General features: G+C 59.4%; 5 protein-coding genes across 5 annotated transcripts; all 5 read left to right on the forward strand.

Moving 5' to 3' along the window:
- The first annotated feature begins 16504 nt into the window (after window positions 1–16504).
- Window positions 16505–17393, forward strand: LOC135316556 (coiled-coil domain-containing protein 81-like). The gene is made up of 3 exons (XM_064470157.1): window positions 16505–16657; window positions 16923–17179; window positions 17282–17393. The coding sequence occupies exons 1-3, from the start codon at window positions 16513–16515 to the stop codon at window positions 17369–17371; spliced, it is 492 nt and encodes a 163-aa protein (XP_064326227.1). The 5' UTR covers window positions 16505–16512; the 3' UTR covers window positions 17372–17393.
- Window positions 17394–23010: 5617 nt separating this feature from the next.
- On the forward strand, window positions 23011–27732 carry LOC135316624 (putative coiled-coil domain-containing protein 144C). Its single transcript, XM_064470579.1, has 7 exons — window positions 23011–23441; window positions 23668–24147; window positions 24682–24834; window positions 25790–26005; window positions 26360–26592; window positions 27246–27370; window positions 27662–27732. The coding sequence occupies exons 1-7, from the start codon at window positions 23292–23294 to the stop codon at window positions 27730–27732; spliced, it is 1428 nt and encodes a 475-aa protein (XP_064326649.1). The 5' UTR covers window positions 23011–23291.
- Window positions 27733–33874: 6142 nt separating this feature from the next.
- Window positions 33875–35749, forward strand: LOC135316625 (coiled-coil domain-containing protein 81-like). The gene is made up of 5 exons (XM_064470580.1): window positions 33875–33941; window positions 34244–34305; window positions 34857–35013; window positions 35279–35535; window positions 35638–35749. Exons 1-5 carry the CDS (start codon window positions 33875–33877, stop codon window positions 35725–35727), a joined length of 633 nt encoding a protein of 210 aa, XP_064326650.1. The 3' UTR covers window positions 35728–35749.
- Window positions 35750–44273: 8524 nt separating this feature from the next.
- Window positions 44274–46148, forward strand: LOC135316626 (coiled-coil domain-containing protein 81-like). The gene is made up of 5 exons (XM_064470581.1): window positions 44274–44340; window positions 44643–44704; window positions 45256–45412; window positions 45678–45934; window positions 46037–46148. Exons 1-5 carry the CDS (start codon window positions 44274–44276, stop codon window positions 46124–46126), a joined length of 633 nt encoding a protein of 210 aa, XP_064326651.1. The 3' UTR covers window positions 46127–46148.
- An 8519-nt stretch (window positions 46149–54667) lies between these two features.
- LOC135316627 (coiled-coil domain-containing protein 81-like) lies at window positions 54668–56542 on the forward strand. The gene is made up of 5 exons (XM_064470582.1): window positions 54668–54734; window positions 55037–55098; window positions 55650–55806; window positions 56072–56328; window positions 56431–56542. Exons 1-5 carry the CDS (start codon window positions 54668–54670, stop codon window positions 56518–56520), a joined length of 633 nt encoding a protein of 210 aa, XP_064326652.1. The 3' UTR covers window positions 56521–56542.
- Window positions 56543–65757: the final 9215 nt, after the last annotated feature.

The following is a 65757-nucleotide window of genomic DNA, read 5'->3' on the forward strand; positions in this document are numbered from 1 at the left end:
AGGGAGGGCACCCGAATGCCGCGGGTGGGACTGAAGGGGATGTGTGCATGAACCAAAGGGCCAGGGGAGTCTCAGAACCTGCAGCCAGGGTCACAGAGGAGATGCAAATGGGCACTGTGGGGAATGGAGGGGCTCTCAGTGCTCTGCAGTGCAAGGTCCTGCTGCTGGGAGGTCGTCAGACAGAGCTGTCTCTGGTGCACACCACCTTCATTTTTACATCCGCACCGCTCAACAAAAGCTTGTCAGGGGACAAGTCACAAGGCCCACGGCCTCACCGGCTCAGAGGATGGACCCAGCAGATTTTACAAGCCTGACTTGCTGTTCTTTTTCTTGTCCTGCTCCAACTGTTCTCTCATTCCTTTCTCTTCTCAAGGCTCAAGGGGTGGTCCTTCCCTCTGGGGGCTCTACTTGGCTCGCTCTTTTAAGGCTTTTGCTTTGAATAGAAGCACTTTTCTAGTGCTCCTGCGCCTTTCCAGCTTATCCATGCTGACCATGGAAGCATGTTGCTTGCAATACCTTGGGTGGTGCTTTCCACGTGTGACTTAACAATTGCCAAACTTCTTTTCAACACAGCCTTTCTAAACAGGCCATGGACTAGGCCCCCGACACCTGCACCGCTTGTTGCAGCAAGGCTGTTGCTGGCTGGGCTCTGTATTCATGGCCAAGCACAGGTCCCCGTGATTTTAAACCACCCCCGTTTTGGTGTGGTTTCTTGACATATCAGAGGCTTCCTGGGCTGAAGATGAAGCTTCACAATCTCATAGCCCAAAGCTAAAGGAGACGTGCCTGTTCCGGTCAGCCTTTATTTCAATGCTGATCATGTCAATGTGCTGGCAGTTTACCAGCAAGTAGCGTTGGCTTATCACTGTCAGGATCTTCTTATCGCCACCAGTCGGAACATAGCACAAGAGGAGAACCGCAGAGTCCCCAGAAACCTGGTGCTACACCCCACACGTGTGTAGAGGTACAGTTAAACCCTCCAGAGAACCCTGCTAATGATGTGCCACATCCCCAGCCATAGCACAAGCGTAGGGCTCCTCAGCCTTTCTGAGCTCTCTTTTGCCCTGCCACTGCTGCCGAGTTGACAGCTGAAGCTTTGTTGTGGGAGTTAAGAAGATGATTCCGATATTCCATCAACATGGAGAGGGACGGATAATAGCCTTTCTGCAAAGCAGACTGCCATGTCTGTCCCTGCAGTGCCATTTCAGACATGGTGTCTTTGCTGATGCCATGTGCTGATGCTGTGTGCTCCTCTTTTCCCACCAGCTCCACCTATCTCTACTCAGAGCTCCAGGGGCCTCCCCTGGGCAAGTGTGGTCAAGTTCAAGCGCCCTGAGTTTGGCCTTTGTTCCTGTGGAATGCCTTGGGGTGCACAGAAAGGCACACCCAGGGGGGTTGTGGGTGCAGCAGAAGGAACGTGGAGCGGTCCAGGCTGCCCATGGGACTTGCAACATGCCAAAATGTACAAGAGTGGGCTGGACCTTTGACAGATAAGCAGGGGGCTGCAGGGTGCGCAAAAGGGCACACCGAGGGGGTTTTGGTGCACTGAAAGGCACATGGAGGGGTGCGAGGAGACCCCACAGGCACACCCAGGGGTCCAGGGTGCGCCCAGAGGCATGCTCAGGGGGACCAGCCACAGCAGAAAGCAAAGCAAGGGGAAGTGGCCAGTCCCAAAATAGACACCGGTGCCCTCAAAGGGACGCTCAGGGCTCCAGGGATGCAGAGAGGGGCACACTGACGGGCCCAGTGTACCCCCACAGCTCACACCGAGAGCCCAGGAAGCACAAAAAGGCACATGGCGACGTGTCCAGCCACTCACTGTCTCTTGTGCTTCCCGGGAGCCTTGATGGCAAGAGCCTGCCATGGTGAGCCCGTCCGTCTCCCACACAGGTGAGTGCTGTGGGGAGCTGGGAGATGAGGACGGTGGGTGTGCAGAGCGTGCGGGGAGGTGGGTGCCTTGGAGAGGTGGCCTTGGGCAGCCTCTGGAGGTTCCTTCACGGGCTTTAGAAAGCCAGTTGCCTGATGGTCAAACATGCAAAATCTGGTTTCTTCCTTTGTGCGTGTCCCTTTCATCCTTTCTTTCCTCTGGCGGGCTTGCATCTTTGCAGTGTCCTCTCACACTTGATTAGAGGCCATTATGGCCTTGGGTTAGGTCTGCTGTAGCACTGACCCCGGATCTTGCTTTTTCTCTCCCAGTCACTGGTGAACATGAAACCGGATCTGCTGGGGATTCTCCCTGGATGTCTCCAGCTCTTCCGCCAAATTGAAACAAAGTCCAGGCTATCCCCTTGCAGGGCAACACCGCCCGATCGTGATGCTCTGAGAACAAGTATTAAACTGGTAGAACACACGCATGAACCTCTGTGAAAAACCTTTCCCTACGCCCGCCTCCCGTGCTTTCCCATCGCCGTCCCTCACGAGCTACCTCAGCATCGGGCTGAGCAAGGTTTTGTGGCTGGGACAGCAAAGCCCTTGGACACCTGCCCTTCCCCGGCTCCCCACGGAGGCGGGTCTCAGGGCACCTGGGGGGGCTGCAGGTGCCATCCCGGCTCTGGGGACCATGGCCAGGCCTGTGGGACTCTTCTCAGCCCAGCAGCGGTGCTGGGGGCCGGGCCGCCGGGGCAGCCAGGGCCGTTCCCTGCGCCCGCAGCCTGCACCCGGGCAGGGTGTTGGGGGAGGCCCAGTCCTGGTCGGGGCGGGATGGGGGTCTCCAGGGGATCTCCCTGGGGCTGGAGCAGCGCGGCCCTGCCTGGAGCTGCTCCCTCCTGCTGGGTTGGGGGCTTCGGGCCCGGGCAGGGTGGGGCTTCCATGGACACCAGCCGGGAAGGGGACCCGGCCTGGCCTGGGTGCGCCCGGGGCTCAGTGCGGGTGTGCAGGCCCCAGGGCACGCTGGGCGCTCTGGTCCCTCCCTTGCCACGTGGCGTGCTGGGAGCTGTGGCTTGGAGACGGACACGGCGTCTCCTGAGCCGTGCTCACCGGCGCCTCTGGGCTGCTTGGGAAGAGCTGGAGCTCAGGGGAAGGACGGACACGGCCTTGGCAAGGACTCGGCCCTCAGTGGCGCCAAATTCTCCCCAACACCCAGGCAGACAGGGCTAACGCCAGGCTGTGCAGAGACGGTCACCCGCTTCACTGAGCTGGGGTTTTTCTTCCCCTAAGAACACTGCAGGAGCAGAAAATATTCTGGGAGGAAATACAGGAGAGGCGTGCCCAAGGACTTTGCAAGCGGCAACGTCATTCACGATCCTTTTCCCAAAGAGATTGTGCTTTTATCGGAAACGTGCAAAACCCAACGAGTTTGAGTCGCAAGTAAGGAAGCAACCCAGCAGCCAGCGGGAAACAAGGCTGCCTGGGTCTGTTACGGGCTGTCATCAGCTCTAGGAGTAAAGCACGCTTCAGGGTTTCTGCAGGGAAACCAAGCGTGCTTTCCCCGAGCCTCGTCCCTCCTCGGAGCCTCGGTTGGAGGAAGCGCTTGCTGGTCAATTGTAGCACAGAGATGGCCAGGCCCAAAGACTTGTGGCGAATGCAGTTAAACCCAGTTGGCGGCCGGTCACAAGCGGTGTCCCCAGGGCTCAGTGCTGGGGCCAGTTCTCTTTAATATCTTTACCAATGACCTGGATGAGGGGATCGAGTGCAGCCCCAGTAAGTTTGCAGAAGACACTGAATTGGGCAGGAGTGTTGGTATGCTGGAGGGTAGGAAGGGGCTGCAGAGGGACCTGGACGGGCTGGATCATTCGGCGAAGGCCAAGCGTATGCGATTCAACAAGGCCCAGTGCCGGGCCCTGCCCTTGGGTGACACCAACCCCAGGCAGCGCCCCAGGCCCGGGGCAGAGGGGCTGGGAAGTGCCCGGCGGAGAAGGCCCTGGGGGTGCTGGCTGACAGCCGGCTGGGCATGAGCCAGCAGTGCCCGGGTGGCCAAGGAGGCCACCAGCCCCCGGGCTTGTGTCAGCACTGCTGTGGCCAGCAGGAGCCGGGCAGGGATGGGGCCCCTGTGCTCGGCCCTGGGGAGGCCCCACCTCGAGTGCTGGGCTCAGGTTTGGGCCCCTCGGGACAAGCAGGGCCTGGAGGGGCTGGAGCGTGTCCAGAGAAGGGCAGCGGGGCTGGGGCAGAGTCTGGAGCACAAGTGTGCTGGGGGGCGGCTGAGGGAGCTGGGGGGGTTTAGCCTGGAGAAGAGGGGGCTGAGGGGAGCCCTTCTCGCTCTCTGCAGCTGCCTGAGAGGGGCTGGAGTGAGGGGGGGGTCGGTCTCTGCTCCCAAGGAACAGGTGATAGCACAAGAGGAAATGGCCTCAGGCTGCGTCGGGGGAGGTTTAGGTTGGATATCAGGGAACATGCCTTCACTGCAAGAGTGGTCAGGCCCTGGCACAGGCTGCCCAGAGAGGTGGGGGAGTCACCATCCCTGGGGGGGTTCAAAAATATATAGAGGTGGCACTTGGAGAAGTGGTTTAGGAGTCCTGGTAGCCTTGGGTTGGCGGTTGGACTTGATGATTTTAGAGGTCTTTTGCAGCCTTAATGGTTCTGTGATTCTATTAGTTTCTTCTCTTGCTCTCTACATTCAGGCTTCTTTTCATACCCACCTCAAAACAATTTTGAGCAACCTTTCCCAAAAGCATGTGGTCCCCTGCACCTAGACGGTCTCTGCTTGGGCTACCTGGGGACAAGGACGCCTGGGAATTTGGGGGAATTTTTAGTTCCAACTTGATTTTGTTCCCCCTTCAAGTCTCCTAATCTTGTCTCTCTGGCACGGTCTTGGTGTCCTTGTTCAGCAGCCCTTGTAGGCGACCCTTTGGGTCTGCCTGTGGAGAGGGCAGCGGGTGGGTGGGGAGAGCTGCCCCAGATGCCCTCTGTGGCAGGGGCTGTGCTCACCTGCAGCCCCTCTGACACGGGCCGTGGTCACAATGGGGCACACCCCCTCACCGGGACACCTTGCCTCTCCCCACGGCACCCAGCCCGCACTTCCCTGCCAGTCAGGGAGGAGCTCAGGTGTGGGGGGCTGCTTTGGCCACTGCTCTGCTCTTGGGAGCTGCTTTGCAGCCCGCAGGGGGAGGCGGAGGCAGGCAGTGCCACAGCGCCGGCGCTGTGTGGACAGGAGGAGCGGAGGGGCTCGGCCAGGAGGAGCTGCAGCCATGGAGTGGTTCTCCTCTGCCTTCCTCCATGCGCTGTCTCCTCACCTGGCGGATTTCACAAAGGAGGGTAGGTGCTGCCAGAAGGTCCCGTGCTCGAGGCTCGGAACTCGGAGACACCTTCCTGGCGTGGACTGGAGCCCGTCCTTGTGCCAAGCCTTCTCCCCTCTTTCTTTCAAGTACAGAGCTGTGTCCCCAGCACGGGACGCCTTCTCATGGGGACACAGCTAAAACTCGGCTCTGCAGGGCAGTTCCTGCATGGGTGGTGTGAGGGGGGAGGCGGTGGTGTAGGACGACGCCTGCACCTGCTGCCTTGGCAAGGCGCTGAGCTTATTGACGTCACGCGTGCCCTGTCTCGCTCTTCTTCCCCAGAGATGGCCAGCATTTGGGATAGCGTGTCGGAGTGCTATCGCCAAAAGCTGCTGCTGAACAAGGTGGGCTGCTTTCCTTGCTGTCCTCCAGACCCTGCTGTGTCCTGGCCCCTCCCCGGCCTTTAATTCCTCCCCGCAACGGCTTAGGAAGCAGAAAACATGCCCCAGAAGGATCCTGCTGAGGACAGCTTTGCCACAGAGCAACTTCTGAGTGGACGGAGAGAAAAAGCAAAGCCCCGCTTTGGACAAAGAAGAACGTGGGCTTTCTTCTTTGGAGGCTTCCCTAGGCCTGCTGGCAGGGTGTAATGAGCGGGCAGAGAGCCGGGGGCAGTGTCCAGGGCTTGGCCCTCCTCGGGCCCTCTCAGGCTCCGGGTGGTGTGTCCTGCTTGTCCTTCACCTTGCGTGGCCTGGGAAGAGGGTGGGAGGGTAAAGCGGAGGGAGAGGGGAACAAGGTGGAGGGCAAGGCTCTTCCCCAAAGCTTTCCAACGGGGCCCCACCTTGTCCCTGGCGACCACCGGGGTGGGCAGGCCAACAGAGAAGCCTTAGTGTGCCTCGACGCTCTTCTCCCACCGGAACAATTCCAACGGCTCTTTCTTTCTCACTCTCGTTGGCAGGCTGTCAGGCTAATGGGCATGGCCACCGTCTACATCAGGGAGGAGGACTTTTGTCATGGGAACAAGGCGAGTGTCAAGGTCCAGAAACCCATGTTCCACCTGGACAAGCCAGTTCTGCTGGAGAAGAAGCTCTGCTATGAGACCAGATCACGGCCCGGTAAGAAGAGACCTCCAGGGCTGGGCTTCCAAAGCCTTGAGTCAGAGCTGGCGTTTCCCTCCCGCTCCCCCTTGACAGGAGCAGCGGTCTGCATGGGGACAGGGTGCTGGCCCCCAAAGGCAGGCCGGGCCGCTTGCTGCTGCGTGGGGAGTCGGTGGGGTGGGAGGAGGCTCGGTGGGCTCTTGATGGGTCGCGGTGCTGAGAGCTGATGTGAGCCTGCTGAAGGCTGAGCAAGTGACTTTGTTGCCGGGCGGTTTCTTTGCAGAGGACTTAGAAGTTGCAGAGCTGATCTACGCCGAGGTCGCCTTCTACCTCTCCATCCCCAAGAAAAAGGTCTTGAAGTGCGTCAAGGCTACCACAAATGTCATCGCGTGGGCCTTGACCGAAGGCAAGGACTTTGACTTTGTCTTCAAGAACTTTGGCATCCTGGTGTGCCGGGGAAGGAGAGTGGTCATGCGGTTCTTCGAAGACCTGCTGCGAGACGTGGACAAGACCGGCGTCCTGGCAAACACTGCCCTGCGAGTGAGTCTGTTGTCTTTTCAGCGCTCCCTCTACCTCTCTTGCAGCCAGGTCAAAGCCATGACCTCAGGCACATTCACTCCCCTGCCTCTCTCCTTCTTGCAGAAGTCAAGCCTGAGGCCCTTGGTCATAGCCCGCAATGAGACAGCTGTTTTCCAGATGCCTCCTGGGGGGATCTTTGTGTTCCCACAGTGAGTATGTTTGCTTCTGTCGCCCCGGGCTGACCAAGCGAGCACCTTCTCAGCCCCTCTCTGGTGCAGCCGCTCAGAGGTGCCAAAGGCCGAGTTCCTGGGGCTGCTCTCCTCGGGAAGCTGCTGTGGAGTAGCTGTGCCCAAGGGGTGCTTCTCCGTGAAGTGCATGGCCACTCCTCGTCCTTTGGGAAGCGGGGTGTCGTCAAGTGGAGCACCAGGGGAGAGGGCCTGCTTACCTTCCCAGCCGTGTGGGGCGTGGAGAGGCAGTGAGGGGGACCCTTTCCCATAAAGCTTCCTCTGGTCCTCCCCTCTCCTTTGGGTGAGAATGAAATAGAGAAGCACCCAAACAAAACAAGCCCAAGGTGTCAGCATTTTCACGCGGAGTTTGCTGACGCTCCTTTCCTAATGTCTATTGCCACCTTGTTGTATGTTGCGCTCTGCAAACCTGGGGACTTGAGAGTAGCTCAGCTCTCGAGCAGCTCTGGGAGCAGCTCCTTAGTGGGGGCTGCAGGGGACTCCATTGCCCCTTACTGAAACCACCGGCACCTTCTTATTTGCAGGCTTGTGTACAAAAGTGCCACGTCTGAAAAAGAACTGGCTGACAAGGCGGCCCAACGAGGTACCGTAACAACGCACCCATGCCATGTAGAGACGCAAGCGTGTCTTCCCCACATATGATGCCACCTCCCCGGGGCGAGAGGTTCTCCAAAGTGACCAGCACGTCCCAGCTCACCCCCTTTTCCAAATGGGGCCCCTAGGAAGGAAGCAGTGGGGCAGGAAGTGCTCAGGGAGCAGCGTGGCCCCGTGGGAAGGGAGGGCTGGGAAATAGTGGTCGTCGGGAAAGGGCCAAGACCGCCCTAGGAAGCCCGACGGCAAGGCCTGGGGGTCCAGGCCTGGCACTAGTAGCAGTCGCGTGCACAGATGGCACGTCTGTCTTGCGGGAAGCGACCCAGAGGTGCAGCTGTGAAGAGCTTCCTGGTCTTGTGCTTCCAGGGGCTCGTCCTGCTGAGCGCCTGCTCTCCCGAGGGCGTCTTTCTCCCGTCCGGACAGGGGGCCTTGGTCTGACGGGAGAGAAGAGGGGCAAGGCGGGGACTGCAGCAGGTAGCGTAAGGTGAGACTCTTCAGCCACCCCTGAGCGGCACGTGGCTCATGGCCGTCTCGTCCTGGCTTTGACTTGACTCCTGGCCTAGGCCTAGCTCCCGTGCAGAGCTGCCTTGTGCTGCCTGCGCGGGGCTGCTCCCTGAGCACCAGCTGAAGAACAGGCGCCTGCTGTTCTCGTACAAGCCCCGTGTGCGGTGTGTTTGCAGCGTGCTGCCGCCAATAGAGGGGACCCGTGCAGAGAAACGCAAGGAAGCCAGAGCGACGGACCGTCCTCAAGTCTGGCTGCCTCCTCTGGACAGTCGGCTGGGAGCAGCAGAGGTACGTGCTACAGGTGGACGTAATGATGGTGTCACGTGTAGGAAAACACGGCTCTGTGGAGAGGGTGTCCTCAAAGACAGCCGCGACACTGCGGACGTGTTCATCCCGTCACTCCTCCTGCCTCTGCCTTTCGGCCTGGCCAATGACCCCATCTGTTCACACCACGCTTGGCTTCCACGTGGACCCCACCTCCCGGTTCCCCCATCTCCTGCACCGGGGTCCCCGCCGGGGGCTTGCAGTCCCTGGCGTCTCTAGTGCTGCCCTGTCCAGGGGCGGGAGAGAGGTGTGACCTGGGCTCTAACGTTCCTCTTTGTCCCACCCAGGCCAAGAGTCAGTCCGAAATACTCCAGGTGAAGTGGTCTGACTTGTACGCGTGCTTGCCCTGGCCCAAAAGTAGCACGCAGGAGAGGGCCGAAGTACAGGCAGGACAGGAGGAAGTCATCTCCTGGGCCAAAAGGGATGGGGAGGAGATTTCTTACTGCCATCCCCGGGCAGAGAAGGGGAAGATACCGGCCCCTCCGCTGGAGACGCCACAGCCAGAGTAAGCGTGCGGCAGCTCCCGGCAAGGCTGGGGAGAGTCGAGCGGCAGAGACCGCCCGTCTGCGGGGTCAGGGGCCCGGTTTCCCCTGACACGGGCATGCCTGGGGTCAGCCCCGATGCCTGGTGTCCCTGGGCAGCCCCAGCCTGTGAGCAGGGGCCAGGGCAGGGTGTGAGAGGGAATTTGTCCCTGCTGTTGCAGCATCAGGTCACCACGAGCAAGGCAGGTCTTGGCAAAACTGGAGCGGTACAGATCCCGCCAGCAGGTGTGGAAGAGGAAGACAGAGCTCAACCGGCTGCAGGCAACAGTCCCGAAGGAGGTCCACTGGTAAATATCTCCAGGCATGGGAGGCATTTTCCTGGTGCACATTCTCCTCCCTTGCCCGGGCAGCGGCAGCTGGGAAGGACTGTCTGTACTGACAGCCGGGTGGCAGGAGAGCAGCGAGGTCCTGAGGCTGTGCCCCTGAGTTAGAGCTGCCTTCCAGCCCCAGGGAGATGTCCGCAGGCAGAACAGGGGCAGACGGGGACATGGCTTTCTTCCTCTGGGATTGGCTCTGCCTTTCCACCCCACAGACACTGTCCCTCCTCTGCCACGGCACCCACAGCCCGACACCTTGCCCGGAGGGCCCTACCTGTCCGCTGCCAGGTCTCAGCCCTGAGCTGCTGGGCCTGGTCCAGTGGAGCAGGGGGTGTCTCAGAGACCACAGCAAGCCTCCAGGACCAGGCCTGGCAGGCAGGAGGTCTCTGCCCTCCTCTCTCTACTTCCAACTGATGTCAACACGCTTTTGGTTCCCCCTCAGCGTCGGGAAGAAGATGGAGCTGCACGGCCTCAGAGAAAAGCACGAGGCCGGTGCGACAGCATACGGGACGTGTGCGCAGTACGGCCACGTCGCACCACGCAGACCTGCAGCCCGGCGTTGAGGAGCAGAGCCTGAGGGGCCCAGCAAGCCCCAAGCTTGTCCATCGTGTCAGACTCGAGCGAATGCGTGTTGGTGCTGGAGCTCCCGCTCTTGCTGCCAGCGCTGCCTGCTCTGCAGCAGCAGAGCCCTCAGCAGAGTGGGACCTTTCCAAACATTGCATTCCTCCTGGAGATGCCAAATAAAGACGCCAGGGTCACCAAGCCCTGCCTGGAAGGACATTCATTGGCAGGCCTTTGGAAAGGACGGGCAGCTCCTGATCCTGCGTGCTGGCCCATCCTCCTGCAAAAGCAGCCTGCGTGCACAGTGCCTCCCGTCGCCAGCACCCTCGGTGTGACCGTGCACAGGCAGCTCAGCCTGGTCTTGCCCAAAGTGGGAACTGGGCAGCACTGGAGGGGAGGAGGGGAGATGCGGGCGTGCAGGAAGGGGAGAGGAGGGGAGGGCAGTGCCCAGCAAGGTGGAGGGAGGGCGCCTGAGCACACGGGGATGGGGATTGAGGAGGACATCTAAGGGCGCCTGCAGGGAAAGAAGGCACTCTGAGCCTGCCAGGAGGGCAAGGGAGGGCACCCGAATGCCGCGGGTGGGACTGAAGGGGATGTGTGCATGAACCAAAGGGCCAGGGGAGTCTCAGAACCTGCAGCCAGGGTCACAGAGGAGATGCAAATGGGCACTGTGGGGAATGGAGGGGCTCTCAGTGCTCTGCAGTGCAAGGTCCTGCTGCTGGGAGGTCGTCAGACAGAGCTGTCTCTGGTGCACACCACCTTCATTTTTACATCCGCACCGCTCAACAAAAGCTTGTCAGGGGACAAGTCACAAGGCCCACGGCCTCACCGGCTCAGAGGATGGACCCAGCAGATTTTACAAGCCTGACTTGCTGTTCTTTTTCTTGTCCTGCTCCAACTGTTCTCTCATTCCTTTCTCTTCTCAAGGCTCAAGGGGTGGTCCTTCCCTCTGGGGGCTCTACTTGGCTCGCTCTTTTAAGGCTTTTGCTTTGAATAGAAGCACTTTTCTAGTGCTCCTGCGCCTTTCCAGCTTATCCATGCTGACCATGGAAGCATGTTGCTTGCAATACCTTGGGTGGTGCTTTCCACGTGTGACTTAACAATTGCCAAACTTCTTTTCAACACAGCCTTTCTAAACAGGCCATGGACTAGGCCCCCGACACCTGCACCGCTTGTTGCAGCAAGGCTGTTGCTGGCTGGGCTCTGTATTCATGGCCAAGCACAGGTCCCCGTGATTTTAAACCACCCCCGTTTTGGTGTGGTTTCTTGACATATCAGAGGCTTCCTGGGCTGAAGATGAAGCTTCACAATCTCATATCCCAAAGCTAAAGGAGACGTGCCTGTTCCGGTCAGCCTTTATTTCAGTGCTGATCATGTCAATGTGCTGGCAGTTTACCAGCAAGTAGCGTTGGCTTATCACTGTCAGGATCTTCTTATCGCCACCAGTCGGAACATAGCACAAGAGGAGAACCGCAGAGTCCCCAGAAACCTGGTGCTACACCCCACACGTGTGTAGAGGTACAGTTAAACCCTCCAGAGAACCCTGCTAATGATGTGCCACATCCCCAGCCATAGCACAAGCGTAGGGCTCCTCAGCCTTTCTGAGCTCTCTTTTGCCCTGCCACTGCTGCCGAGTTGACAGCTGAAGCTTTGTTGTGGGAGTTAAGAAGATGATTCCGATATTCCATCAACATGGAGAGGGACGGATAATAGCCTTTCTGCAAAGCAGACTGCCATGTCTGTCCCTGCAGTGCCATTTCAGACATGGTGTCTTTGCTGATGCCATGTGCTGATGCTGTGTGCTCCTCTTTTCCCACCAGCTCCACCTATCTCTACTCAGAGCTCCAGGGGCCTCCCCTGGGCAAGTGTGGTCAAGTTCAAGCACCCTGAGTTTGGCCTTTGTTCCTGTGGAATGCCTTGGGGTGCACAGAAAGGCACACCCAGGGGGGTTGTGGGTGCAGCAGAAGGAACGTGGAGCGGTCCAGGCTGCCCATGGGACTTGCAACATGCCAAAATGTACAAGAGTGGGCTGGACCTTTGACAGATAAGCAGGGGGCTGCAGGGTGCGCAAAAGGGCACACCGAGGGGGTTTTGGTGCACTGAAAGGCACATGGAGGGGTGCGAGGAGACCCCACAGGCACACCCAGGGGTCCAGGGTGCGCCCAGAGGCATGCTCAGGGGGACCAGCCACAGCAGAAAGCAAAGCAAGGGGAAGTGGCCAGTCCCAAAATGGACACCGGTGCCCTCAAAGGGACGCTCAGGGCTCCAGGGATGCAGAGAGGGGCACACTGACGGGCCCAGTGTACCCCCACAGCTCTCACCGAGAGCCCAGGAAGCACAAAAAGGCACATGGCGACGTGTCCAGCCACTCACCGTCTCTTGTGCTTCCTGGGAGCCTTGATGGCGAGAGCCTGCCATGGTGAGCCCGTCCGTCTCCCACACAGGTGAGTGCTGTGGGGAGCTGGGAGATGAGGACGGTGGGTGTGCAGAGCGTGCGGGGAGGTGGGTGCCTTGGAGAGGTGGCCTTGGGCAGCCTCTGGAGGTTCCTTCACGGGCTTTAGAAAGCCAGTTGCCTGATGGTCAAACATGCAAAATCTGGTTTCTTCCTTTGTGCGTGTCCCTTTCATCCTTTCTTTCCTCTGGCGGGCTTGCATCTTTGCAGTGTCCTCTCACACTTGATTAGAGGCCATTACGGCCTTGGGTTAGGTCTGCTGTAGCACTAACCCCGGATCTTGCTTTTTCTCTCCCAGTCACTGGTGAACATGAAACCGGATCTGCTGGGGATTCTCCCTGGATGTCTCCAGCTCTTCCGCCAAATTGAAACAAAGTCCAGGCTATCCCCTTGCAGGGCAACACCGCCCGATCGTGATGCTCTGAGAACAAGTATTAAACTGGTAGAACACACGCATGAACCTCTGTGAAAAACCTTTCCCTACGCCCGCCTCCCGTGCTTTCCCATCGCCGTCCCTCACGAGCTACCTCAGCATCGGGCTGAGCAAGGTTTTGTGGCTGGGACAGCAAAGCCCTTGGACACCTGCCCTTCCCCGGCTCCCCACGGAGGCGGGTCTCAGGGCACCTGGGGGGGCTGCAGGTGCCATCCCGGCTCTGGGGACCATGGCCAGGCCTGTGGGACTCTTCTCAGCCCAGCAGCGGTGCTGGGGGCCGGGCCGCCGGGGCAGCCAGGGCCGTTCCCTGCGCCCGCAGCCTGCACCCGGGCAGGGTGTTGGGGGAGGCCCAGTCCTGGTCGGGGCGGGATGGGGGTCTCCAGGGGATCTCCCTGGGGCTGGAGCAGCGCGGCCCTGCCTGGAGCTGCTCCCTCCTGCTGGGTTGGGGGCTTCGGGCCCGGGCAGGGTGGGGCTTCCATGGACACCAGCCGGGAAGGGGACCCGGCCTGGCCTGGGTGCGCCCGGGGCTCAGTGCGGGTGTGCAGGCCCCAGGGCACGCTGGGCGCTCTGGTCCCTCCCTTGCCACGTGGCGTGCTGGGAGCTGTGGCTTGGAGACGGACACGGCGTCTCCTGAGCCGTGCTCACCGGCGCCTCTGGGCTGCTTGGGAAGAGCTGGAGCTCAGGGGAAGGACGGACACGGCCTTGGCAAGGACTCGGCCCTCAGTGGCGCCAAATTCTCCCCAACACCCAGGCAGACGGGGCTAACGCCAGGCTGTGCAGAGACGGTCACCCGCTTCACTGAGCTGGGGTTTTTCTTCCCCTAAGAACACTGCAGGAGCAGAAAATATTCTGGGAGGAAATACAGGAGAGGCGTGCCCAAGGACTTTGCAAGCGGCAACGTCATTCACGATCCTTTTCCCAAAGAGATTGTGCTTTTATCGGAAACGTGCAAAACCCAACGAGTTTGAGTCGCAAGTAAGGAAGCAACCCAGCAGCCAGCGGGAAACAAGGCTGCCTGGGTCTGTTACGGGCTGTCATCAGCTCTAGGAGTAAAGCACGCTTCAGGGTGTCTGCAGGGAAACCAAGCGTGCTTTCCCCGAGCCTCGTCCCTCCTCGGAGCCTTGGTTGGAGGAAGCACTTGCTGGTCAATTGTAGCACAGAGATGGCCAGGCCCAAAGACTTGTGGCGAATGCAGTTAAACCCAGTTGGCGGCCGGTCACAAGCGGTGTCCCCAGGGCTCAGTGCTGGGGCCAGTTCTCTTTAATATCTTTACCAATGACCTGGATGAGGGGATCGAGTGCAGCCCCAGTAAGTTTGCAGAAGACACTGAATTGGGCAGGAGTGTTGGTATGCTGGAGGGTAGGAAGGGGCTGCAGAGGGACCTGGACGGGCTGGATCATTCGGCGAAGGCCAAGCGTATGCGATTCAACAAGGCCCAGTGCCGGGCCCTGCCCTTGGGTGACACCAACCCCAGGCAGCGCCCCAGGCCTGGGGCAGAGGGGCTGGGAAGTGCCCGGTGGAGAAGGCCCTGGGGGTGCTGGCTGACAGCCGGCTGGGCATGAGCCAGCAGTGCCCGGGTGGCCAAGGAGGCCACCAGCCCCCGGGCTTGTGTCAGCACTGCTGTGGCCAGCAGGAGCTGGGCAGGGATGGGGCCCCTGTGCTCGGCCCTGGGGAGGCCCCACCTCGAATGCTGGGCTCAGGTTTGGGCCCCTTGGGACAAGAAGGGCCTGGAGGGGCTGGAGCATGTCCAGAGAAGGGCAGCGGGGCTGGGGCAGGGTCTGGAGCACAAGTGTGCTGGGGGGCGGCTGAGGGAGCTGGGGGGGTTTAGCCTGGAGAAGAGGGGGCTGAGGGGAGCCCTTCTCGCTCTCTGCAACTGCCTGAGAGGGGCTGGAGTGAGGGGGGGGTCGGTCTCTGCTCCCAAGGAACAGGTGAGAGCACAAGAGGAAATGGCCTCAGGCTGCGTCGGGGGAGGTTTAGGTTGGATATCAGGGAACATGCCTTCACTGCAAGAGTGGTCAGGCCCTGGCACAGGCTGCCCAGAGAGGTGGGGGAGTCACCATCCCTGGGGGGGTTCAAAAATATATAGAGGTGGCACTTGGAGAAGTGGTTTAGGAGTCCTGGTAGCCTTGGGTTGGCGGTTGGACTTGATGATTTTAGAGGTCTTTTGCAGCCTTAATGATTCTGTGATTCTATTAGTTTCTTCACTTGCTCTCTACATTCAGGCTTCTTTTCATACCCACCTCAAAACAATTTTGAGCAACCTTTCCCAAAAGCATGTGGTCCCCTGCACCTAGACGGTCTCTGCTTGGGCTACCTGGGGACAAGGACGCCTGGGAATTTGGGGGAATTTTTAGTTCCAACTTGATTTTGTTCCCCCTTCAAGTCTCCTAATCTTGTCTCTCTGGCACGGTCTTGGTGTCCTTGTTCAGCAGCCCTTGTAGGCGACCCTTTGGGTCTGCCTGTGGAGAGGGCAGCGGGTGGGTGGGGAGAGCTGCCCCAGATGCCCTCTGTGGCAGGGGCTGTGCTCACCTGCAGCCCCTCTGACACGGGCCGTGGTCACAATGGGGCACACCCCCTCACCGGGACACCTTGCCTCTCCCCACGGCACCCAGCCCGCACTTCCCTGCCAGTCAGGGAGGAGCTCAGGTGTGGGGGGCTGCTTTGGCCACTGCTCTGCTCTTGGGAGCTGCTTTGCAGCCCGCAGGGGGAGGCGGAGGCAGGCAGTGCCACAGCGCCGGCGCTGTGTGGACAGGAGGAGCGGAGGGGCTCGGCCAGGAGGAGCTGCAGCCATGGAGTGGTTCTCCTCTGCCTTCCTCCATGCGCTGTCTCCTCACCTGGCGGATTTCACAAAGGAGGGTAGGTGCTGCCAGAAGGTCCCGTGCTCGAGGCTCGGAACTCGGAGACACCTTCCTGGCGTGGACTGGAGCCCGTCCTTGTGCCAAGCCTTCTCCCCTCTTTCTTTCAAGTACAGAGCTGTGTCCCCAGCACGGGACGCCTTCTCATGGGGACACAGCTAAAACTCGGCTCTGCAGGGCAGTTCCTGCATGGGTGGTGTGAGGGGGGAGGCGGTGGTGTAGGACGACGCCTGCACCTGCTGCCTTGGCAAGGCGCTGAGCTTATTGACGTCACGCGTGCCCTGTCTCGCTCTTCTTCCCCAGAGATGGCCAGCATTTGGGATAGCGTGTCGGAGTGCTATCGCCAAAAGCTGCTGCTGAACAAGGTGGGCTGCTTTCCTTGCTGTCCTCCAGACCCTGCTGTGTCCTGGCCCCTCCCCGGCCTTTAATTCCTCCCCGCAACGGCTTAGGAAGCAGAAAACATGCCCCAGAAGGATCCTGCTGAGGACAGCTTTGCCACAGAGCAACTTCTGAGTGGACGGAGAGAAAAAGCAAAGCCCCGCTTTGGACAAAGAAGAACGTGGGCTTTCTTCTTTGGAGGCTTCCCTAGGCCTGCTGGCAGGGTGTAATGAGCGGGCAGAGAGCCGGGGGCAGTGTCCAGGGCTTGGCCCTCCTCGGGCCCTCTCAGGCTCCGGGTGGTGTGTCCTGCTTGTCCTTCACCTTGCGTGGCCTGGGAAGAGGGTGGGAGGGTAAAGCGGAGGGAGAGGGGAACAAGGTGGAGGGCAAGGCTCTTCCCCAAAGCTTTCCAACGGGGCCCCACCTTGTCCCTGGCGACCACCGGGGTGGGCAGGCTAACAGAGAAGCCTTAGTGTGCCTCGACGCTCTTCTCCCACCGGAACAATTCCAACGGCTCTTTCTTTCTCACTCTCGTTGGCAGGCTGTCAGGCTAATGGGCATGGCCACCGTCTACATCAGGGAGGAGGACTTTTGTCATGGGAACAAGGCGAGTGTCAAGGTCCAGAAACCCATGTTCCACCTGGACAAGCCAGTTCTGCTGGAGAAGAAGCTCTGCTATGAGACCAGATCACGGCCCGGTAAGAAGAGACCTCCAGGGCTGGGCTTCCAAAGCCTTGAGTCAGAGCTGGCGTTTCCCTCCCGCTCCCCCTTGACAGGAGCAGTGGTCTGCGTGGGGACAGGGTGCTGGCCCCCAAAGGCAGGCCGGGCCGCTTGCTGCTGCGTGGGGAGTCGGTGGGGTGGGAGGAGGCTCGGTGGGCTCTTGATGGGTCGCGGTGCTGAGAGCTGATGTGAGCCTGCTGAAGGCTGAGCAAGTGACTTTGTTGCCGGGCGGTTTCTTTGCAGAGGACTTAGAAGTTGCAGAGCTGATCTACGCCGAGGTCGCCTTCTACCTCTCCATCCCCAAGAAAAAGGTCTTGAAGTGCGTCAAGGCTACCACAAATGTCATCGCGTGGGCCTTGACCGAAGGCAAGGACTTTGACTTTGTCTTCAAGAACTTTGGCATCCTGGTGTGCCGGGGAAGGAGAGTGGTCATGCGGTTCTTCGAAGACCTGCTGCGAGACGTGGACAAGACCGGCATCCTGGCAAACACTGCCCTGCGAGTGAGTCTGTTGTCTTTTCAGCGCTCCCTCTACCTCTCTTGCAGCCAGGTCGAAGCCATGACCTCGGGCACATTCACTCCCCTGCCTCTCTCCTTCTTGCAGAAGTCAAGCCTGAGGCCCTTGGTCATAGCCCGCAATGAGACAGCTGTTTTCCAGATGCCTCCTGGGGGGATCTTTGTGTTCCCACAGTGAGTATGTTTGCTTCTGTCGCCCCGGGCTGACCAAGCGAGCACCTTCTCAGCCCCTCTCTGGTGCAGCCGCCCAGAGGTGCCAAAGGCCGAGTTCCTGGGGCTGCTCTCCTCGGGAAGCTGCTGTGGAGTAGCTGTGCCCAAGGGGTGCTTCTCCGTGAAGTGCATGGCCACTCCTCGTCCTTTGGGAAGCGGGGTGTCGTCAAGTGGAGCACCAGGGGAGAGGGCCTGCTTACCTTCCCAGCCGTGTGGGGCGTGGAGAGGCAGTGAGGGGGACCCTTTCCCATAAAGCTTCCTCTGGTCCTCCCCTCTCCTTTGGGTGAGAATGAAATAGAGAAGCACCCAAACAAAACAAGCCCAAGGTGTCAGCATTTTCACGCGGAGTTTGCTGACGCTCCTTTCCTAATGTCTATTGCCACCTTGTTGTATGTTGTGCTCTGCAAACCTGGGGACTTGAGAGTAGCTCAGCTCTCGAGCAGCTCTGGGAGCAGCTCCTTAGTGGGGGCTGCAGGGGACTCCATTGCCCCTTACTGAAACCACCGGCACCTTCTTATTTGCAGGCTTGTGTACAAAAGTGCCACGTCTGAAAAAGAACTGGCTGACAAGGCGGCCCAACGAGGTACCGTAACAACGCACCCATGCCATGTAGAGACGCAAGCGTGTCTTCCCCACATATGATGCCACCTCCCCGGGGCGAGAGGTTCTCCAAAGTGACCAGCACGTCCCAGCTCACCCCCTTTTCCAAATGGGGCCCCTAGGAAGGAAGCAGTGGGGCAGGAAGTGCTCAGGGAGCAGCGTGGCCCCGTGGGAAGGGAGGGCTGGGAAATAGTGGTCGTCGGGAAAGGGCCAAGACCGCCCTAGGAAGCCCGACGGCAAGGCCTGGGGGTCCAGGCCTGGCACTAGTAGCAGTCGCGTGCACAGATGGCACGTCTGTCTTGCGGGAAGCGACCCAGAGGTGCAGCTGTGAAGAGCTTCCTGGTCTTGTGCTTCCAGGGGCTCGTCCTGCTGAGCGCCTGCTCTCCCGAGGGCGTCTTTCTCCCGTCCGGACAGGGGGCCTTGGTCTGACGGGAGAGAAGAGGGGCAAGGCGGGGACTGCAGCAGGTAGCGTAAGGTGAGACTCTTCAGCCACCCCTGAGCGGCACGTGGCTCATGGCCGTCTCGTCCTGGCTTTGACTTGACTCCTGGCCTAGGCCTAGCTCCCGTGCAGAGCTGCCTTGTGCTGCCTGCACGGGGCTGCTCCCTGAGCACCAGCTGAAGAACAGGCGCCTGCTGTTCTCGTACAAGCCCCGTGTGCGGTGTGTTTGCAGCGTGCTGCCGCCAATAGAGGGGACCCGTGCAGAGAAACGCAAGGAAGCCAGAGCGACGGACCGTCCTCAAGTCTGGCTGCCTCCTCTGGACAGTCGGCTGGGAGCAGCAGAGGTACGTGCTACAGGTGGACGTAATGATGGTGTCACGTGTAGGAAAACACGGCTCTGTGGAGAGGGTGTCCTCAAAGACAGCCGCGACACTGCGGACGTGTTCATCCCGTCACTCCTCCTGCCTCTGCCTTTCGGCCTGGCCAATGACCCCATCTGTTCACACCACGCTTGGCTTCCACGTGGACCCCACCTCCCGGTTCCCCCATCTCCCGCACCGGGGTCCCCGCCGGGGGCTTGCAGTCCCTGGCGTCTCTAGTGCTGCCCTGTCCAGGGGCGGGAGAGAGGTGTGACCTGGGCTCTAACGTTCCTCTTTGTCCCACCCAGGCCAAGAGTCAGTCCGAAATACTCCAGGTGAAGTGGTCTGACTTGTACGCGTGCTTGCCCTGGCCCAAAAGTAGCACGCAGGAGAGGGCCGAAGTACAGGCAGGACAGGAGGAAGTCATCTCCTGGGCCAAAAGGGAGGGGGAGGAGATTTCTTACTGCCATCCCCGGGCAGAGAAGGGGAAGATACCGGCCCCTCCGCTGGAGACGCCACAGCCAGAGTAAGCGTGCGGCAGCTCCCGGCAAGGCTGGGGGAGTCGAGCGGCAGAGACCGCCCGTCTGTGGGGTCAGGGGCCCGGTTTCCCCTGACACGGGCATGCCTGGGGTCAGCCCCGATGCCTGGTGTCCCTGGGCAGCCCCAGCCTGTGAGCAGGGGCCAGGGCAGGGTGTGAGAGGGAATTTGTCCCTGCTGTTGCAGCATCAGGTCACCACGAGCAAGGCAGGTCTTGGCAAAACTGGAGTGGTACAGATCCCGCCAGCAGGTGTGGAAGAGGAAGACAGAGCTCAACCGGCTGCAGGCAACAGTCCCGAAGGAGGTCCACTGGTAAATATCTCCAGGCATGGGAGGCATTTTCCTGGTGCACCTTTTCCTCCCTTGCCCGGGCAGCGGCAGCTGGGAAGGACTGTCTGTACTGACAGCCGGGTGGCAGGAGAGCAGCGAGGTCCTGAGGCTGTGCCCCTGAGTTAGAGCTGCCTTCCAGCCCCAGGGAGATGTCCGCAGGCAGAACAGGGGCAGACGGGGACATGGCTTTCTTCCTCTGGGATTGGCTCTGCCTTTCCACCCCACAGACACTGTCCCTCCTCTGCCACGGCACCCACAGCCGGACACCTTGCCCGGAGGGCCCTACCTGTCCGCTGCCAGGTCTCAGCCCTGAGCTGATGGGCCTGGTCCAGTGGAGCAGGGGGTGTCTCAGAGACCACAGCAAGCCTCCAGGACCAGGCCTGGCAGGCAGGCGGTCTCTGCCCTCCTCTCTCTACTTCCAACTGATGTCAACACGCTTTTGGTTCCCCCTCAGCGTCGGGAAGAAGATGGAGCTGCACGGCCTCAGAGAAAAGCACGAGGCCGGTGCGACAGCATACGGGACGTGTGCGCAGTACGGCCACGTCGCACCACGCAGACCTGCAGCCCGGCGTTGAGGAGCAGAGCCTGAGGGGCCCAGCAAGCCCCAAGCTTGTCCATCGTGTCAGACTCGAGCGAATGCGTGTTGGTGCTGGAGCTCCCGCTCTTGCTGCCAGCGCTGCCTGCTCTGCAGCAGCAGAGCCCTCAGCAGAGTGGGACCTTTCCAAACATTGCATTCCTCCTGGAGATGCCAAATAAAGACGCCAGGGTCACCAAGCCCTGCCTGGAAGGACATTCATTGGCCGGCCTTTGGAAAGGACGGGCAGCTCCTGATCCCGCGTGCTGGCCCATCCTCCTGCAAAAGCAGCCTGCGTGCACAGTGCCTCCCGTCGCCAGCACCCTCGGTGTGACCGTGCACAGGCAGCTCAGCCTGGTCTTGCCCAAAGTGGGAACTGGGCAGCACTGGAGGGGAGGAGGGGAGATGCGGGCGTGCAGGAAGGGGAGAGGAGGGGAGGGCAGTGCCCAGCAAGGTGGAGGGAGGGCGCCTGAGCACACGGGGATGGGGATTGAGGAGGACATCTAAGGGCGCCTGCAGGGAAAGAAGGCACTCTGAGCCTGCCAGGAGGGCAAGGGAGGGCACCCGAATGCCGCGGGTGGGACTGAAGGGGATGTGTGCATGAACCAAAGGGCCAGGGGAGTCTCAGAACCTGCAGCCAGGGTCACAGAGGAGATGCAAATGGGCACTGTGGGGAATGGAGGGGCTCTCAGTGCTCTGCAGTGCAAGGTCCTGCTGCTGGGAGGTCGTCAGACAGAGCTGTCTCTGGTGCACACCACCTTCATTTTTACATCCGCACCGTTCAACAAAAGCTTGTCAGGGGACAAGTCACAAGGCCCATGGCCTCACCGGCTCAGAGGATGGACCCAGCAGATTTTACAAGCCTGACTTGCTGTTCTTTTTCTTGTCCTGCTCCAACTGTTCTCTCATTCCTTTCCCTTCTCAAGGCTCAAGGGGTGGTCCTTCCCTCTGGGGGCTCTACTTGGCTCGCTCTTTTAAGGCTTTTGCTTTGAATAGAAGCACTTTTCTAGTGCTCCTGCGCCTTTCCAGCTTATCCATGCTGACCATGGAAGCATGTTGCTTGCAATATCTTGGGTGGTGCTTTCCACGTGTGACTTAACAATTGCCAAACTTCTTTTCAACACAGCCTTTCTAAACAGGCCATGGACTAGGCCCCCGACACCTGCACCGCTTGTTGCAGCAAGGCTGTTGCTGGCTGGGCTCTGTATTCATGGCCAAGCACAGGTCCCCGTGATTTTAAACCACCCCCGTTTTGGTGTGGTTTCTTGACATATCAGAGGCTTCCTGGGCTGAAGATGAAGCTTCACAATCTCATAGCCCAAAGCTAAAGGAGACGTGCCTCTTCCGGTCAGCCTTTATTTCAGTGCTGATCATGTCAATGTGCTGGCAGTTTACCAGCAAGTAGCGTTGGCTTATCACTGTCAGGATCTTCTTATCGCCACCAGTCGGAACATAGCACAAGAGGAGAACCGCAGAGTCCCCAGAAACCTGGTGCTACACCCCACACGTGTGTAGAGGTACAGTTAAACCCTCCAGAGAACCCTGCTAATGATGTGCCACATCCCCAGCCATAGCACAAGTGTAGGGCTCCTCAGCCTTTCTGAGCTCTCTTTTGCCCTGCCACTGCTGCCGAGTTGACAGCTGAAGCTTTGTTGTGGGAGTTAAGAAGATGATTCCGATATTCCATCAACATGGAGAGGGACGGATAATAGCCTTTCTGCAAAGCAGACTGCCATGTCTGTCCCTGCAGTGCCATTTCAGACATGGTGTCTTTGCTGATGCCATGTGCTGATGCTGTGTGCTCCTCTTTTCCCACCAGCTCCACCTATCTCTACTCAGAGCTCCAGGGGCCTCCCCTGGGCAAGTGTGGTCAAGTTCAAGCGCCCTGAGTTTGGCCTTTGTTCCTGTGGAATGCCTTGGGGTGCACAGAAAGGCACACCCAGGGGGGTTGTGGGTGCAGCAGAAGGAACATGGAGCGGTCCAGGCTGCCCATGGGACTTGCAACATGCCAAAATGTACAAGAGTGGGCTGGACCTTTGACAGATAAGCAGGGGGCTGCAGGGTGCGCAAAAGGGCACACCGAGGGGGTTTTGGTGCACTGAAAGGCACATGGAGGGGTGCGAGGAGACCCCACAGGCACACCCAGGGGTCCAGGGTGCGCCCAGAGGCATGCTCAGGGGGACCAGCCACAGCAGAAAGCAAAGCAAGGGGAAGTGGCCAGTCCCAAAATGGACACCGGTGCCCTCAAAGGGACGCTCAGGGCTCCAGGGATGCAGAGAGGGGCACACTGACGGGCCCAGTGTACCCCCACAGCTCACACCGAGAGCCCAGGAAGCACAAAAAGGCACATGGCGACGTGTCCAGCCACTCACTGTCTCTTGTGCTTCCCGGGAGCCTTGATGGCGAGAGCCTGCCATGGTGAGCCCATCCGTCTCCCACACAGGTGAGTGCTGTGGGGAGCTGGGAGATGAGGACGGTGGGTGTGCGGGGAGGTGGGTGCCTTGGAGAGGTGGCCTTTGGCAACCCTGTACCCCTGGACACAGCACACCTGGGGCTGTTTCCCTTGGCCACGTGGCCTGTGTGCACGCAGAGAGGTTCTGAGCACACGGGGCCCCTCTGCCCCTGGCCCCGCCCTGCCCCCAGCACCTTATGATGTCACTGAGCTGTTCGTGATGTCAGCACACACGGTCACTAGACCTGAGGTGCTGGCGCAGGCCCTGCACACACAGTACCGGGTGGTGCTGCTGCTGCTGGCGGTGCTGGTGGTGCTGCTGGCAGTGGCGGTTGCTGGAGGTGGTGCGTTGCTGCTGGCACTGCTGGTGGTGTCAGTGCTGCTGGTGGTGCTGCTGGAGCTGGTGGAGCTGGTGGTGCTGGTGGTGCTGGTGCTGGCTCAGCCCGTAGGCAGCTGCCCAGGCTCTGCCGCTCCTTGGGGCTCGGCTCCTCAGTTCGCAGCTGGCACCCGGCAGCGCCTGCCAAGTCCTGCTGGCCACCGCTCCCCAGGGAGAGGCGAGGCAAGGCAAGGCAGAGCACTGCCCGCTCCCGCTGGGCCATGAAGAGGTGGTGGTTCCTGCGGAGGAGGAGGGCGCAGGAGGGGCCCCCCGTGTCCTCCGGGAGTGGCGGTGGTGACCAGCTCCAGATGGAGGGCCGGGATGAGCTGCGTCCAGAAGCCGTCATGGAGAGCAAAAGCTCTGGAGGGCAGGTATGTAAAAACAACAATTTAATTTAGAGTCTTCGTTATAAGATTATCTTGCACGTTAATGCCAAGTAAGATTTTTCCACAAATAACGTCTAATGCAGTTGTTGAAAACTCTTTTATACTCTGACGTCACGTTGGTGACAGTCCTCGTCTGGTTATATGCAATGCTGCCACTATCTCCTGTTTTGTGCTGGTTTCCTAAGTTCTGTCAACCTGTGGTCTTGAACAGGCAGAAGATGTCAGAGCCCAAATGCTGAAGACGGCAGGGTTGGATTCATCCCTTTCCCACCCGAGCCCTGGAAGTCATCAGACATCAGAAAATGTCGATGTGCAAATGTTAATAAGAAAATGTGAGCAATGGCTTAGAGAGCATGAGCGCATATCTCAGGTGCTGCAAGATAACAAGAGCTTGTCTCAGCAGTTGAGCAAAGCTGAAAGAAAAGCTCGCAGGCTGGAGAAGGAAGTGGAGCAACTGAAGAAAGCCCTCTGGGAAAAGGCATTGGCTTTAGACATGACAGAAAGAGAATTACGTCAGGCCCAGAAGCAGGCAAAGGAGCGGCATGCTCTACACCTTGAGAAAGATCAAGAGAGAAAAGATGCCGTCAAGAAGGCAGAAGGGCTGCAGGAACAACTGGCCCAGCTCCAAAGTGAAAACCATTTACTCCGGCAGCAGCTGGGAGATGTAAACAAGAGCACCCAAATACGAATGGTGAGTGAGGCCTTTACACGCAAGGCTGACAGAGTAGGAAAAGAGGTGAGGTGGGCCCTGGCCCAAGAGTGACTCAAAGCAGACCACTTCCCAAGGCTCTCTGGTGCTTCTAAAGGTGGCAGGTATAAGCTATGTGCCTGGCAGTCCATCACTCGGGTTGCTTCTGGTTTGTCCTGGTTTGTGGGAACTGTGGAAGGTTCTTTCTCAAGGACCTGCTTATAGGCACATACGTACCTAGAACGGCTTTGGCATGCGTTGGTTTTCATGTGTGTAGCAGAAGAAGAGCCAAAAGGATGATACACAGAGTTGGCTATAGGAAGCCTCGCTCTGATCACTGGAGGAAGGGCTGCAGCCCACCCCACAGCACTTGCACTGGCGTCAATCCCGTCACATTTGAGCATTATCTTAAGACACAAGCAATACCCAACAAAGGCACCGTCTCAGCAGGTGTAAGAACTGGTAAAATTGAAAGTAAAACTACACGTTTGGGCTTCTTAACTCTTTCTTTGTACTCCTGTGTCATTGTTTCCCTAGAGAACAGTGGGACAGCTGCACAGAGAGCTCGCTGACGCTTGCCAGAAGCAGTGGATAGCAGAAACGTCACTGAAAGCGGCTACACGCCAATGTGATTACCTGAAGCAAGAAAACTCCCACTTGCAAGAGGACTTGCACAAGGCTAAAGCCGAGGTATACAAAGTCTGTAAACATGTCAGCACGAACGATGCTCTTCCTTTCCTTCAGTGGCCACACGAGAAGAAACAAATCTGGGAGCAAATCCAGGACAGATTTCTCTGGGGACCTTTTGAGCTTCAACATGATTAACAATTGTTTTCCAGGCTAGAGGGGGTGCTTTTAGCTCCTTTCTCCTCCCGCCTCCTCCCATCTCACCTTGAAAATCTTCAGGGAGCTCGTTTCAAGGCTGAGGGGCAGAGCAGTGGGTTGCGGGCAGCACCTGGGTGGGGAAGAACGAAGCAGCTCTGCTCTTTTGAGACTTGCTTCTGTTCCGACACCATCCAAAAGTTGTGGCCGTGCTGCGGTATCAGAAGCCACACGCTCCCAAATGTCTCTAGGCTTGGTTGGTTTGTTTGCAAGGTTTTTCTTCTCTTGGTCTCTGCACAAAGATGTTGCCTAGTTCCCTGGCGGTGGTGTTTTTGAGGAAGGAAAGCAACCTTTTGTTTGCCCTTGTCTTGTAAGCCAGGCTTCACCCTTCCTCTAAGTGAGGCCTTGAACCTCTTGCCTCTTCCCCCTGCACCGTCCCCCGCAGGCATTAGCACAGGGGGGGTGCCCATGAGGGGTAACGGGGCAGAAAAGGAGCACGATGAAGCCAAATGAAACGCTGTGAATGCGATGAAATGCAAAAGAGCCCCTTCACAGGCATGGGAGCTGTACGGTGCTGTAGAAGGAGCTGAGTGCCTTTGCCATGGTGCCTCTGGACAGGAGGGGTGGATGGGAGCTGGAGCAGCCTTGTCAGCAAGGGCTTGAAAGGCAAACTTAGTTCGAAAAAAAGCCAAGCGGCTTTTCCCTGGCTTGAGATACAATCTTGGTGGATTACAGCTCTGAGCTCCGTCCCTACATTTGATTGAGTTTCACAGAGATTTTAGACCCCTCTGCTTAAGGCAGCTTGTTTTCTCTCCGCATTCAGCTGTGCGACCTCTCCGCGCGGCTGGAACTGGAGTCCCAAAATGCTCTGCACCTCGAAGCTGCAAACCAGGAGCTGCAAGGGCTGGTGGCTCTTCTGCCACATCGCTTGGCCACTCCAGGGGTGGGTCATCCCCCAACAGCGCTTCATGGAGGAGAGTGTGAGCAGCGAGCGCAAGAAGAAACGAGAGAGAAGCAACATCTCGGGGAGCTTTTGCAGGTCAGTTTAGGTACCATTTGCCTCTGTAGTGGGCGTTGCGTTCATTTGTGGTTGTGGTCGCGGCTTTTAGGTGTTTTGCCTGGGGCACCTGGTTCTCTTTGTTAGTGTTGTGGGATTGGCTTTCCTATAGGGAAGCTGGGGATCTGCAAAAGGCTGCATCAAAGGGCTTCTGTGTGCGTCAGGGGAGCCATGTGCAGGAAAAATATGCAGCCTTTCCCTCATCCTCATTCGTACAGCCTTGTAGGCTGCTTTACACTAGCTTTCGTATGAAAACGGCAGAAGGAGCAGGTTGTTTGAGGTGGGTGGGCATTGTCTTTTTCTTCCCGTTCCCCAAAGTTGCATCTTCTGCTTTAGACTCAGGCAGCCGCTCAAGCCAAAACAGAAGAGGCCAACACCACTGACGCTTCTTGGAGAAAGCTGCTGGAGCAGAGAATGAAAGCTCAGGAATTGGACCTGGAGAGAGCACGGAGCCTGCAGGAGGCGACCGCACTGCAACTGGCGTTGGTGCAGGCAGAACTAAAAAGCTCCGAAAAGCGTTATTTGGCGGGCCGCAAAATTAGAAGCTGCCTCTCAAAGAAACTAAAAAAGTAAGTCCAAAGGTTTTCTTTGTTTCCTGTGTCATACAATATGACCCCTTTCGTCGCGGCTTTTCCATCCCACATCCCTTTCTTGCACCTGCTCAGCATGGTGTGTGCACCTTCAAGACAGCGTTCTTCTCCAAAGAGTACACCTTGGGCTCTGCCATTCCGGGGGCCTGTTTCCCTTTCTCTTTACTGGCCCTGAGGTAAGAAAACTGATGAGGCCTGTCTGGAGGATGGTTTTGTTAGTTTTCTTGTAAGAGTTTTCTGTAGCCACCTCCTCTTCCTGCAGGTAGGGTGCAGAGGAGGAGCTTCACTTCTGCTGCTCTTATCCTCCCACTTAGGAGAGGCACACTTGAAAAGGCAGAGGGGCCAGAACAGGAGCCAGTGAGGCAAAACTACTCCATTCAGCTGCCGTTATGACGGCGCACCTTCAGTTTGCGTTTATGCTGGGAGGAGGGGAAGAGCCCGAGTCCTTACTACCTCCTCGGAAAGGTCCTACAAAGCCCTAACACAGATTGCTTGGAAGCCTGAGAAGCAGTACATTTGGATGGCCCAGAAGTCTACGTGCATAAGTCCACCAGCGTACTGTCACACGTGGCGAACCACTTGGTGCCGATACGAGCAACAGTCGTCCTTACATGCTCCTGCCTTTTTTGCAGGGCTAATGAGACGCTGGCGGAAGCCAGTGCTGAGAGCCGTCAGGAGCAGCAGCGCAGACTCGTCAGTCGCAAGGCCAAGAGCCTGAGCCAGAGCAGGGGACAGAGCGGAAACCCATCGGGCTCAGGTAAGCAGCTCCAGATGCGATTCCAAAGCAGATGCCATTTGCGGGTTCTGCTGGGGTTTAGTAGTGGTGCGCAGCCTCTGGAGGTTCCTTCACGGGCTTTAGAAAGCCAGTTGCCTGATGGTCAAACATGCAAAATCTGGTTTCTTCCTTTGCGCGTGTCCCTTTCATCCTTCCTTTCCTCTGGCGGGCTTGCATCTTTGCAGTGTCCTCTCACACTTGATTAGAGGCCATTATGGCCTTGGGTTAGGTCTGCTGTAGCACTGACCCCGGATCTTGCTTTTTCTCTCCCAGTCACTGGTGAACATGAAACCGGATCTGCTGGGGATTCTCCCTGGATGTCTCCTGCTCTTCCGCCAAATTGAAACAAAGTCCAGGCTATCCCCTTGCAGGGCAACACCGCCCGATCGTGATGCTCTGAGAACAAGCATTAAACTGGTAGAACACACGCATGAACCTCTGTGAAAAACCTTTCCCTACGCCCGCCTCCCGTGCTTTCCCATCGCCGTCCCTCACGAGCTACCTCAGCATCGGGCTGAGCAAGGTTTTGTGGCTGGGACAGCAAAGCCCTTGGACACCTGCCCTTCCCCGGCTCCCCACCGAGGCGGGTCTCAGGGCACCTGGGGGGGCTGCAGGTGCCATCCCGGCTCTGGGGACCATGGCCAGGCCTGTGGGACTCTTCTCAGCCCAGCAGCGGTGCTGGGGGCCGGGCCGCCGGGGCAGCCAGGGCCGTTCCCTGCGCCCGCAGCCTGCACCCGGGCAGGGTGTTGGGGGAGGCCCAGTCCTGGTCGGGGCGGGATGGGGGTCTCCAGGGGATCTCCCTGGGGCTGGAGCAGCGCGGCCCTGCCTGGAGCTGCTCCCTCCTGCTGGGTTGGGGGCTTCGGGCCCGGGCAGGGTGGGGCTTCCATGGACACCAGCCGGGAAGGGGACCCGGCCTGGCCTGGGTGCGCCCGGGGCTCAGTGCGGGTGTGCAGGCCCCAGGGCACGCTGGGCGCTCTGGTCCCTCCCTTGCCACGTGGCGTGCTGGGAGCTGTGGCTTGGAGACGGACACGGCGTCTCCTGAGCCGTGCTCACCGGCGCCTCTGGGCTGCTTGGGAAGAGCTGGAGCTCAGGGGAAGGACGGACACGGCCTTGGCAAGGACTCGGCCCTCAGTGGCGCCAAATTCTCCCCAACACCCAGGCAGACGGGGCTAACGCCAGGCTGTGCAGAGACGGTCACCCGCTTCACTGAGCTGGGGTTTTTCTTCCCCTAAGAACACTGCAGGAGCAGAAAATATTCTGGGAGGAAATACAGGAGAGGCGTGCCCAAGGACTTTGCAAGCGGCAACGTCATTCACGATCCTTTTCCCAAAGAGATTGTGCTTTTATCGGAAACGTGCAAAACCCAACGAGTTTGAGTTGCAAGTAAGGAAGCAACCCAGCAGCCAGCGGGAAACAAGGCTGCCTGGGTCTGTTACGGGCTGTCATCAGCTCTAGGAGTAAAGCACGCTTCAGGGTTTCTGCAGGGAAACCAAGCGTGCTTTCCCCGAGCCTCGTCCCTCCTCGGAGCCTTGGTTGGAGGAAGCGCTTGCTGGTCAATTGTAGCACAGAGATGGCCAGGCCCAAAGACTTGTGGCGAATGCAGTTAAACCCAGTTGGCGGCCGGTCACAAGCGGTGTCCCCAGGGCTCAGTGCTGGGGCCAGTTCTCTTTAATATCTTTACCAATGACCTGGATGAGGGGATCGAGTGCAGCCCCAGTAAGTTTGCAGAAGACACTAAATTGGGCAGGAGTGTTGGTATGCTGGAGGGTAGGAAGGGGCTGCAGAGGGACCTGGACGGGCTGGATCATTCGGCGAAGGCCAAGCGTATGCGATTCAACAAGGCCCAGTGCCGGGTCCTGCCCTTGGGTCACACCAACCCCAGGCAGCGCCCCAGGCCCGGGGCAGAGGGGCTGGGAAGTGCCCGGTGGAGAAGGCCCTGGGGGTGCTGGCTGACAGCCGGCTGGGCATGAGCCAGCAGTGCCCGGGTGGCCAAGGAGGCCACCAGCCCCCGGGCTTGTGTCAGCACTGCTGTGGCCAGCAGGAGCCGGGCAGGGATGGGGCCCCTGTGCTGGGCCCTGGGGAGGCCCCACCTCGAATGCTGGGCTCAGGTTTGGGCCCCTCGGGACAAGAAGGGCCTGGAGGGGCTGGAGCGTGTCCAGAGAAGGGCAGCGGGGCTGGGGCAGGGTCTGGAGCACAAGTGTGCTGGGGGGCGGCTGAGGGAGCTGGGGGGGTTTAGCCTGGAGAAGAGGGGGCTGAGGGGAGCCCTTCTCGCTCTCTGCAGCTGCCTGAGAGGGGCTGGAGTGAGGGGGGGGTCGGTCTCTGCTCCCAAGGAACAGGTGAGAGCACAAGAGGAAATGGCCTCAGGCTGCGTCGGGGGAGGTTTAGGTTGGATATCAGGGAACATGCCTTCACTGCAAGAGTGTTCAGGCCCTGGCACAGGCTGCCCAGAGAGGTGGGGGAGTCACCATCCCTGGGGGGGTTCAAAAAAAACGTGTAGACGTGGCACCTGGGGACATGGTTTTTGAGAACTAGGAGTTGGACTTGATGATTTTAGAGGTCTTTTGCAGCCTTAATGATTCTGTGATTCGATGAAAGTGCCGTTTGGCGCCTGGCAGAAAGAGCCGTTTGTGCGTCCCACTGTGTTTTATTTCATAGAACCATTGCTTTCTGTTTGTTTCAGCTGGGCTAGTTAGGGGTTATTATTGTTTAGTTTAAATTCAGACCCAAAGGACAGACCTATGATTAGCACCTCTGTGTGGCCGGAGTTCTCGGGGAGATCCGTCAGTGGAGCTGGGGGCATTTTGAAGGCCAAGACTCTGGTGGTTGAAATTCCGGGCCTGACGTGCACCTCCTCCTTTGAAAGTCTCTCTTCCTCCTTCCAGGACTCGAAGAGTGCTAACTTCTCTGAACGCCAACTACAGAGTAAGGTGTTGCCATCTCCCTGTACCAGGTACCGTGGGGTAAAAGGAAGAGGCACAAAATGCCTCTCTGCATGTGGTGAGGGAGATGCTGAGTGTTTTGCCTTCTCCACCCTGTGATTTCACTTCCAAGGGCCCTTTTTTTTTTTGTTATTGTCTATGAGGGAAAATGGTATTAAAAGACTCTATGAAACTGGTGGGATGGAGAAGTTAATTTCTCAAAATATGTTGGGGAGCAGCGTAGGATTTCCAGACCAGCTTGGTGCCCAGGGGTTTTGGAGGAGCATCTTCACACGAGGTTATGAGGCTTAGAGGGCCACGGCTGCCCGGACGGAGCTCTGTGACCCGTGTCCCAGGCTATGCGGCAGGAGGGAGCGTGAGCTCTTTCTCCCCCTGTGCAGCCAGGAGCACCCTGATCTGTGCCAAAATGGGCCAGCGGGAGGCAGAGAGACCCTGCAACTCTGGTCTCTGCTTGCTGGAGCCCCAGCACAACGGGCTGCTTACAGCCTTCAGGGGCTAGGGAGGCTGACGGACAGTCTGTCCCAAGTCAGAGGAGGTTCTGGGGTCGATGTGGGCTGTCAGCTACTTGGCTTGAGGAAGAGTATCGGAGCCTTAGTCCAAGTGAAAGGTGTTGCCCGTAGCCCTGCACTGCCTGGCAGAGATGTTGGGAGGGGCGCTGGGGCTGTGCAGGTGGCAGAGGGTCAGACAGACTTTGCAGAATGACTTAAGAGAGGAAATTTGTTTTCAGCTTCCCACCACGAGAAGCGCCAGACTCTCTCAGCACCCTGAAGGCCACGCAGGACGCGAAGCCTGGAGGAGAAGCTGAAAGCCAAGACTCACCCTTTTGCTTATCCCCCTCTCAACCTTCGGAGATCGGCTACTTAAATGTAGCTTCCCCTGGAGACACCACAGCCTCCCAGCTGCAGGGGCTGAGTCAGAGCATCAGCTCTGAGAACTTCTAAACGGGGAAAGATGTTTGTAAAATATTAGCCGGACTGCAAGGCTTTGGGCTCCTCTGGCTGTGAGATAACAAGGACCGACGGCAGGGGGAGAATTGCCAAATGGACGGACCTGGTGATCTCTGTCATGTATTTCAACTAAATCAGTCAACAGCTTTTTTTCAACTTGCCCAACTCTGTGTGTGTGATCCCAGATCCAGCTCTCCGCACGCGTGGAGAAGAAAGGAGGGGATCTGAGCACCCAGAGAAGGAAAGAGGGTACACCTTAATGCTTACTAACAGTGGTGGAGGGTCTACGAGGATGCTTGGGTGGGAGTAGAAGGAACCGGATCATGCAGAACAGGGGTGTCGAGGGAACAGCTGTGCTTGCAAGAGGGAAGCAGAAAGGATCAGAGTGTGAGCTATGGGGAAGAGAAGGGATCCGTACATATTCAGGAGGGCATGGGATGACTCGGAATCACCGTTTGCATGAAGGGGAACCACGGAAGCCTGAGATCTCGCAGGAGGAGAGGGAGAGGTCCTCCAAAATAGCGGATCAGCCTGGAGGGCATCTGAGCACGCCTGGAGGGGAGCAAAGGGGACCTGAACTGGCACAGAGGGCCACGGTGGGGATAAGAGCGGTCCCCAATGGGCAGAGAGCAGCTCTCTTCTCCCAAGGGAGGGAACAGAGGATCTTTAAGGAGAAGGAGGAGGATCTGAGCACACATCAGTTGACATTTATTCAAAGCTGACTTGGCTCCAACCACAATTTCAAAATAAGGTTTTTTTTTTTTAACCTAATCTGCCATGCTCGCTTGTATCCGCACTGAAATCCAACGTTAAAACTATTGGCTTGGATTTTGTGGATGAGGGAAAGGCTGTGGATGTTATCTACTTGGACTTCAGCAAAGCCTTTGAAACTGTCTCCCACAGCACCCTCCTAGAGAAGCTGGCAGTTCAAGGCTTGGACGGGTGTTGTCTTCACTGGGTAAAAAACTGGCTGGATGGGCAAACCCAGAGACTTGTGGTCAAGGGAGCTAAATCCAGTTGGTGGCTGGTCATGAGTGGTGTCCCCAGGGCTCAGTGCTGGGGCCAGTTCTCTTTAATATCTTTATTAATGATCTGGACGAGGGGATCGAGGGCACCCTCAGTACATTTGCAGATGATGCCAATTGTTTGGGAGTGTTGATGTGCTGGAGCGCAGGAAGGTACTGCAGAGCGACCTGGACAGGCTGGATCATTGGGCCGGAGGCAACAGTATGCGATTCAACAAGGCCCAGTGCCGGGTCCTGCCCCTGGGTCACACCAACCCCAGGCAACGCTCCAGGCCTGGGGCAGAGGGGCTGGGAAGTGCCCGGCGGAGAAGGCCCTGGGGGTGCTGGCTGACAGCCGGCTGGGCATGAGCCAGCAGTGCCCGGGTGGCCAAGGAGGCCACCAGCCCCCGGGCTTGTGTCAGCACTGCTGTGGCCAGCAGGAGCCGGGCAGGGATGGGGCCCCTGTGCTCGGCCCTGGGGAGGCCCCACCTCGAGTGCTGGGCTCAGGTTTGGGCCCCTCGGGACAAGAAGGGCCTGGAGGGGCTGGAGCGTGTCCAGAGAAGGGCAGCGGGGCTGGGGCAGGGTCTGGAGCACAAGTGTGCTGGGGGGCGGCTGAGGGAGCTGGGGGGGTTTAGCCTGGAGAAGGGGAGGCTGAAGGGAGCCCTTCTCGCTCTCTGCAACTGCCTGAGAGGGGCTGGAGTGAGGGGGGGGTTGGTCTCTTCTCCCAAGGAACAGGTGATAGCACAAGAGGAAACGGCCTCAGGCTGCGCCAGGGGAGGTTTAGGTTGGATATCAGGGAACATGCCTTCACTGCAAGAGTGGTCAGGCCCTGGCACAGGCTGCCCAGAGAGGTGGGGGAGTCACCATCCCTGGGGGGGTTCAAAAATATATAGAGGTGGCACTTGGAGAAGTGGTTTAGCAGTCCTGGTAGCCTTGGGTTGGCGGTTGGACTTGATGATTTTAGAGGTCTTTTGCAGCCTTAATGATTCTGTGATTCTATTAGTTTCTTCACTTGCTCTCTACATTCAGGCTTCTTTCCATACCCACCTCAAAACAATTTTGAGCAACCTTTCCCAAAAGCATGTGGTCCCCTGCACCTAGACGGTCTCTGCTTGGGCTACCTGGGGACAAGGACGCCTGGGAATTTGGGGGAATTTTTAGTTCCAACTTGATTTTGTTCCCCCTTCAAGTCTCCTAATCTTGTCTCTCTGGCACGGTCTTGGTGTCCTTGTTCAGCAGCCCTTGTAGGCGACCCTTTGGGTCTGCCTGTGGAGAGGGCAGCGGGTGGGTGGGGAGAGCTGCCCCAGATGCCCTCTGTGGCAGGGGCTGTGCTCACCTGCAGCCCCTCTGACACGGGCCGTGGTCACAATGGGGCACACCCCCTCACCGGGACACCTTGCCTCTCCCCACGGCACCCAGCCCGCACTTCCCTGCCAGTCAGGGAGGAGCTCAGGTGTGGGGGGCTGCTTTGGCCACTGCTCTGCTCTTGGGAGCTGCTTTGCAGCCCGCAGGGGGAGGCGGAGGCAGGCAGTGCCACAGCGCCGGCGCTGTGTGGACAGGAGGAGCGGAGGGGCTCGGCCAGGAGGAGCTGCAGCCATGGAGTGGTTCTCCTCTGCCTTCCTCCATGCGCTGTCTCCTCACCTGGCGGATTTCACAAAGGAGGGTAGGTGCTGCCAGAAGGTCCCGTGCTCGAGGCTCGGAACTCGGAGACACCTTCCTGGCGTGGACTGGAGCCCGTCCTTGTGCCAAGCCTTCTCCCCTCTTTCTTTCAAGTACAGAGCTGTGTCCCCAGCACGGGACGCCTTCTCATGGGGACACAGCTAAAACTCGGCTCTGCAGGGCAGTTCCTGCATGGGTGGTGTGAGGGGGGAGGCGGTGGTGTAGGACGACGCCTGCACCTGCTGCCTTGGCAAGGCGCTGAGCTTATTGACGTCACGCGTGCCCTGTCTCGCTCTTCTTCCCCAGAGATGGCCAGCATTTGGGATAGCGTGTCGGAGTGCTATCGCCAAAAGCTGCTGCTGAACAAGGTGGGCTGCTTTCCTTGCTGTCCTCCAGACCCTGCTGTGTCCTGGCCCCTCCCCGGCCTTTAATTCCTCCCCGCAACGGCTTAGGAAGCAGAAAACATGCCCCAGAAGGATCCTGCTGAGGACAGCTTTGCCACAGAGCAACTTCTGAGTGGACGGAGAGAAAAAGCAAAGCCCCGCTTTGGACAAAGAAGAACGTGGGCTTTCTTCTTTGGAGGCTTCCCTAGGCCTGCTGGCAGGGTGTAATGAGCGGGCAGAGAGCCGGGGGCAGTGTCCAGGGCTTGGCCCTCCTCGGGCCCTCTCAGGCTCCGGGTGGTGTGTCCTGCTTGTCCTTCACCTTGCGTGGCCTGGGAAGAGGGTGGGAGGGTAAAGCGGAGGGAGAGGGGAACAAGGTGGAGGGCAAGGCTCTTCCCCAAAGCTTTCCAACGGGGCCCCACCTTGTCCCTGGCGACCACCGGGGTGGGCAGGCCAACAGAGAAGCCTTAGTGTGCCTCGACGCTCTTCTCCCACCGGAACAATTCCAACGGCTCTTTCTTTCTCACTCTCGTTGGCAGGCTGTCAGGCTAATGGGCATGGCCACCGTCTACATCAGGGAGGAGGACTTTTGTCATGGGAACAAGGCGAGTGTCAAGGTCCAGAAACCCATGTTCCACCTGGACAAGCCAGTTCTGCTGGAGAAGAAGCTCCGCTATGAGACCAGATCACGGCCCGGTAAGAAGAGACCTCCAGGGCTGGGCTTCCAAAGCCTTGAGTCAGAGCTGGCGTTTCCCTCCCGCTCCCCCTTGACAGGAGCAGCGGTCTGCGTGGGGACAGGGTGCTGGCCCCCAAAGGCAGGCCGGGCCGCTTGCTGCTGCGTGGGGAGTCGGTGGGGTGGGAGGAGGCTCGGTGGGCTCTTGATGGGTCGCGGTGCTGAGAGCTGATGTGAGCCTGCTGAAGGCTGAGCAAGTGACTTTGTTGCCGGGCGGTTTCTTTGCAGAGGACTTAGAAGTTGCAGAGCTGATCTACGCCGAGGTCGCCTTCTACCTCTCCATCCCCAAGAAAAAGGTCTTGAAGTGCGTCAAGGCTACCACAAATGTCATCGCGTGGGCCTTGACCGAAGGCAAGGACTTTGACTTTGTCTTCAAGAACTTTGGCATCCTGGTGTGCCGGGGAAGGAGAGTGGTCATGCGGTTCTTCGAAGACCTGCTGCGAGACGTGGACAAGACCGGCATCCTGGCAAACACTGCCCTGCGAGTGAGTCTGTTGTCTTTTCAGCGCTCCCTCTACCTCTCTTGCAGCCAGGTCGAAGCCATGACCTCGGGCACATTCACTCCCCTGCCTCTCTCCTTCTTGCAGAAGTCAAGCCTGAGGCCCTTGGTCATAGCCCGCAATGAGACAGCTGTTTTCCAGATGCCTCCTGGGGGGATCTTTGTGTTCCCACAGTGAGTATGTTTGCTTCTGTCGCCCCGGGCTGACCAAGCGAGCACCTTCTCAGCCCCTCTCTGGTGCAGCCGCCCAGAGGTGCCAAAGGCCGAGTTCCTGGGGCTGCTCTCCTCGGGAAGCTGCTGTGGAGTAGCTGTGCCCAAGGGGTGCTTCTCCGTGAAGTGCATGGCCACTCCTCGTCCTTTGGGAAGCGGGGTGTCGTCAAGTGGAGCACCAGGGGAGAGGGCCTGCTTACCTTCCCAGCCGTGTGGGGCGTGGAGAGGCAGTGAGGGGGACCCTTTCCCATAAAGCTTCCTCTGGTCCTCCCCTCTCCTTTGGGTGAGAATGAAATAGAGAAGCACCCAAACAAAACAAGCCCAAGGTGTCAGCATTTTCACGCGGAGTTTGCTGACGCTCCTTTCCTAATGTCTATTGCCACCTTGTTGTATGTTGCGCTCTGCAAACCTGGGGACTTGAGAGTAGCTCAGCTCTCGAGCAGCTCTGGGAGCAGCTCCTTAGTGGGGGCTGCAGGGGACTCCATTGCCCCTTACTGAAACCACCGGCACCTTCTTATTTGCAGGCTTGTGTACAAAAGTGCCACGTCTGAAAAAGAACTGGCTGACAAGGCGGCCCAACGAGGTACCGTAACAACGCACCCATGCCATGTAGAGACGCAAGCGTGTCTTCCCCACATATGATGCCACCTCCCCGGGGCGAGAGGTTCTCCAAAGTGACCAGCACGTCCCAGCTCACCCCCTTTTCCAAATGGGGCCCCTAGGAAGGAAGCAGTGGGGCAGGAAGTGCTCAGGGAGCAGCGTGGCCCCGTGGGAAGGGAGGGCTGGGAAATAGTGGTCGTCGGGAAAGGGCCAAGACCGCCCTAGGAAGCCCGACGGCAAGGCCTGGGGGTCCAGGCCTGGCACTAGTAGCAGTCGCGTGCACAGATGGCACGTCTGTCTTGCGGGAAGCGACCCAGAGGTGCAGCTGTGAAGAGCTTCCTGGTCTTGTGCTTCCAGGGGCTCGTCCTGCTGAGCGCCTGCTCTCCCGAGGGCGTCTTTCTCCCGTCCGGACAGGGGGCCTTGGTCTGACGGGAGAGAAGAGGGGCAAGGCGGGGACTGCAGCAGGTAGCGTAAGGTGAGACTCTTCAGCCACCCCTGAGCGGCACGTGGCTCATGGCCGTCTCGTCCTGGCTTTGACTTGACTCCTGGCCTAGGCCTAGCTCCCGTGCAGAGCTGCCTTGTGCTGCCTGCACGGGGCTGCTCCCTGAGCACCAGCTGAAGAACAGGCGCCTGCTGTTCTCGTACAAGCCCCGTGTGCGGTGTGTTTGCAGCGTGCTGCCGCCAATAGAGGGGACCCGTGCAGAGAAACGCAAGGAAGCCAGAGCGACGGACCGTCCTCAAGTCTGGCTGCCTCCTCTGGACAGTCGGCTGGGAGCAGCAGAGGTACGTGCTACAGGTGGACGTAATGATGGTGTCACGTGTAGGAAAACACGGCTCTGTGGAGAGGGTGTCCTCAAAGACAGCCGCGACACTGCGGACGTGTTCATCCCGTCACTCCTCCTGCCTCTGCCTTTCGGCCTGGCCAATGACCCCATCTGTTCACACCACGCTTGGCTTCCACGTGGACCCCACCTCCCGGTTCCCCCATCTCCCGCACCGGGGTCCCCGCCGGGGGCTTGCAGTCCCTGGCGTCTCTAGTGCTGCCCTGTCCAGGGGCGGGAGAGAGGTGTGACCTGGGCTCTAACGTTCCTCTTTGTCCCACCCAGGCCAAGAGTCAGTCCGAAATACTCCAGGTGAAGTGGTCTGACTTGTACGCGTGCTTGCCCTGGCCCAAAAGTAGCACGCAGGAGAGGGCCGAAGTACAGGCAGGACAGGAGGAAGTCATCTCCTGGGCCAAAAGGGATGGGAAGGAGATTTCTTACTGCCATCCCCGGGCAGAGAAGGGGAAGATACCGGCCCCTCCGCTGGAGACGCCACAGCCAGAGTAAGCGTGCGGCAGCTCCCGGCAAGGCTGGGGAGAGTCGAGCGGCAGAGACCGCCCGTCTGCGGGGTCAGGGGCCCGGTTTCCCCTGACACGGGCATGCCTGGGGTCAGCCCCGATGCCTGGTGTCCCTGGGCAGCCCCAGCCTGTGAGCAGGGGCCAGGGCAGGGTGTGAGAGGGAATTTGTCCCTGCTGTTGCAGCATCAGGTCACCACGAGCAAGGCAGGTCTTGGCAAACCTGGAGCCATACAGGTACCGCGAGGAGGAGCGCCGGAGGACTGTAGACTTCAACAAGTTTCTGGCAATGTTCCCTAAGCCGCCTCTCTGGTAAATATCTCCAGGCATGGGAGGCATTTTCCTGGTGCACATTCTCCTCCCTTGCCCGGGCAGCGGCAGCTGGGAAGGACTGTCTGTACTGACAGCCGGGTGGCAGGAGAGCAGCGAGGTCCTGAGGCTGTGCCCCTGAGTTAGAGCTGCCTTCCAGCCCCAGGGAGATGTCCGCAGGCAGAACAGGGGCAGACGGGGACATGGCTTTCTTCCTCTGGGATTGGCTCTGCCTTTCCACCCCACAGACACTGTCCCTCCTCTGCCACGGCACCCACAGCCGGACACCTTGCCCGGAGGGCCCTACCTGTCCGCTGCCAGGTCTCAGCCCTGAGCTGATTGATGGGCCTGGTCCAGTGGAGCAGGGGGTGTCTCAGAGACCACAGCAAGCCTCCAGGACCAGGCCTGGCAGGCAGGAGGTCTCTGCCCTCCTCTCTCTACTTCCAACTGATGTCAACACGCTTTTGGTTCCCCCTCAGCGTCGGGAAGAAGATGGAGCTGCACGGCCTCAGAGAAAAGCACGAGGCCGGTGCGACAGCATACGGGACGTGTGCGCAGTACGGCCACGTCGCACCACGCAGACCTGCAGCCCGGCGTTGAGGAGCAGAGCCTGAGGGGCCCAGCAAGCCCCAAGCTTGTCCATCGTGTCAGACTCGAGCGAATGCGTGTTGGTGCTGGAGCTCCCGCTCTTGCTGCCAGCGCTGCCTGCTCTGCAGCAGCAGAGCCCTCAGCAGAGTGGGACCTTTCCAAACATTGCATTCCTCCTGGAGATGCCAAATAAAGACGCCAGGGTCACCAAGCCCTGCCTGGAAGGACATTCATTGGCAGGCCTTTGGAAAGGACGGGCAGCTCCTGATCCCGCGTGCTGGCCCATCCTCCTGCAAAAGCAGCCTGCGTGCACAGTGCCTCCCGTCGCCAGCACCCTCGGTGTGACCGTGCACAGGCAGCTCAGCCTGGTCTTGCCCAAAGTGGGAACTGGGCAGCACTGGAGGGGAGGAGGGGAGATGCGGGCGTGCAGGAAGGGGAGAGGAGGGGAGGGCAGTGCCCAGCAAGGTGGAGGGAGGGCGCCTGAGCACACGGGGATGGGGATTGAGGAGGACATCTAAGGGCGCCTGCAGGGAAAGAAGGCACTCTGAGCCTGCCAGGAGGGCAAGGGAGGGCACCCGAATGCCGCGGGTGGGACTGAAGGGGATGTGTGCATGAACCAAAGGGCCAGGGGAGTCTCAGAACCTGCAGCCAGGGTCACAGAGGAGATGCAAATGGGCACTGTGGGGAATGGAGGGGCTCTCAGTGCTCTGCAGTGCAAGGTCCTGCTGCTGGGAGGTCGTCAGACAGAGCTGTCTCTGGTGCACACCACCTTCATTTTTACATCCGCACCGCTCAACAAAAGCTTGTCAGGGGACAAGTCACAAGGCCCACGGCCTCACCGGCTCAGAGGATGGACCCAGCAGATTTTACAAGCCTGACTTGCTGTTCTTTTTCTTGTCCTGCTCCAACTGTTCTCTCATTCCTTTCTCTTCTCAAGGCTGGGGTGGTCCTTCCCTCTGGGGGCTCTACTTGGCTCGCTCTTTTAAGGCTTTTGCTTTGAATAGAAGCACTTTTCTAGTGCTCCTGCGCCTTTCCAGCTTATCCATGCTGACCATGGAAGCATGTTGCTTGCAATACCTTGGGTGGTGCTTTCCACGTGTGACTTAACAATTGCCAAACTTCTTTTCAACACAGCCTTTCTAAACAGGCCATGGACTAGGCCCCCGACACCTGCACCGCTTGTTGCAGCAAGGCTGTTGCTGGCTGGGCTCTGTATTCATGGCCAAGCACAGGTCCCCGTGATTTTAAACCACCCCCGTTTTGGTGTGGTTTCTTGACATATCAGAGGCTTCCTGGGCTGAAGATGAAGCTTCACAATCTCATAGCCCAAAGCTAAATGAGACGTGCCTGTTCCGGTCAGCCTTTATTTCAATGCTGATCATGTCAATGTGCTGGCAGTTTACCAGCAAGTAGCGTTGGCTTATCACTGTCAGGATCTTCTTATCGCCACCAGTCGGAACATAGCACAAGAGGAGAACCGCAGAGTCCCCAGAAACCTGGTGCTACACCCCACACGTGTGTAGAGGTACAGTTAAACCCTCCAGAGAACCCTGCTAATGATGTGCCACATCCCCAGCCATAGCACAAGCGTAGGGCTCTTCAGCCTTTCTGAGCTCTCTTTTGCCCTGCCACTGCTGCCGAGTTGACAGCTGAAGCTTTGTTGTGGGAGTTAAGAAGATGATTCCGATATTCCATCAACATGGAGAGGGACGGATAATAGCCTTTCTGCAAAGCAGACTGCCATGTCTGTCCCTGCAGTGCCATTTCAGACATGGTGTCTTTGCTGATGCCATGTGCTGATGCTGTGTGCTCCTCTTTTCCCACCAGCTCCACCTATCTCTACTCAGAGCTCCAGGGGCCTCCCCTGGGCAAGTGTGGTCAAGTTCAAGCACCCTGAGTTTGGCCTTTGTTCCTGTGGAATGCCTTGGGGTGCACAGAAAGGCACACCCGGGGGGGTTGTGGGTGCAGCAGAAGGAACGTGGAGCGGTCCAGGCTGCCCATGGGACTTGCAACATGCCAAAATGTACAAGAGTGGGCTGGACCTTTAACAGATAAGCAGGGGGCTGCAGGGTGCGCAAAAGGGCACACCGAGGGGGTTTTGGTGCACTGAAAGGCACATGGAGGGGTGCGAGGAGACCCCACAGGCACACCCAGGGGTCCAGGGTGCGCCCAGAGGCATGCTCAGGGAGACCGGCCACAGCAGAAAGCAAAGCAAGGGGAAGTGGCCAGTCCCAAAATGGACACCGGTGCCCTCAAAGGGACGCTCAGGGCTCCAGGGATGCAGAGAGGGGCACACTGACGGGCCCAGTGTACCCCCACAGCTCACACCGAGAGCCCAGGAAGCACAAAAAGGCACATGGCGACGTGTCCAGCCACTCACTGTCTCTTGTGCTTCCCGGGAGCCTTGATGGCGAGAGCCTGCCATGGTGAGCCCGTCCGTCTCCCACACAGGTGAGTGCTGTGGGGAGCTGGGAGATGAGGACGGTGGGTGTGCAGAGCGTGCGGGGAGGTGGGTGCCTTGGAGAGGTGGCCTTGGGCAGCCTCTGGAGGTTCCTTCACGGGCTTTAGAAAGCCAGTTGCCTGATGGTCAAACATGCAAAATCTGGTTTCTTCCTTTGCGCGTGTCCCTTTCATCCTTTCTTTCCTCTGGCGGGCTTGCATCTTTGCAGTGTCCTCTCACACTTGATTAGAGGCCATTATGGCCTTGGGTTAGGTCTGCTGTAGCACTGACCCCGGATCTCGCTTTTTCTCTCCCAGTCACTGGTGAACATGAAACCGGATCTGCTGGGGATTCTCCCTGGATGTCTCCAGCTCTTCCGCCAAATTGAAACAAAGTCCAGGCTATCCCCTTGCAGGGCAACACCGCCCGATCATGATGCTCTGAGAACAAGTATTAAACTGGTAGAACACACGCATGAACCTCTGTGAAAAACCTTTCCCTACGCCCGCCTCCCGTGCTTTCCCATCGCCGTCCCTCATGAGCTACCTCAGCATCGGGCTGAGCAAGGTTTTGTGGCTGGGACAGCAAAGCCCTTGGACACCTGCCCTTCCCCGGCTCCCCACCGAGGCGGGTCTCAGGGCACCTGGAGGGGCTGCAGGTGCCATCCCGGCTCTGGGGACCATGGCCAGGCCTGTGGGACTCTTCTCAGCCCAGCAGCGGTGCTGGGGGCCGGGCCGCCGGGGCAGCCAGGGCCGTTCCCTGCGCCCGCAGCCTGCACCCGGGCAGGGTGTTGGGGGAGGCCCAGTCCCGGTCGGGGCGGGATGGGGGTCTCCAGGGGATCTCCCTGGGGCTGGAGCAGCGCGGCCCTGCCTGGAGCTGCTCCCTCCTGCTGGGTTGGGGGCTTCGGGCCCGGGCAGGGTGGGGCTTCCATGGACACCAGCCGGGAAGGGGACCCGGCCTGGCCTGGGTGCGCCCGGGGCTCAGTGCGGGTGTGCAGGCCCCAGGGCACGCTGGGCGCTCTGGTCCCTCCCTTGCCACGTGGCGTGCTGGGAGCTGTGGCTTGGAGACGGACACGGCGTCTCCTGAGCCGTGCTCACCGGCGCCTCTGGGCTGCTTGGGAAGAGCTGGAGCTCAGGGGAAGGACGGACACGGCCTTGGCAAGGACTCGGCCCTCAGTGGCGCCAAATTCTCCCCAACACCCAGGCAGACGGGGCTAACGCCAGGCTGTGCAGAGACGGTCACCCGCCTCACTGAGCTGGGGTTTTTCTTCCCCTAAGAACACTGCAGGAGCAGAAAATATTCTGGGAGGAAATACAGGAGAGGCGTGCCCAAGGACTTTGCAAGCGGCAACGTCATTCACGATCCTTTTCCCAAAGAGATTGTGCTTTTATCGGAAACGTGCAAAACCCAACGAGTTTGAGTCGCAAGTAAGGAAGCAACCCAGCAGCCAGCGGGAAACAAGGCTGCCTGGGTCTGTTACGGGCTGTCATCAGCTCTAGGAGTAAAGCACGCTTCAGGGTTTCTGCAGGGAAACCAAGCGTGCTTTCCCCGAGCCTCGTCCCTCCTCGGAGCCTCGGTTGGAGGAAGCACTTGCTGGTCAATTGTAGCACAGAGATGGCCAGGCCCAAAGACTTGTGGCGAATGCAGTTAAACCCAGTTGGCGGCCGGTCACAAGCGGTGTCCCCAGGGCTCAGTGCTGGGGCCAGTTCTCTTTAATATCTTTACCAATGACCTGGACGAGGGGATCGAGTGCAGCCTCAGTAAGTTTGCAGAAGACACTAAATTGGGCAGGAGTGTTGGTATGCTGGAGGGTAGGAAGGGGCTGCAGAGGGACCTGGACGGGCTGGATCATTCGGCGAAGGCCAAGCATAAGCGATTCAACAAGGCCCAGGGCCGGGTCCTGCCCTTGGGTCACCCCAACCCCAGGCAGCGCCCCAGGCCTGGGGCAGAGGGGCTGGGAAGTGCCCGGTGGAGAAGGCCCTGGGGGTGCTGGCTGACAGCCGGCTGGGCATGAGCCAGCAGTGCCCGGGTGGCCAAGGAGGCCACCAGCCCCCGGGCTTGTGTCAGCACTGGTGTGGCCAGCAGGAGCCGGGCAGGGATGGGGCCCTGTGCTGGGCCCTGGGGAGGCCCCACCTCGAATGCTGGGCTCAGGTTTGGGCCCCTCGGGACAAGAAGGGCCTTGAGGGGCTGGAGCGTGTCCAGAGAAGGGCAGCGGGGCTGGGGCAGGGTCTGGAGCACAAGTGTGCTGGGGGGCGGCTGGGGGGGCTGGGGGGGTTTAGCCTGGAGAAGGGGGGGCTGAGGGGAGCCCTTCTCGCTCTCTGCAGCTGCCTGAGAGGGGCTGGAGTGAGGGGGGGGGTCGGTCTCTGCTCCCAAGGAACAGGTGAGAGCACAAGAGGAAATGGCCTCAGGCTGCGTCGGGGGAGGTTTAGGTTGGATATCAGGGAACATGCCTTCACTGCAAGAGTGGTCAGGCCCTGGCACAGGCTGCCCAGAGAGGTGGGGGAGTCACCGTCCCTGGGGGGGTTCAAAAATATATAGAGGTGGCACTTGGAGAAGTGGTTTAGGAGTCCTGGTAGCCTTGGGTTGGCGGTTGGACTTGATGATTTTAGAGGTCTTTTGCAGCCTTAATGATTCTGTGATTCTATTAGTTTCTTCTCTTGCTCTCTACATTCAGGCTTCTTTTCATACCCACCTCAAAACAATTTTGAGCAACCTTTCCCAAAAGCATGTGGTCCCCTGCACCTAGACGGTCTCTGCTTGGGCTACCTGGGGACAAGGACGCCTGGGAATTTGGGGGAATTTTTAGTTCCAACTTGATTTTGTTCCCCCTTCAAGTCTCCTAATCTTGTCTCTCTGGCACGGTCTTGGTGTCCTTGTTCAGCAGCCCTTGTAGGCGACCCTTTGGGTCTGCCTGTGGAGAGGGCAGCGGGTGGGTGGGGAGAGCTGCCCCAGATGCCCTCTGTGGCAGGGGCTGTGCTCACCTGCAGCCCCTCTGACACGGGCCGTGGTCACAATGGGGCACACCCCCTCACCAGGACACCTTGCCTCTCCCCACGGCACCCAGCCCGCACTTCCCTGCCAGTCAGGGAGGAGCTCAGGTGTGGGGGGCTGCTTTGGCCACTGCTCTGCTCTTGGGAGCTGCTTTGCAGCCCGCAGGGGGAGGCGGAGGCAGGCAGTGCCACAGCGCCGGCGCTGTGTGGACAGGAGGAGCGGAGGGGCTCGGCCAGGAGGAGCTGCAGCCATGGAGTGGTTCTCCTCTGCCTTCCTCCATGCGCTGTCTCCTCACCTGGCGGATTTCACAAAGGAGGGTACGTGCTGCCAGAAGGTCCCGTGCTCGAGGCTCGGAACTCGGAGACACCTTCCTGGCGTGGACTGGAGCCCGTCCTTGTGCCAAGCCTTCTCCCCTCTTTCTTTCAAGTACAGAGCTGTGTCCCCAGCACGGGACGCCTTCTCATGGGGACACAGCTAAAACTCGGCTCTGCAGGGCAGTTCCTGCATGGGTGGTGTGAGGGGGGAGGCGGTGGTGTAGGACGACGCCTGCACCTGCTGCCTTGGCAAGGCGCTGAGCTTATTGACGTCACGCGTGCCCTGTCTCGCTCTTCTTCCCCAGAGATGGCCAGCATTTGGGATAGCGTGTCGGAGTGCTATCGCCAAAAGCTGCTGCTGAACAAGGTGGGCTGCTTTCCTTGCTGTCCTCCAGACCCTGCTGTGTCCTGGCCCCTCCCCGGCCTTTAATTCCTCCCCGCAACGGCTTAGGAAGCAGAAAACATGCCCCAGAAGGATCCTGCTGAGGACAGCTTTGCCACAGAGCAACTTCTGAGTGGACGGAGAGAAAAAGCAAAGCCCCGCTTTGGACAAAGAAGAACGTGGGCTTTCTTCTTTGGAGGCTTCCCTAGGCCTGCTGGCAGGGTGTAATGAGCGGGCAGAGAGCCGGGGGCAGTGTCCAGGGCTTGGCCCTCCTCGGGCCCTCTCAGGCTCCGGGTGGTGTGTCCTGCTTGTCCTTCACCTTGCGTGGCCTGGGAAGAGGGTGGGAGGGTAAAGCGGAGGGAGAGGGGAACAAGGTGGAGGGCAAGGCTCTTCCCCAAAGCTTTCCAACGGGGCCCCACCTTGTCCCTGGCGACCACCGGGGTGGGCAGGCCAACAGAGAAGCCTTAGTGTGCCTCGACGCTCTTCTCCCACCGGAACAATTCCAACGGCTCTTTCTTTCTCACTCTCGTTGGCAGGCTGTCAGGCTAATGGGCATGGCCACCGTCTACATCAGGGAGGAGGACTTTTGTCATGGGAACAAGGCGAGTGTCAAGGTCCAGAAACCCATGTTCCACCTGGACAAGCCAGTTCTGCTGGAGAAGAAGCTCCGCTATGAGACCAGATCACGGCCCGGTAAGAAGAGACCTCCAGGGCTGGGCTTCCAAAGCCTTGAGTCAGAGCTGGCGTTTCCCTCCCGCTCCCCCTTGACAGGAGCAGCGGTCTGCGTGGGGACAGGGTGCTGGCCCCCAAAGGCAGGCCGGGCCGCTTGCTGCTGCGTGGGGAGTCGGTGGGGTGGGAGGAGGCTCGGTGGGCTCTTGATGGGTCGCGGTGCTGAGAGCTGATGTGAGCCTGCTGAAGGCTGAGCAAGTGACTTTGTTGCCGGGCGGTTTCTTTGCAGAGGACTTAGAAGTTGCAGAGCTGATCTACGCCGAGGTCGCCTTCTACCTCTCCATCCCCAAGAAAAAGGTCTTGAAGTGCGTCAAGGCTACCACAAATGTCATCGCGTGGGCCTTGACCGAAGGCAAGGACTTTGACTTTGTCTTCAAGAACTTTGGCATCCTGGTGTGCCGGGGAAGGAGAGTGGTCATGCGGTTCTTCGAAGACCTGCTGCGAGACGTGGACAAGACCGGCATCCTGGCAAACACTGCCCTGCGAGTGAGTCTGTTGTCTTTTCAGCGCTCCCTCTACCTCTCTTGCAGCCAGGTCGAAGCCATGACCTCGGGCACATTCACTCCCCTGCCTCTCTCCTTCTTGCAGAAGTCAAGCCTGAGGCCCTTGGTCATAGCCCGCAATGAGACAGCTGTTTTCCAGATGCCTCCTGGGGGGATCTTTGTGTTCCCACAGTGAGTATGTTTGCTTCTGTCGCCCCGGGCTGACCAAGCGAGCACCTTCTCAGCCCCTCTCTGGTGCAGCCGCCCAGAGGTGCCAAAGGCCGAGTTCCTGGGGCTGCTCTCCTCGGGAAGCTGCTGTGGAGTAGCTGTGCCCAAGGGGTGCTTCTCCGTGAAGTGCATGGCCACTCCTCGTCCTTTGGGAAGCGGGGTGTCGTCAAGTGGAGCACCAGGGGAGAGGGCCTGCTTACCTTCCCAGCCGTGTGGGGCGTGGAGAGGCAGTGAGGGGGACCCTTTCCCATAAAGCTTCCTCTGGTCCTCCCCTCTCCTTTGGGTGAGAATGAAATAGAGAAGCACCCAAACAAAACAAGCCCAAGGTGTCAGCATTTTCACGCGGAGTTTGCTGACGCTCCTTTCCTAATGTCTATTGCCACCTTGTTGTATGTTGCGCTCTGCAAACCTGGGGACTTGAGAGTAGCTCAGCTCTCGAGCAGCTCTGGGAGCAGCTCCTTAGTGGGGGCTGCAGGGGACTCCATTGCCCCTTACTGAAACCACCGGCACCTTCTTATTTGCAGGCTTGTGTACAAAAGTGCCACGTCTGAAAAAGAACTGGCTGACAAGGCGGCCCAACGAGGTACCGTAACAACGCACCCATGCCATGTAGAGACGCAAGCGTGTCTTCCCCACATATGATGCCACCTCCCCGGGGCGAGAGGTTCTCCAAAGTGACCAGCACGTCCCAGCTCACCCCCTTTTCCAAATGGGGCCCCTAGGAAGGAAGCAGTGGGGCAGGAAGTGCTCAGGGAGCAGCGTGGCCCCGTGGGAAGGGAGGGCTGGGAAATAGTGGTCGTCGGGAAAGGGCCAAGACCGCCCTAGGAAGCCCGACGGCAAGGCCTGGGGGTCCAGGCCTGGCACTAGTAGCAGTCGCGTGCACAGATGGCACGTCTGTCTTGCGGGAAGCGACCCAGAGGTGCAGCTGTGAAGAGCTTCCTGGTCTTGTGCTTCCAGGGGCTCGTCCTGCTGAGCGCCTGCTCTCCCGAGGGCGTCTTTCTCCCGTCCGGACAGGGGGCCTTGGTCTGACGGGAGAGAAGAGGGGCAAGGCGGGGACTGCAGCAGGTAGCGTAAGGTGAGACTCTTCAGCCACCCCTGAGCGGCACGTGGCTCATGGCCGTCTCGTCCTGGCTTTGACTTGACTCCTGGCCTAGGCCTAGCTCCCGTGCAGAGCTGCCTTGTGCTGCCTGCGCGGGGCTGCTCCCTGAGCACCAGCTGAAGAACAGGCGCCTGCTGTTCTCGTACAAGCCCCGTGTGCGGTGTGTTTGCAGCGTGCTGCCGCCAATAGAGGGGACCCGTGCAGAGAAACGCAAGGAAGCCAGAGCGACGGACCGTCCTCAAGTCTGGCTGCCTCCTCTGGACAGTCGGCTGGGAGCAGCAGAGGTACGTGCTACAGGTGGACGTAATGATGGTGTCACGTGTAGGAAAACACGGCTCTGTGGAGAGGGTGTCCTCAAAGACAGCCGCGACACTGCGGACGTGTTCATCCCGTCACTCCTCCTGCCTCTGCCTTTCGGCCTGGCCAATGACCCCATCTGTTCACACCACGCTTGGCTTCCACGTGGACCCCACCTCCCGGTTCCCCCATCTCCTGCACCGGGGTCCCCGCCGGGGGCTTGCAGTCCCTGGCGTCTCTAGTGCTGCCCTGTCCAGGGGCGGGAGAGAGGTGTGACCTGGGCTCTAACGTTCCTCTTTGTCCCACCCAGGCCAAGAGTCAGTCCGAAATACTCCAGGTGAAGTGGTCTGACTTGTACGCGTGCTTGCCCTGGCCCAAAAGTAGCACGCAGGAGAGGGCCGAAGTACAGGCAGGACAGGAGGAAGTCATCTCCTGGGCCAAAAGGGATGGGGAGGAGATTTCTTACTGCCATCCCCGGGCAGAGAAGGGGAAGATACCGGCCCCTCCGCTGGAGACGCCACAGCCAGAGTAAGCGTGCGGCAGCTCCCGGCAAGGCTGGGGAGAGTCGAGCGGCAGAGACCGCCCGTCTGCGGGGTCAGGGGCCCGGTTTCCCCTGACACGGGCATGCCTGGGGTCAGCCCCGATGCCTGGTGTCCCTGGGCAGCCCCAGCCTGTGAGCAGGGGCCAGGGCAGGGTGTGAGAGGGAATTTGTCCCTGCTGTTGCAGCATCAGGTCACCACGAGCAAGGCAGGTCTTGGCAAAACTGGAGTGGTACAGATCCCGCCAGCAGGTGTGGAAGAGGAAGACAGAGCTCAACCGGCTGCAGGCAACAGTCCCGAAGGAGGTCCACTGGTAAATATCTCCAGGCATGGGAGGCATTTTCCTGGTGCACCTTTTCCTCCCTTGCCCGGGCAGCGGCAGCTGGGAAGGACTGTCTGTACTGACAGCCGGGTGGCAGGAGAGCAGCGAGGTCCTGAGGCTGTGCCCCTGAGTTAGAGCTGCCTTCCAGCCCCAGGGAGATGTCCGCAGGCAGAACAGGGGCAGACGGGGACATGGCTTTCTTCCTCTGGGATTGGCTCTGCCTTTCCACCCCACAGACACTGTCCCTCCTCTGCCACGGCACCCACAGCCGGACACCTTGCCCGGAGGGCCCTACCTGTCCGCTGCCAGGTCTCAGCCCTGAGCTGCTGGGCCTGGTCCAGTGGAGCAGGGGGTGTCTCAGAGACCACAGCAAGCCTCCAGGACCAGGCCTGGCAGGCAGGAGGTCTCTGCCCTCCTCTCTCTACTTCCAACTGATGTCAACACGCTTTTGGTTCCCCCTCAGCGTCGGGAAGAAGATGGAGCTGCACGGCCTCAGAGAAAAGCACGAGGCCGGTGCGACAGCATACGGGACGTGTGCGCAGTACGGCCACGTCGCACCACGCAGACCTGCAGCCCGGCGTTGAGGAGCAGAGCCTGAGGGGCCCAGCAAGCCCCAAGCTTGTCCATCGTGTCAGACTCGAGCGAATGCGTGTTGGTGCTGGAGATCCCGCTCTTGCTGCCAGCGCTGCCTGCTCTGCAGCAGCAGAGCCCTCAGCAGAGTGGGACCTTTCCAAACATTGCATTCCTCCTGGAGATGCCAAATAAAGACGCCAGGGTCACCAAGCCCTGCCTGGAAGGACATTCATTGGCAGGCCTTTGGAAAGGACGGGCAGCTCCTGATCCCGCGTGCTGGCCCATCCTCCTGCAAAAGCAGCCTGCGTGCACAGTGCCTCCCGTCGCCAGCACCCTCGGTGTGACCGTGCACAGGCAGCTCAGCCTGGTCTTGCCCAAAGTGGGAACTGGGCAGCACTGGAGGGGAGGAGGGGAGATGCGGGCGTGCAGGAAGGGGAGAGGAGGGGAGGGCAGTGCCCAGCAAGGTGGAGGGAGGGCGCCTGAGCACACGGGGATGGGGATTGAGGAGGACATCTAAGGGCGCCTGCAGGGAAAGAAGGCACTCTGAACCTGCCAGGAGGGCAAGGGAGGGCACCCGAATGCCGCGGGTGGGACTGAAGGGGATGTGTGCATGAACCAAAGGGCCAGGGGAGTCTCAGAACCTGCAGCCAGGGTCACAGAGGAGATGCAAATGGGCACTGTGGGGAATGGAGGGGCTCTCAGTGCTCTGCAGTGCAAGGTCCTGCTGCTGGGAGGTCGTCAGACAGAGCTGTCTCTGGTGCACACCACCTTCATTTTTACATCCGCACCGCTCAACAAAAGCTTGTCAGGGGACAAGTCACAAGGCCCATGGCCTCACCGGCTCAGAGGATGGACCCAGCAGATTTTACAAGCCTGACTTGCTGTTCTTTTTCTTGTCCTGCTCCAACTGTTCTCTCATTCCTTTCTCTTCTCAAGGCTGGGGTGGTCCTTCCCTCTGGGGGCTCTACTTGGCTCGCTCTTTTAAGGCTTTTGCTTTGAATAGAAGCACTTTTCTAGTGCTCCTGCGCCTTTCCAGCTTATCCATGCTGACCATGGAAGCATGTTGCTTGCAATACCTTGGGTGGTGCTTTCCACGTGTGACTTAACAATTGCCAAACTTCTTTTCAACACAGCCTTTCTAAACAGGCCATGGACTAGGCCCCCGACACCTGCACCGCTTGTTGCAGCAAGGCTGTTGCTGGCTGGGCTCTGTATTCATGGCCAAGCACAGGTCCCCATGATTTTAAACCACCCCCGTTTTGGTGTGGTTTCTTGACATATCAGAGGCTTCCTGGGCTGAAGATGAAGCTTCACAATCTCATAGCCCAAAGCTAAATGAGACGTGCCTGTTCCGGTCAGCCTTTATTTCAGTGCTGATCATGTCAATGTGCTGGCAGTTTACCAGCAAGTAGCGTTGGCTTATCACTGTCAGGATCTTCTTATCGCCACCAGTCGGAACATAGCACAAGAGGAGAACCGCAGAGTCCCCAGAAACCTGGTGCTACACCCCACACGTGTGTAGAGGTACAGTTAAACCCTCCAGAGAACCCTGCTAATGATGTGCCACATCCCCAGCCATAGCACAAGCGTAGGGCTCCTCAGCCTTTCTGAGCTCTCTTTTGCCCTGCCACTGCTGCCGAGTTGACAGCTGAAGCTTTGTTGTGGGAGTTAAGAAGATGATTCCGATATTCCATCAACATGGAGAGGGACGGATAATAGCCTTTCTGCAAAGCAGACTGCCATGTCTGTCCCTGCAGTGCCATTTCAGACATGGTGTCTTTGCTGATGCCATGTGCTGATGCTGTGTGCTCCTCTTTTCCCACCAGCTCCACCTATCTCTACTCAGAGCTCCAGGGGCCTCCCCTGGGCAAGTGTGGTCAAGTTCAAGCGCCCTGAGTTTGGCCTTTGTTCCTGTGGAATGCCTTGGGGTGCACAGAAAGGCACACCCAGGGGGGTTGTGGGTGCAGCAGAAGGAACGTGGAGCGGTCCAGGCTGCCCATGGGACTTGCAACATGCCAAAATGTACAAGAGTGGGCTGGACCTTTGACAGATAAGCAGGGGGCTGCAGGGTGCGCAAAAGGGCACACCGAGGGGTTTTTGGTGCACTGAAAGGCACATGGAGGGGTGCGAGGAGACCCCACAGGCACACCCAGGGGTCCAGGGTGCGCCCAGAGGCATGCTCAGGGGGACCAGCCACAGCAGAAAGCAAAGCAAGGGGAAGTGGCCAGTCCCAAAATGGACATCGGTGCCCTCAAAGGGACGCTCAGGGCTCCAGGGATGCAGAGAGGGGCACACTGACGGGCCCAGTGTACCCCCACAGCTCACACCGAGAGCCCAGGAAGCACAAAAAGGCACATGGCGACGTGTCCAGCCACTCACTGTCTCTTGTGCTTCCCGGGAGCCTTGATGGCGAGAGCCTGCCATGGTGAGCCCGTCCGTCTCCCACACAGGTGAGTGCTGTGGGGAGCTGGGAGATGAGGACGGTGGGTGTGCAGAGCGTGCGGGGAGGTGGGTGCCTTGGAGAGGTGGCCTTGGGCAGCCTCTGGAGGTTCCTTCACGGGCTTTAGAAAGCCAGTTGCCTGATGGTCAAACATGCAAAATCTGGTTTCTTCCTTTGTGCGTGTCCCTTTCATCCTTTCTTTCCTCTGGCGGGCTTGCATCTTTGCAGTGTCCTCTCACACTTGATTAGAGGCCATTATGGCCTTGGGTTAGGTCTGCTGTAGCACTGACCCCGGATCTTGCTTTTTCTCTCCCAGTCACTGGTGAACATGAAACCGGATCTGCTGGGGATTCTCCCTGGATGTCTCCAGCTCTTCCGCCAAATTGAAACAAAGTCCAGGCTATCCCCTTGCAGGGCAACACCGCCCGATCGTGATGCTCTGAGAACAAGCATTAAACTGGTAGAACACACGCATGAACCTCTGTGAAAAACCTTTCCCTACGCCCGCCTCCCGTGCTTTCCCATCGCCGTCCCTCACGAGCTACCTCAGCATCGGGCTGAGCAAGGTTTTGTGGCTGGGACAGCAAAGCCCTTGGACACCTGCCCTTCCCCGGCTCCCCACGGAGGCGGGTCTCAGGGCACCTGGGGGGGCTGCAGGTGCCATCCCGGCTCTGGGGACCATGGCCAGGCCTGTGGGACTCTTCTCAGCCCAGCAGCGGTGCTGGGGGCCGGGCCGCCGGGGCAGCCAGGGCCGTTCCCTGCGCCCGCAGCCTGCACCCGGGCAGGGTGTTGGGGGAGGCCCAGTCCCGGTCGGGGCGGGATGGGGGTCTCCAGGGGATCCCCCTGGGGCTGGAGCAGCGCGGCCCTGCCTGGAGCTGCTCCCTCCTGCGGTGTTGGGGGCTTCGGGCCCGGGCAGGGTGGGGCTTCCATGGACACCAGCCGGGAAGGGGACCCGGCCTGGCCTGGGTGCGCCCGGGGCTCAGTGCGGGTGTGCAGGCCCCAGGGCACGCTGGGCGCTCTGGTCCCTCCCTTGCCACGTGGCGTGCTGGGAGCTGTGGCTTGGAGACGGACACGGCGTCTCCTGAGCCGTGCTCACCGGCGCCTCTGGGCTGCTTGGGAAGAGCTGGAGCTCAGGGGAAGGACGGACACGGCCTTGGCAAGGACTCGGCCCTCAGTGGCGCCAAATTCTCCCCAACACCCAGGCACACAGGGCTAACGCCAGGCTGTGCAGAGACGGTCACCCGCTTCACTGAGCTGGGGTTTTTCTTCCCCTAAGAACACTGCAGGAGCAGAAAATATTCTGGGAGGAAATACAGGAGAGGCGTGCCCAAGGACTTTGCAAGCGGCAACGTCATTCACGATCCTTTTCCCAAAGAGATTGTGCTTTTATCGGAAACGTGCAAAACCCAACGAGTTTGAGTCGCAAGTAAGGAAGCAACCCAGCAGCCAGCGGGAAACAAGGCTGCCTGGGTCTGTTACGGGCTGTCATCAGCTCTAGGAGTAAAGCACGCTTCAGGGTTTCTGCAGGGAAACCAAGCGTGCTTTCCCCGAGCCTCGTCCCTCCTCGGAGCCTTGGTTGGAGGAAGCGCTTGCTGGTCAATTGTAGCACAGAGATGGCCAGGCCCAAAGACTTGTGGCGAATGCAGTTAAACCCAGTTGGCGGCCGGTCACAAGCGGTGTCCCCAGGGCTCAGTGCTGGGGCCAGTTCTCTTTAATATCTTTACCAATGACCTGGATGAGGGGATCGAGTGCAGCCCCAGTAAGTTTGCAGAAGACACTGAATTGGGCAGGAGTGTTGGTATGCTGGAGGGTAGGAAGGGGCTGCAGAGGGACCTGGACGGGCTGGATCATTCGGCGAAGGCCAAGCGTATGCGATTCAACAAGGCCCAGTGCCGGGCCCTGCCCTTGGGTCACACCAACCCCAGGCAGCGCCCCAGGCCCGGGGCAGAGGGGCTGGGAGGTGCCCGGCGGAGAAGGCCCTGGGGGTGCTGGCTGACAGCCGGCTGGGCATGAGCCAGCAGTGCCCAGGTGGCCAAGGAGGCCACCAGCCCCCGGGCTTGTGTCAGCACTGCTGTGGCCAGCAGGAGCTGGGCAGGGATGGGGCCCCTGTGCTCGGCCCTGGGGAGGCCCCACCTCGAATGCTGGGCTCAGGTTTGGGCCCCTCGGGACAAGAAGGGCCTGGAGGGGCAGGAGCGTGTCCAGAGAAGGGCAGCGGGGCTGGGGCAGGGTCTGGAGCACAAGTGTGCTGGGGGGCGGCTGGGGGGGCTGGGGGGGTTTAGCCTGGAGAAGAGGGGGCTGAGGGGAGCCCTTCTCGCTCTCTGCAGCTGCCTGAGAGGGGCTGGAGTGAGGGGGGGGTCGGTCTCTGCTCCCAAGGAACAGGTGAGAGCACAAGAGGAAATGGCCTCAGGCTGCGTCGGGGGAGGTTTAGGTTGGATATCAGGGAACATGCCTTCACTGCAAGAGTGGTCAGGCCCTGGCACAGGCTGCCCAGAGAGGTGGGGGAGTCACCATCCCTGGGGGGGTTCAAAAATATATAGAGGTGGCACTTGGAGAAGTGGTTTAGGAGTCCTGGTAGCCTTGGGTTGGCGGTTGGACTTGATGATTTTAGAGGTCTTTTGCAGCCTTAATGATTCTGTGATTCTATTAGTTTCTTCTCTTGCTCTCTACATTCAGGCTTCTTTTCATACCCACCTCAAAACAATTTTGAGCAACCTTTCCCAAAAGCATGTGGTCCCCTGCACCTAGACGGTCTCTGCTTGGGCTACGTGGGGACAAGGACGCCTGGGAATTTGGGGGAATTTTTAGTTCCAACTTGATTTTGTTCCCCCTTCAAGTCTCCTAATCTGTCTCTCTGGCACGGTCTTGGTGTCCTTGTTCAGCAGCCCTTGTAGGCGACCCTTTGGGTCTGCCTGTGGAGAGGGCAGCGGGTGGGTGGGGAGAGCTGCCCCAGATGCCCTCTGTGGCAGGGGCTGTGCTCACCTGCAGCCCCTCTGACACGGGCCGTGGTCACAATGGGGCACACCCCCTCACCGGGACACCTTGCCTCTCCCCACGGCACCCAGCCCGCACTTCCCTGCCAGTCAGGGAGGAGCTCAGGTGTGGGGGGCTGCTTTGGCCACTGCTCTGCTCTTGGGAGCTGCTTTGCAGCCCGCAGGGGGAGGCGGAGGCAGGCAGTGCCACAGCGCCGGCGCTGTGTGGACAGGAGGAGCGGAGGGGCTCGGCCAGGAGGAGCTGCAGCCATGGAGTGGTTCTCCTCTGCCTTCCTCCATGCGCTGTCTCCTCACCTGGCGGATTTCACAAAGGAGGGTAGGTGCTGCCAGAAGGTCCCGTGCTCGAGGCTCGGAACTCGGAGACACCTTCCTGGCGTGGACTGGAGCCCGTCCTTGTGCCAAGCCTTCTCCCCTCTTTCTTTCAAGTACAGAGCTGTGTCCCCAGCACGGGACGCCTTCTCATGGGGACACAGCTAAAACTCGGCTCTGCAGGGCAGTTCCTGCATGGGTGGTGTGAGGGGGGAGGCGGTGGTGTAGGACGACGCCTGCACCTGCTGCCTTGGCAAGGCGCTGAGCTTATTGACGTCACGCGTGCCCTGTCTCGCTCTTCTTCCCCAGAGATGGCCAGCATTTGGGATAGCGTGTCGGAGTGCTATCGCCAAAAGCTGCTGCTGAACAAGGTGGGCTGCTTTCCTTGCTGTCCTCCAGACCCTGCTGTGTCCTGGCCCCTCCCCGGCCTTTAATTCCTCCCCGCAACGGCTTAGGAAGCAGAAAACATGCCCCAGAAGGATCCTGCTGAGGACAGCTTTGCCACAGAGCAACTTCTGAGTGGACGGAGAGAAAAAGCAAAGCCCCGCTTTGGACAAAGAAGAACGTGGGCTTTCTTCTTTGGAGGCTTCCCTAGGCCTGCTGGCAGGGTGTAATGAGCGGGCAGAGAGCCGGGGGCAGTGTCCAGGGCTTGGCCCTCCTCGGGCCCTCTCAGGCTCCGGGTGGTGTGTCCTGCTTGTCCTTCACCTTGCGTGGCCTGGGAAGAGGGTGGGAGGGTAAAGCGGAGGGAGAGGGGAACAAGGTGGAGGGCAAGGCTCTTCCCCAAAGCTTTCCAACGGGGCCCCACCTTGTCCCTGGCGACCACCGGGGTGGGCAGGCCAACAGAGAAGCCTTAGTGTGCCTCGACGCTCTTCTCCCACCGGAACAATTCCAACGGCTCTTTCTTTCTCACTCTCGTTGGCAGGCTGTCAGGCTAATGGGCATGGCCACCGTCTACATCAGGGAGGAGGACTTTTGTCATGGGAACAAGGCGAGTGTCAAGGTCCAGAAACCCATGTTCCACCTGGACAAGCCAGTTCTGCTGGAGAAGAAGCTCCGCTATGAGACCAGATCACGGCCCGGTAAGAAGAGACCTCCAGGGCTGGGCTTCCAAAGCCTTGAGTCAGAGCTGGCGTTTCCCTCCCGCTCCCCCTTGACAGGAGCAGCGGTCTGCGTGGGGACAGGGTGCTGGCCCCCAAAGGCAGGCCGGGCCGCTTGCTGCTGCGTGGGGAGTCGGTGGGGTGGGAGGAGGCTCGGTGGGCTCTTGATGGGTCGCGGTGCTGAGAGCTGATGTGAGCCTGCTGAAGGCTGAGCAAGTGACTTTGTTGCCGGGCGGTTTCTTTGCAGAGGACTTAGAAGTTGCAGAGCTGATCTACGCCGAGGTCGCCTTCTACCTCTCCATCCCCAAGAAAAAGGTCTTGAAGTGCGTCAAGGCTACCACAAATGTCATCGCGTGGGCCTTGACCGAAGGCAAGGACTTTGACTTTGTCTTCAAGAACTTTGGCATCCTGGTGTGCCGGGGAAGGAGAGTGGTCATGCGGTTCTTCGAAGACCTGCTGCGAGACGTGGACAAGACCGGCATCCTGGCAAACACTGCCCTGCGAGTGAGTCTGTTGTCTTTTCAGCGCTCCCTCTACCTCTCTTGCAGCCAGGTCGAAGCCATGACCTCGGGCACATTCACTCCCCTGCCTCTCTCCTTCTTGCAGAAGTCAAGCCTGAGGCCCTTGGTCATAGCCCGCAATGAGACAGCTGTTTTCCAGATGCCTCCTGGGGGGATCTTTGTGTTCCCACAGTGAGTATGTTTGCTTCTGTCGCCCCGGGCTGACCAAGCGAGCACCTTCTCAGCCCCTCTCTGGTGCAGCCGCTCAGAGGTGCCAAAGGCCGAGTTCCTGGGGCTGCTCTCCTCGGGAAGCTGCTGTGGAGTAGCTGTGCCCAAGGGGTGCTTCTCCGTGAAGTGCATGGCCACTCCTCGTCCTTTGGGAAGCGGGGTGTCGTCAAGTGGAGCACCAGGGGAGAGGGCCTGCTTACCTTCCCAGCCGTGTGGGGCGTGGAGAGGCAGTGAGGGGGACCCTTTCCCATAAAGCTTCCTCTGGTCCTCCCCTCTCCTTTGGGTGAGAATGAAATAGAGAAGCACCCAAACAAAACAAGCCCAAGGTGTCAGCATTTTCACGCGGAGTTTGCTGACGCTCCTTTCCTAATGTCTATTGCCACCTTGTTGTATGTTGCGCTCTGCAAACCTGGGGACTTGAGAGTAGCTCAGCTCTCGAGCAGCTCTGGGAGCAGCTCCTTAGTGGGGGCTGCAGGGGACTCCATTGCCCCTTACTGAAACCACCGGCACCTTCTTATTTGCAGGCTTGTGTACAAAAGTGCCACGTCTGAAAAAGAACTGGCTGACAAGGCGGCCCAACGAGGTACCGTAACAACGCACCCATGCCATGTAGAGACGCAAGCGTGTCTTCCCCACATATGATGCCACCTCCCCGGGGCGAGAGGTTCTCCAAAGTGACCAGCACGTCCCAGCTCACCCCCTTTTCCAAATGGGGCCCCTAGGAAGGAAGCAGTGGGGCAGGAAGTGCTCAGGGAGCAGCGTGGCCCCGTGGGAAGGGAGGGCTGGGAAATAGTGGTCGTCGGGAAAGGGCCAAGACCGCCCTAGGAAGCCCGACGGCAAGGCCTGGGGGTCCAGGCCTGGCACTAGTAGCAGTCGCGTGCACAGATGGCACGTCTGTCTTGCGGGAAGCGACCCAGAGGTGCAGCTGTGAAGAGCTTCCTGGTCTTGTGCTTCCAGGGGCTCGTCCTGCTGAGCGCCTGCTCTCCCGAGGGCGTCTTTCTCCCGTCCGGACAGGGGGCCTTGGTCTGACGGGAGAGAAGAGGGGCAAGGCGGGGACTGCAGCAGGTAGCGTAAGGTGAGACTCTTCAGCCACCCCTGAGCGGCACGTGGCTCATGGCCGTCTCGTCCTGGCTTTGACTTGACTCCTGGCCTAGGCCTAGCTCCCGTGCAGAGCTGCCTTGTGCTGCCTGCACGGGGCTGCTCCCTGAGCACCAGCTGAAGAACAGGCGCCTGCTGTTCTCGTACAAGCCCCGTGTGCGGTGTGTTTGCAGCGTGCTGCCGCCAATAGAGGGGACCCGTGCAGAGAAACGCAAGGAAGCCAGAGCGACGGACCGTCCTCAAGTCTGGCTGCCTCCTCTGGACAGTCGGCTGGGAGCAGCAGAGGTACGTGCTACAGGTGGACGTAATGATGGTGTCACGTGTAGGAAAACACGGCTCTGTGGAGAGGGTGTCCTCAAAGACAGCCGCGACACTGCGGACGTGTTCATCCCGTCACTCCTCCTGCCTCTGCCTTTCGGCCTGGCCAATGACCCCATCTGTTCACACCACGCTTGGCTTCCACGTGGACCCCACCTCCCGGTTCCCCCATCTCCTGCACCGGGGTCCCCGCCGGGGGCTTGCAGTCCCTGGCGTCTCTAGTGCTGCCCTGTCCAGGGGCGGGAGAGAGGTGTGACCTGGGCTCTAACGTTCCTCTTTGTCCCACCCAGGCCAAGAGTCAGTCCGAAATACTCCAGGTGAAGTGGTCTGACTTGTACGCGTGCTTGCCCTGGCCCAAAAGTAGCACGCAGGAGAGGGCCGAAGTACAGGCAGGACAGGAGGAAGTCATCTCCTGGGCCAAAAGGGATGGGGAGGAGATTTCTTACTGCCATCCCCGGGCAGAGAAGGGGAAGATACCGGCCCCTCCGCTGGAGACGCCACAGCCAGAGTAAGCGTGCGGCAGCTCCCGGCAAGGCTGGGGAGAGTCGAGCGGCAGAGACCGCCCGTCTGCGGGGTCAGGGGCCCGGTTTCCCCTGACACGGGCATGCCTGGGGTCAGCCCCGATGCCTGGTGTCCCTGGGCAGCCCCAGCCTGTGAGCAGGGGCCAGGGCAGGGTGTGAGAGGGAATTTGTCCCTGCTGTTGCAGCATCAGGTCACCACGAGCAAGGCAGGTCTTGGCAAAACTGGAGCGGTACAGATCCCGCCAGCAGGTGTGGAAGAGGAAGACAGAGCTCAACCGGCTGCAGGCAACAGTCCCGAAGGAGGTCCACTGGTAAATATCTCCAGGCATGGGAGGCATTTTCCTGGTGCACATTCTCCTCCCTTGCCCGGGCAGCGGCAGCTGGGAAGGACTGTCTGTACTGACAGCCGGGTGGCAGGAGAGCAGCGAGGTCCTGAGGCTGTGCCCCTGAGTTAGAGCTGCCTTCCAGCCCCAGGGAGATGTCCGCAGGCAGAACAGGGGCAGACGGGGACATGGCTTTCTTCCTCTGGGATTGGCTCTGCCTTTCCACCCCACAGACACTGTCCCTCCTCTGCCACGGCACCCACAGCCCGACACCTTGCCCGGAGGGCCCTACCTGTCCGCTGCCAGGTCTCAGCCCTGAGCTGCTGGGCCTGGTCCAGTGGAGCAGGGGGTGTCTCAGAGACCACAGCAAGCCTCCAGGACCAGGCCTGGCAGGCAGGAGGTCTCTGCCCTCCTCTCTCTACTTCCAACTGATGTCAACACGCTTTTGGTTCCCCCTCAGCGTCGGGAAGAAGATGGAGCTGCACGGCCTCAGAGAAAAGCACGAGGCCGGTGCGACAGCATACGGGACGTGTGCGCAGTACGGCCACGTCGCACCACGCAGACCTGCAGCCCGGCGTTGAGGAGCAGAGCCTGAGGGGCCCAGCAAGCCCCAAGCTTGTCCATCGTGTCAGACTCGAGCGAATGCGTGTTGGTGCTGGAGCTCCCGCTCTTGCTGCCAGCGCTGCCTGCTCTGCAGCAGCAGAGCCCTCAGCAGAGTGGGACCTTTCCAAACATTGCATTCCTCCTGGAGATGCCAAATAAAGACGCCAGGGTCACCAAGCCCTGCCTGGAAGGACATTCATTGGCCGGCCTTTGGAAAGGACGGGCAGCTCCTGATCCCGCGTGCTGGCCCATCCTCCTGCAAAAGCAGCCTGCGTGCACAGTGCCTCCCGTCGCCAGCACCCTCGGTGTGACCGTGCACAGGCAGCTCAGCCTGGTCTTGCCCAAAGTGGGAACTGGGCAGCACTGGAGGGGAGGAGGGGAGATGCGGGCGTGCAGGAAGGGGAGAGGAGGGGAGGGCAGTGCCCAGCAAGGTGGAGGGAGGGCGCCTGAGCACACGGGGATGGGGATTGAGGAGGACATCTAAGGGCGCCTGCAGGGAAAGAAGGCACTCTGAGCCTGCCAGGAGGGCAAGGGAGGGCACCCGAATGCCGCGGGTGGGACTGAAGGGGATGTGTGCATGAACCAAAGGGCCAGGGGAGTCTCAGAACCTGCAGCCAGGGTCACAGAGGAGATGCAAATGGGCACTGTGGGGAATGGAGGGGCTCTCAGTGCTCTGCAGTGCAAGGTCCTGCTGCTGGGAGGTCGTCAGACAGAGCTGTCTCTGGTGCACACCACCTTCATTTTTACATCCGCACCGCTCAACAAAAGCTTGTCAGGGGACAAGTCACAAGGCCCATGGCCTCACCGGCTCAGAGGATGGACCCAGCAGATTTTACAAGCCTGACTTGCTGTTCTTTTTCTTGTCCTGCTCCAACTGTTCTCTCATTCCTTTCTCTTCTCAAGGCTCAAGGGGTGGTCCTTCCCTCTGGGGGCTCTACTTGGCTCGCTCTTTTAAGGCTTTCGCTTTGAATAGAAGCACTTTTCTAGTGCTCCTGCGCCTTTCCAGCTTATCCATGCTGACCATGGAAGCATGTTGCTTGCAATATCTTGGGTGGTGCTTTCCACGTGTGACTTAACAATTGCCAAACTTCTTTTCAACACAGCCTTTCTAAACAGGCCATGGACTAGGCCCCCGACACCTGCACCGCTTGTTGCAGCAAGGCTGTTGCTGGCTGGGCTCTGTATTCATGGCCAAGCACAGGTCCCCGTGATTTTAAACCACCCCCGTTTTGGTGTGGTTTCTTGACATATCAGAGGCTTCCTGGGCTGAAGATGAAGCTTCACAATCTCATAGCCCAAAGCTAAAGGAGACGTGCCTCTTCCGGTCAGCCTTTATTTCAGTGCTGATCATGTCAATTTGCTGGCAGTTTACCAGCAAGTAGCGTTGGCTTATCACTGTCAGGATCTTCTTATCGCCACCAGTCGGAACATAGCACAAGAGGAGAACCGCAGAGTCCCCAGAAACCTGGTGCTACACCCCACACGTGTGTAGAGGTACAGTTAAACCCTCCAGAGAACCCTGCTAATGATGTGCCACATCCCCAGCCATAGCACAAGCGTAGGGCTCTTCAGCCTTTCTGAGCTCTCTTTTGCCCTGCCACTGCTGCCGAGTTGACAGCTGAAGCTTTGTTGTGGGAGTTAAGAAGATGATTCCGATATTCCATCAACATGGAGAGGGACGGATAATAGCCTTTCTGCAAAGCAGACTGCCATGTCTGTCCCTGCAGTGCCATTTCAGACATGGTGTCTTTGCTGATGCCATGTGCTGATGCTGTGTGCTCCTCTTTTCCCACCAGCTCCACCTATCTCTACTCAGAGCTCCAGGGGCCTCCCCTGGGCAAGTGTGGTCAAGTTCAAGCACCCTGAGTTTGGCCTTTGTTCCTGTGGAATGCCTTGGGGTGCACAGAAAGGCACACCCGGGGGGGTTGTGGGTGCAGCAGAAGGAACGTGGAGCGGTCCAGGCTGCCCATGGGACTTGCAACATGCCAAAATGTACAAGAGTGGGCTGGACCTTTAACAGATAAGCAGGGGGCTGCAGGGTGCGCAAAAGGGCACACCGAGGGGGTTTTGGTGCACTGAAAGGCACATGGAGGGGTGCGAGGAGACCCCACAGGCACACCCAGGGGTCCAGGGTGCGCCCAGAGGCATGCTCAGGGGGACCAGCCACAGCAGAAAGCAAAGCAAGGGGAAGTGGCCAGTCCCAAAATGGACACCGGTGCCCTCAAAGGGACGCTCAGGGCTCCAGGGATGCAGAGAGGGGCACACTGACGGGCCCAGTGTACCCCCACAGCTCACACCGAGAGCCCAGGAAGCACAAAAAGGCACATGGCGACGTGTCCAGCCACTCACTGTCTCTTGTGCTTCCCGGGAGCCTTGATGGCGAGAGCCTGCCATGGTGAGCCCGTCCGTCTCCCACACAGGTGAGTGCTGTGGGGAGCTGGGAGATGAGGACGGTGGGTGTGCAGAGCGTGCGGGGAGGTGGGTGCCTTGGAGAGGTGGCCTTGGGCAGCCTCTGGAGGTTCCTTCACGGGCTTTAGAAAGCCAGTTGCCTGATGGTCAAACATGCAAAATCTGGTTTCTTCCTTTGTGCGTGTCCCTTTCATTCTTTCTTTCCTCTGGCGGGCTTGCATCTTTGCAGTGTCCTCTCACACTTGATTAGAGGCCATTATGGCCTTGGGTTAGGTCTGCTGTAGCACTGACCCCGGATCTCGCTTTTTCTCTCCCAGTCACTGGTGAACATGAAACCGGATCTGCTGGGGATTCTCCCTGGATGTCTCCAGCTCTTCCGCCAAATTGAAACAAAGTCCAGGCTATCCCCTTGCAGGGCAACACCGCCCGATCGTGATGCTCTGAGAACAAGCATTAAACTGGTAGAACACACGCATGAACCTCTGTGAAAAACCTTTCCCTACGCCCGCCTCCCGTGCTTTCCCATCGCCGTCCCTCACGAGCTACCTCAGCATCGGGCTGAGCAAGGTTTTGTGGCTGGGACAGCAAAGCCCTTGGACACCTGCCCTTCCCCGGCTCCCCACCGAGGCGGGTCTCAGGGCACCTGGAGGGGCTGCAGGTGCCATCCCGGCTCTGGGGACCATGGCCAGGCCTGTGGGACTCTTCTCAGCCCAGCAGCGGTGCTGGGGGCCGGGCCGCCGGGGCAGCCAGGGCCGTTCCCTGCGCCCGCAGCCTGCACCCGGGCAGGGTGTTGGGGGAGGCCCAGTCCCGGTCGGGGCGGGATGGGGGTCTCCAGGGGATCTCCCTGGGGCTGGAGCAGCGCGGCCCTGCCTGGAGCTGCTCCCTCCTGCTGGGTTGGGGGCTTCGGGCCCGGGCAGGGTGGGGCTTCCATGGACACCAGCCGGGAAGGGGACCCGGCCTGGCCTGGGTGCGCCCGGGGCTCAGTGCGGGTGTGCAGGCCCCAGGGCACGCTGGGCGCTCTGGTCCCTCCCTTGCCACGTGGCGTGCTGGGAGCTGTGGCTTGGAGACGGACACGGCGTCTCCTGAGCCGTGCTCACCGGCGCCTCTGGGCTGCTTGGGAAGAGCTGGAGCTCAGGGGAAGGACGGACACGGCCTTGGCAAGGACTCGGCCCTCAGTGGCGCCAAATTCTCCACAACACCCAGGCAGACGGGGCTAACGCCAGGCTGTGCAGAGACGGTCACCCGCTTCACTGAGCTGGGGTTTTTCTTCCCCTAAGAACACTGCAGGAGCAGAAAATATTCTGGGAGGAAATACAGGAGAGGCGTGCCCAAGGACTTTGCAAGCGGCAACGTCATTCACGATCCTTTTCCCAAAGAGATTGTGCTTTTATCGGAAACGTGCAAAACCCAACGAGTTTGAGTCGCAAGTAAGGAAGCAACCCAGCAGCCAGCGGGAAACAAGGCTGCCTGGGTCTGTTACGGGCTGTCATCAGCTCTAGGAGTAAAGCACGCTTCAGGGTTTCTGCAGGGAAACCAAGCGTGCTTTCCCCGAGCCTCGTCCCTCCTCGGAGCCTTGGTTGGAGGAAGCGCTTGCTGGTCAATTGTAGCACAGAGATGGCCAGGCCCAAAGACTTGTGGCGAATGCAGTTAAACCCAGTTGGCGGCCGGTCACAAGCGGTGTCCCCAGGGCTCAGTGCTGGGGCCAGTTCTCTTTAATATCTTTACCAATGACCTGGACGAGGGGATCGAGTGCAGCCTCAGTAAGTTTGCAGAAGACACTAAATTGGGCAGGAGTGTTGGTATGCTGGAGGGTAGGAAGGGGCTGCAGAGGGACCTGGACGGGCTGGATCATTTGGCGAAGGCCAAGCATAAGCGATTCAACAAGGCCCAGTGCCGGGTCCTGCCCTTGGGTCACACCAACCCCAGGCAGCGCCCCAGGCCTGGGGCAGAGGGGCTGGGAAGTGCCCGGCGGAGAAGGCCCTGGGGGTGCTGGCTGACAGCCGGCTGGGCATGAGCCAGCAGTGCCCGGGTGGCCAAGGAGGCCACCAGCCCCCGGGCTTGTGTCAGCACTGGTGCGGCCAGCAGGAGCCGGGCAGGGATGGGGCCCTGTGCTGGGCCCTGGGGAGGCCCCACCTCGAATGCTGGGCTCAGGTTTGGGCCCCTCGGGACAAGAAGGCCCTTGAGGGGCTGGAGCGTGTCCAGAGAAGGGCAGCGGGGCTGGGGCAGGGTCTGGAGCACAAGTGTGCTGGGGGGCGGCTGGGGGGGCTGGGGGGGTTTAGCCTGGAGAAGAGGGGGCTGAGGGGAGCCCTTCTCGCTCTCTGCAGCTGCCTGAGAGGGGCTGGAGTGAGGGGGGGGTCGGTCTCTGCTCCCAAGGAACAGGTGAGAACACAAGAGGAAATGGCCTCAGGCTGCGTCGGGGGAGGTTTAGGTTGGATATCAGGGAACATGCCTTCACTGCAAGAGTGGTCAGGCCCTGGCACAGGCTGCCCAGAGAGGTGGGGGAGTCACCGTCCCTGGGGGGGTTCAAAAATATATAGAGGTGGCACTTGGAGAAGTGGTTTAGGAGTCCTGGTAGCCTTGGGTTGGCGGTTGGACTTGATGATTTTAGAGGTCTTTTGCAGCCTTAATGATTCTGTGATTCTATTAGTTTCTTCTCTTGCTCTCTACATTCAGGCTTCTTTTCATACCCACCTCAAAACAATTTTGAGCAACCTTTCCCAAAAGCATGTGGTCCCCTGCACCTAGACGGTCTCTGCTTGGGCTACGTGGGGACAAGGACGCCTGGGAATTTGGGGGAATTTTTAGTTCCAACTTGATTTTGTTCCCCCTTCAAGTCTCCTAATCTTGTCTCTCTGGCACGGTCTTGGTGTCCTTGTTCAGCAGCCCTTGTAGGCGACCCTTTGGGTCTGCCTGTGGAGAGGGCAGCGGGTGGGTGGGGAGAGCTGCCCCAGATGCCCTCTGTGGCAGGGGCTGTGCTCACCTGCAGCCCCTCTGACACGGGCCGTGGTCACAATGGGGCACACCCCCTCACCGGGACACCTTGCCTCTCCCCACGGCACCCAGCCCGCACTTCCCTGCCAGTCAGGGAGGAGCTCAGGTGTGGGGGGCTGCTTTGGCCACTGCTCTGCTCTTGGGAGCTGCTTTGCAGCCCGCAGGGGGAGGCGGAGGCAGGCAGTGCCACAGCGCCGGCGCTGTGTGGACAGGAGGAGCGGAGGGGCTCGGCCAGGAGGAGCTGCAGCCATGGAGTGGTTCTCCTCTGCCTTCCTCCATGCGCTGTCTCCTCACCTGGCGGATTTCACAAAGGAGGGTACGTGCTGCCAGAAGGTCCCGTGCTCGAGGCTCGGAACTCGGAGACACCTTCCTGGCGTGGACTGGAGCCCGTCCTTGTGCCAAGCCTTCTCCCCTCTTTCTTTCAAGTACAGAGCTGTGTCCCCAGCATGGGACGCCTTCTCATGGGGACACAGCTAAAACTCGGCTCTGCAGGGCAGTTCCTGCATGGGTGGTGTGAGGGGGGAGGCGGTGGTGTAGGACGACGCCTGCACCTGCTGCCTTGGCAAGGCGCTGAGCTTATTGACGTCACGCGTGCCCTGTCTCGCTCTTCTTCCCCAGAGATGGCCAGCATTTGGGATAGCGTGTCGGAGTGCTATCGCCAAAAGCTGCTGCTGAACAAGGTGGGCTGCTTTCCTTGCTGTCCTCCAGACCCTGCTGTGTCCTGGCCCCTCCCCGGCCTTTAATTCCTCCCCGCAACGGCTTAGGAAGCAGAAAACATGCCCCAGAAGGATCCTGCTGAGGACAGCTTTGCCACAGAGCAACTTCTGAGTGGACGGAGAGAAAAAGCAAAGCCCCGCTTTGGACAAAGAAGAACGTGGGCTTTCTTCTTTGGAGGCTTCCCTAGGCCTGCTGGCAGGGTGTAATGAGCGGGCAGAGAGCCGG

The sequence above is a fragment of the Phalacrocorax carbo genome, chromosome 20 (genome assembly GCF_963921805.1).
Source record: "Phalacrocorax carbo chromosome 20, bPhaCar2.1, whole genome shotgun sequence".
Lineage (NCBI taxonomy): Eukaryota > Metazoa > Chordata > Aves > Suliformes > Phalacrocoracidae > Phalacrocorax > Phalacrocorax carbo.

Coding starts and splice junctions, on each gene's coding strand:
- LOC135316556 (XM_064470157.1), top strand. CDS start 16,513: ATGGGCATGGCCACCGTCTACATCAGGGAGGAGGACTTTTGTCATGGG. Junction 16,658..16,922: donor TGAGACCAGATCACGGCCCG/GTAAGAAGAGAC, acceptor GTTTCTTTGCAG/AGGACTTAGAAGTTGCAGAG. Junction 17,180..17,281: donor TGGCAAACACTGCCCTGCGA/GTGAGTCTGTTG, acceptor TCCTTCTTGCAG/AAGTCAAGCCTGAGGCCCTT.
- LOC135316624 (XM_064470579.1), top strand. CDS start 23,292: ATGAAGAGGTGGTGGTTCCTGCGGAGGAGGAGGGCGCAGGAGGGGCCC. Junction 26,006..26,359: donor ATCTCGGGGAGCTTTTGCAG/GTCAGTTTAGGT, acceptor CTTCTGCTTTAG/ACTCAGGCAGCCGCTCAAGC. Junction 27,371..27,661: donor CGGAAACCCATCGGGCTCAG/GTAAGCAGCTCC, acceptor TTTCTCTCCCAG/TCACTGGTGAACATGAAACC.
- LOC135316625 (XM_064470580.1), top strand. CDS start 33,875: ATGGAGTGGTTCTCCTCTGCCTTCCTCCATGCGCTGTCTCCTCACCTG. Junction 33,942..34,243: donor GGCGGATTTCACAAAGGAGG/GTAGGTGCTGCC, acceptor CTTCTTCCCCAG/AGATGGCCAGCATTTGGGAT. Junction 35,014..35,278: donor TGAGACCAGATCACGGCCCG/GTAAGAAGAGAC, acceptor GTTTCTTTGCAG/AGGACTTAGAAGTTGCAGAG.
- LOC135316626 (XM_064470581.1), top strand. CDS start 44,274: ATGGAGTGGTTCTCCTCTGCCTTCCTCCATGCGCTGTCTCCTCACCTG. Junction 44,341..44,642: donor GGCGGATTTCACAAAGGAGG/GTACGTGCTGCC, acceptor CTTCTTCCCCAG/AGATGGCCAGCATTTGGGAT. Junction 45,413..45,677: donor TGAGACCAGATCACGGCCCG/GTAAGAAGAGAC, acceptor GTTTCTTTGCAG/AGGACTTAGAAGTTGCAGAG.
- LOC135316627 (XM_064470582.1), top strand. CDS start 54,668: ATGGAGTGGTTCTCCTCTGCCTTCCTCCATGCGCTGTCTCCTCACCTG. Junction 54,735..55,036: donor GGCGGATTTCACAAAGGAGG/GTAGGTGCTGCC, acceptor CTTCTTCCCCAG/AGATGGCCAGCATTTGGGAT. Junction 55,807..56,071: donor TGAGACCAGATCACGGCCCG/GTAAGAAGAGAC, acceptor GTTTCTTTGCAG/AGGACTTAGAAGTTGCAGAG.